The 72,089-nt window shown below is 34.5% G+C and overlaps 1 protein-coding gene and 1 long non-coding RNA gene across 3 annotated transcripts; one reads left to right on the top strand and one right to left on the bottom strand.

The window, feature by feature from the left end:
- Window positions 1-22,376: 22,376 nt before the first annotated feature.
- LOC100014642 (bax inhibitor 1-like) lies at window positions 22,377-23,180 on the bottom strand. The gene has a single exon (XM_056808141.1). It carries the CDS (start codon window positions 23,097-23,099, stop codon window positions 22,395-22,397), a length of 705 nt encoding a protein of 234 aa, XP_056664119.1. The 5' UTR covers window positions 23,100-23,180; the 3' UTR covers window positions 22,377-22,394.
- A 53-nt stretch (window positions 23,181-23,233) lies between these two features.
- On the top strand, window positions 23,234-66,636 carry LOC130455910 (uncharacterized). 2 transcript variants are annotated; one of them, XR_008914183.1, is made up of 4 exons: window positions 23,234-23,452; window positions 52,695-52,765; window positions 54,666-54,801; window positions 55,902-66,636. It is a non-coding gene; the product is annotated as an uncharacterized LOC130455910 (long non-coding RNA). The 2 variants fall into 2 exon arrangements; XR_008914184.1 differs by lacking the exon at window positions 52,695-52,765 and having other exon boundaries at window positions 23,245-23,452.
- The last annotated feature ends 5,453 nt before the right edge of the window (window positions 66,637-72,089 follow it).

The following is a 72,089-nucleotide window of genomic DNA, read 5'->3' as shown; positions in this document are numbered from 1 at the left end:
AAGATAATTTTTCCATGATTGCATGATTGATTTTCTTTCCTTCTCCTTCTCCCACACCCCTCCCTTAGTCAATGCTCAATTCCACTCAATTACATGTGTCATTGCATCACTGATCAAGAACCATTTCCATATTATTGATATTTGCACCAGGGTGATCTTTTAGAGCCTACATCCTCAATCATATCCCCATCAACCCATGTGATCAAGGAGTTGTTTTTCTTCTGTGTTTCTATTCCCACAGTTCATTCTCTGGATGTAGATAGTATTCCTTCTTATAAGGTTAGGACTACAATGTAGAGTAAGAAGGCATTGAACATAAATATCCCTAGATCATGGCATGTTGGAAATATCAAAAGTTTACAGACCTTCAGAATTAACTGTGAAAACAAAAGGGTAAAAAAAAAAACGATGCTAGGGACAGTGAAATACATAATTCCCACAGACATTTGGAGTCTGGCTCTAACATTAAATTTAATATGATGAGAAAATTAAGGAGGGAAAGAACATGACTATAAAATCTACTAAAGAAACCAGGAAACTCAAGACCCAAACTCAGAAAAAGGTAAAAATCATTAAAACAGCTATAAGTAAAGTTAAAAGAATGCAAATTGAAAACAATACTATCATGAACTGCTAGAAGAATTAAAGGAAAGGTTTTAGAAAAATTAAAAGGTCTTAAAAATCAAAAAAGTCATAGGTTCAAATGTGGCCTCAGACACTTCCAAGCTGTATGACCTTGGGCAAGTCACTTAACCCCCATTGCCTAGTACCACTCTTCTACAGAAGGTAAGAGTTTAAAAAAAATCAAGTGACTCCAGTAGAGAAAAAATTGGGAAGAAGAATGGAAGCAATACAAGTAATATAAAGCAATTCAAGAAAATTATGAAAAGAAAATTAAATAGCTTGATAAAAGAAGCACCAAAATATTAAAGAAAATAACTTCTTAAAATGGAGAATTATCCTGATTTAATAAAGGAAATACAAAATCTCACTGGACAAAATTACACTAAAGTAATTAATAATAAATCAACAAATTACCTTAAATATTAGAATCAATCAATTGGAAGCTAAAAGTACATGAGACATTAAGAAAGAATCAAGCAAAATCAAAGAATGAAGAAAATGTAAAGTATTTTATTTTAAAAAATGAGTTGGAAAAATAAATCAAGGAGAGATAATTTAAAATAATTGGAATACCTTATAGCCATGATCACAAAAAGAGCCTAGGTATCTCACTTCAAGAAATTATGAAGGAAAACTACCCTGATGTCTTTGATCCAATGGGGAAAAATAAAAATTGAAAGAATCTATCAATCACCTACTAGAAAAGATCCCCCAAATAAAATATCCCAGGAATATTCCTTCTCCAAAGAGAGAATTGACAAACCCTGAGTAAACACTGAAGCATATTATTTTTGCTTTATTTTTTTTGTTGCACCATGATTAATATAGGAATATGTTTTCTATGAACTCACATGTATGATATGTTTGATATTGCTTGCATTCTCAATGTATGGAAGAAGGATGGAAGGGGAAGAATTTGAAAATATAAAAGGAACGTTAGAAAAATTAAAATTTAAAAAAACAACAACCTTTAGTGTACCATCAATTGTATCTTTTTATTGCCCCCTGGTTAACCTTAAATCTTAATTTTTTCATAATTCAATTGCTCTTTTCACAGACAAATGGAATCACTAAAACAATGTTGGCAATATGTGAAAAAGAAAAATTTTAATTGTATTTATTTCTGATAATATAGTGGTGGAATGCTTTAAATCTTGAATTAGGCTATGTCTATAGTTATACTTTAAAATAAGGCACAATTGAAATGGTGGTTTGGAATGTAGAGAAATCGTGTCCTCATTTGTTCCCTACCAAGTGTCCAAAGTATGACCTTGGGCAAGTTTCTAAATCCCCCTAAGTCTTAGTTTTGGCATCCAAAAAATGGAAACTAGATGACTTTAAAATTCCCTTCCCACTTAAATCTATAATCTTTTGAAATGAAAAAAAAAATCCCATTTGCTCTAACTGATCTAACAGAAATTAGATATCTGAGATATTAGTATGCAGGAAGTATTTCTCCACTATCTTATTTGCCTCTATATTTTAGAACCAAAGTTACAAATAAGAAGTAATAAAAAGCAAATGAGTTTCTTCAGTAGGTGAAGCTGGTCACTATTATGGAACTACAGTTCAAGCAGCACTGTCCCAATGCATCTCTAGCTCTTTATTTTTTTTCCGTGCAAGCCTCTCCAGATCTTGAATATTATGCTGATGCTGTAAATGAGTCAGCTTTATTAGATTAGATAGTCTAGCCAGTAATGATTCGGTTTCATGCAAAATCCTCTGAAAATACTTCTATGTATTTATTCTTGATGAAGTAAAAGGACTAAGGGGCCTCAGGGCCATTATGAGACCTTTATTTCCTGTTGATTAAAGTATGCAGCACCTTTTTTTTTTCTGTGCTGAGGGAAATAACAGCCTGTTTTAGGAAACCAGAGATACTTAACAAAGAAGTTCACTTAATTGAAACTCATTTCCTGTGGTCAAGTGTATCAGGCACTGATCTCAGTAGTGGGGACACTAGAGATATGTCAATTTCCCAGGTTAGATTATAGGAAAATTGAATATCTTGAGAGTCAACAATGCCCTTAACCCTGTGATGTTTGGATATGAAATGGAATAATAGTCAACAAATAAATACCAGCCGAATTTCCCCAAAGCAAAGTGAACCAATTCCTTTTCTAATATTTATTTTGGATGTAAACAATCTAAGCTGATTGCTCCTAATTCATTTCACCTCATCTCTTTCTGCTAGGTCATGAAATCAAAATGGGATTCTACAGTTCTTAGACAATCCTTACAAAGTTTTAAAACTCTGTACCCAGTAGTCTCTATGGGAAAAATTAAAAAAAAAAACAACCCATCACTTCATACACCTAGATTTTATTTATTCATTTACTTAGGTCTTACAGGCTCTCTACTTTCAAAACAATTTGGGGCAGCTTACAAAATTAAACATTATGTAAAGCAGAACATCTAGAGAGAAAAACAGAACAGATATCATGGCTAAAAGTGCATAGGGAAGAGATTAGAGTATTTAGAGGTGGGGAGAGGCTTTAGAGATCATCTCAGCAAATTCCTCATTTCACAGATAAGAGGAATAAAGACTAGAAGAATTAAAGGAATGTCCCAAGGTCGCACAGGTATTAAGTAAAAGAGTCAGGTTTCCATATATGTCCTCTAAACCCATTCTCTGTACTCCCAGTTACACCTCACCACTTCCTAGTGGTTTTTACTAGGCATCTGAAATTCTTTGCTCTGCAACTGGCTATATAGATCATGTTCAACTTCAGGTCCATTGGCAGCCAACATCACTTGCTGTCATCAGCTGAATCACTGCAACAACGAACTCTAAAGCTGCTTGTGATGGTAAGCATAGTGCCACCACGCTTTGCACAGAGCAAAATATATCAACTTTTATATATAAGGAAAATGGCCTGAAAAGACCACATCAGATCAATCTCACAGTGAGGGAGTCCTCTTCACTGGACCCAGAGAGAGAAATCCCAGGAGTTTGTGAGAGGATGTGACACACAGGAACTGGTAGTCTTCATCAAACCTTTGGCAACCACATAGTTGGGCACAATTCCTGAGGACACTTTTGGACATAACTCGATAATGGGTTATTTCAATTGTTCATGGGGAGATCCATATGCCTTCCACTGTGACAACATTTTCTAGATGAGGCATGAAGATGTCTGTTTTCTCATTCTATTGTGGAAGTATAAAAGTTATATTTCTCTTCTCATGCAATTGTGAGATATGTAAAAGAAAGTAAGGACACTTCCCATTTCAGCTACTATTGTGCTTTGGAAGACAACATAATTCTAGTATAATTCAAACAGAGTTCAAAAATGCATTTAAACATAATTTAAAAGGTTAGAATACTAACCAAGAAAATAATTGATATCATTATTTTTTGTCTACTAAGCACACCATGTCTGTGATCAAGTTCAGGTAATAATTTCTTACTTCAGCTGAAACCTTTTTATTTCAGTTATTATGAACAAGCAAATAATCTCTTGACCTTGAACATCAAGTTGATTATCGTTAAAATATTCTTCCAAATTAAACTTGCTTCCATCATTTCATTTCAGAGTGTCAACGAAAACCAATAATCATTTTGAATCCCTCATTCAAATGAGAACATAGTTTTTTATGGTATGAATCAAAATGAATCCAATTTATCAGTTTTCCTTTGTTATAATATATGATTAATAAAAATATTCATGCAAAAAGGGCTTAGAATTTCTATTTGGTGCCCAAAGATTGCACTAGTAATGAAAGGATGAACTTAAAAGTGTCAATTTAAATTGAATAGAGGAGCAATAGAAAAAGTAAAATGACTTGCTTTAGAGCAACAACAATAATTGCAATTATAGCTAAAATGTAATTAATATGTGATAGACATTTTTGTGAGTACTTTATAATTATCTCATTTGATCTGCACAACAACCTTGGTAATAGATGTGATACTATTCACATTTTACAAAAGAAGCAACTAAGTCAAGGAGAGGTTGAAATTACTTGCCTGGTTTACATAGTAAATGAATGTCTGAAGCCAGATTCAAACTTGGCTCTTCTCTTACACCAATCCCACCACTCTACACTGTGCCATTTGATTTCCCTTTCCTGAGAGATCCCTGATCAGAATGGACCATTTCTCAGGAACACTGAAGAAGAGAAACTTGAATGAATGGCTTGAGCAAGATGTCCATTGAGTTTTACCCTAATCTTGGGGTTATGGAATTCAAAGATCCTTACCCCTCATTTCCCATAACCTATCGCTCCACCCCACCTTAGTCACACACAAAGATGGTCAGAGTTTCAACCTCTTCAGCACCTGCTGCACCATGTCTATATTCCATAACTCTGAATTCTTGCTAACTAACCCTAATCTACTGACTTTTCACCTCATTTTCCACTTTCCTATATAAACCCTCCTCTTTGTCAATACCATGATCTCCAGTTTCTTAGCCACTCAATTCTCTATCAGACCATCTGCCCTGGACTAATCACTCTTTTCCCCCTACCTTGACCTCATGGTGAATCTATTCAACTCCACACTGTCTTCCTTTTTTCCTATCCTATTGCCATTTATGCTCAGTAGCCTTCACTCTTATATACATGCTGCTAAGTGAAAAGTGGAGAAAAGTCAATGATCTGTTCTGAATAGGTCCACTAAACCTCACACAGGTCACAACCTCCACACAACCTCAACTAAATGCTGATAATAAATTCTAACATGTCTCCCTCATGAACGTGCTATCTCAGTCTCCACCATTTGTCTTCCAAAATTTTTCATCCTTCTAGCCACCCATTATTTCCCCTTCCTCCCAGCAAAGAATCTTACTGCATGTTTTACAGGAAAAAATGAGATCATTAGCCATGAGCTCCCCTCTTTACCCTAACCCTCATCTCCCATCCCTGAGACACCTTCTGACTCAATATCCTCTTTCATCTGTCTCATATGATGAAATGGCCTTACTCCATAGAATGTCTTACCCTTCTACTTATTCAAATGATCTCATTCCATCTTATTGCCTCCAACAGATAGTCCCATCATCCCCAAACTCATCAGACATTTCTTTATTTTTTTAATCCTTGCCTTCCATCTTGGAATCAATACTGTGCATTGGTTCCAAGACAGAAGAGTGATAAGGGCTAGGCAATGGGGCTTAAGTGATTTGCCTAGGGTTGCAGTGCTAAGAAATATCAAAGGCCAAATTTTAAGACATTTCTAGGCTAGTTCTTAATCTACTGACCCACCTAGCTGTTACTGCTGTCACATATTTTCAGTCTTCCTTTTCTACTGGATTTTTCCCTTCTGTCTACAAAAATATATTCTCTCCATTCTGAAAAAAATTGATCCTTACACTCCCTCTATTATCCTATATCTACTTTGCTCTTTGTAGCTAAATTCTAAAAAAAAGTCATCTTTAATAGGTACCTCCACCTTCTCTCTTTTCACTCTCTTCTAAATCTATCATAATCCAACTCCTGATCTTATCATTCCAGCAAAATTGCTCTGTCCAAAGTTATTCATGCTAAAGATTTCTAAATTGCCACGTGCAATAGTTTTTCTTCAGTCTTTATTCTTCTTACCCTTTCTGAAGATTTCAAAACTGTTGTTGTACCTTCCTTGACACTCTTTCTCCTACCTATCTAACTTCTTCTTCTTTATCTTCTTTGCAGGATCCTCATCAATCTCACTTCTTCTAAATGTCCCAAAGAGTTCTGTCCTGGGCTTCTTATTTTTTCCCTTTATACTACTTCACTTGAATATCTCATGAATTCCAAAGGATCCCATTACTATCTCTATGCTGATGATTTTCAAGTCTATTTATCTTGCTCCAAACTCTCTGCTAACCTCCAATCCCTCATCTCCAACTGACTTTCAGACATCTTGTACTGAGCATCCATTAGAACTATTTGCCGTGTCCAACCCTTAAATAAATCACTTAATTTCTCTTTGACTCAGTTATCTAATTTGTAAAATAAGTCAAATTAATGAGAATTTATTGAGGATCTACCATATACCACTAGAAGAGAAGATGTTTAAGGCCTCTTCAAGCTACCCCATGTAAGAGTAATTTTTTCTTTCATTTTTAAGGCTCTAGAAGCCATCAAGACCTCATTTTACAGTTGAGGCCATGAGTAGATTAGTTCATTTCTGAGGATCATACAATGAGTCAGTTAGTCAACATTTATATATATATATATATATATATATATATATATATATATATTTAAAATTTACCTTCCATTTTAGAATCTATAAACTGCATTGATTCCAAGTCAGAAGAGTGCTAAGGACTATGCACGGGGATAAAGTAACTTCCCCAGAGTCAGACAGGTAGGCAATGTCTGAGGCTACATTTGAACCCAGGACCTCCAATATCTAGACCCAGCTCTCAAACCACTGAGCCACATAGGTGACCTCAATATTTTCTTTCAATTTCCCATCATGTGTCTGATACTATAATAAATGGTAAGGATTCAAAGAAAGGTAAAATATAGGTCTTTGCTCTTAAGGAGCTATCATGGGTGAGATGACACAGGATGAAGAGGAAATAATCATAGGGAAGACAATTGAATTAATGGAAATTTGGAAAGGCTTCCCTTAGGAGATAGGATTTTAGGTGGATCTTGAAGAAATCCAGGGAATCCAGGAGTTAGAGATTCAGAGCCAGCAAAAATTCCTAGATTCATGAAATGGCATTTCTTGTTTGAGGAACTAAAAGGAAGAGGTTATTATCACTGTACTACATGTAGAGTATATGGAAAATGAAGAGTAATGTGTAATAAAAGCCTAGAAAGGCAAGGAGGTCAGGTTATAAAATATTTCTAGCACAGGATTTTATATTTGATCTTTTAGGTGATAGTGAGGCACACCTCGTCAGGTCTAAAAGGGTGCTAAAGCCCAGATGTCTTTGACTCCATGTCTAACATTATACTCAATTTCTCTTGTTTCCATGAGAAAGAAGCATGTAGAGAAAGGATTATGATGGCATCATGGCTTCTTTAACCTTCTTGTTCTACATGTGAAATACTCTAAAGTTCAATGGAGCAGTGATCTCGTTGATTCTGGGACCCCCTCTCGAATGGTAGACCTGTCCTTCCTCATCCTGTGCAATTCTTTACCTTGTCTCCCCACAGAGCCACATAGGGGTCTAGCCCATGTGCTCCAGACATGGCTATGACTCTTTCGATGTTGGGAGTAAACCAGTGGGGTAAACAGGAAAGATCATCTTTTGGTCATCCTTTGTTCTTGCTACAAGAATGTCACACCTGCCTTGCCAGTCATGTATCTATCTCATAATTCCCTTTACGCAACTGAAGAATATCTTTTGGTCATACATTAGAACTTATTCATAACCAATTTGTGCTACTCCATCACTCTTCATGTTATTTGTCTAAACAATCTAGCCCAGAGATTTATAGAGAAGAAAGTAGATTAAAGTTTTGACAGAATCAGTTCAGCAGACAGATTGGCATGTAACTTATGGATGAAAAGCAAAGCACATCGGAGCAATAAAGTACTATATCAATAATTTATTACAATTGTTGTGGTGGTTATTTTGTCAGTCAGTGTGCCAGAATCTAGATTCTGATGATGCTGACAGCCACCCAGGATTTTTTCCAGACTGTAGCCCCAACTCTTTTTATCCATAATGCCATTCAAGATCGACTTTAATAAGATCTAAGTGCTGATTTTAACAAGCAAAATGGGGGTGAATTGGTGTAATAACTGTTCCTTTTCCTGCAAATTGGTCCCCAGGATTTGTCTCTCAGATTGGAAAATTGCATCCCAAAGACAACTGGTGGCTGGAAAGAACTAATGGCAAAAAAAAAAGACAAGCCCACATTAAAAGATTGTGACTTTTGCTTTGACCTTAATCATCCAAAACTTAAAGAACCTTTCCAGGATAGAAAGAAGGAGATAAATATTAAACCCAGGGGAACCTTTAGTCTTGAGGAGACTATCAACATGGCCTATCAGGGAAGGAAGTGATCTCAATCAACAAACTTCTCTGGAACCATTAAATAGACAATTTGGGGATGGCCCAGGCTATTGACCACAACAAGGAGAAGCAGATATTTACAGAATGTCAGTGATGAGATAATGAGGGTTTTGTGCAATGCTCAGGTAGTGAAAAAGCCATAAGGGAGAATGTAAGAATTGTGCATTTGACAACAGAAAGTTCTCCATATTTTTACCAAAAAATACTTACATGTGAGAAAATAGAAGATACAATGGGGGAAAAATGTACATTTTTGTCCCCAAAATTAAATCTATTGTGTAGCACATTTGGAGGGGTAGGCCTGAAGGAAGTTGGGGGGCACTTTAAGCAGTGGGATTGCAAGCAGAGGAAATTGAGCAAGACCCATGCAAAAACTGAAGTGTCTTTTTTTTTTTAATGGACTGAGAGCAAAGAGCCTACCCACCAATCTTAAAAACCATCAGGATGGGTAATAGGGTTAGTAATCTCTCAATACAGACAGACTCAGTAGAAGAAGGCTCAAATAGTGACATAGCAAGGAAGGGACTAAGAAACTGGAAAGGGAAGATTTTGTATAGATCGTCAGAGGTTTATGCTTGGGTGACTGAACTTTTCGTTGGTGTTGTTGCCTAGAATTCTACTTATTATGCTTTCCCTAAAAAATGGATAAGGTAATCCAAAAACATTATTATAAAAGAACTTAATCAAATGCCTTGATAGTCTAGAAAATTAAATAGCTCTTTGTTTATAGGTTTGTAGAAAATAAGGAGTTTATAAATATATTTCTCAAAGCTACTTTCTATTAAGGTGTTCTCAGATTTTACTTCCAGCTGGACTTTATCATTTACTATTTAATTAAATAATCAATTGTATTGTGTTTTCTTGTACCATTTATCTCATGGTCCCTTAATCTCAGCAGCCTCGCTTGTCTTTTAAGGTTGCTGTTTTTCACTGAGCCAATTTTTTTTTTTTCAAATAGGAATGTTTTTTAAATGGAATTCAGGATTATTGAGTGGGCTGACCCTTAAAGAAGATAAGTAGAGCATATCTCTACTACTAATCTCCTGCCTCAGTGATGATTTCCCCTTGCAATTATATAGAAAATATGACCTGGAAAGCTCATAATTTGGCTAATAGTAGCTATCACTTATGTAGTTTTCAGTTTACACAGTACTTTACTTATATTACCTCCGTTTATCCTCTCAATTATCCTGGGAAGTAGATAATATTATTTTCTTCATTTTACAGATGAGGGAAGTGAAGCAGAGCTTAAATTATGTATATGAAGACCATTGAGTCTATGATGCTATATTTGAACTCAGATCACACTGACTGCAGGTCCAGAGTGCTAACTGTTGCCTATCTGGTAGTCTTGGTTTAGAGGTAGAAAGATCTTTAGATACTATCAAATCCAATCATCTCAATTTACACATGAGACCACTGAGGCTCATATAGGTCAATTGACTTACCAGGTCCCATGGCTGATAAGCATCTGAGTAGGATTTAGCTGGGAACTGGGGTTCTTCTGACCTCAAGACCACTAGACTATGCTCTTTCTCAATAATGAAATGAAAAAAGGTGAAAACATGCAAATTGCTCAGAAATTCCATATCAAAGCCAATTTCTTATTCAAGGAGAAATTAAAGAAATAAAGCCAGAACAACTATTTCCATTTTTTGGTTTGTGTGTTTAGAAAGATATAGCCTATATGCTTCAATAATGAATATATCTAGAAGATTAAGGGTGGGTTAAAATATATACTTTAGGTAAAAAAAAATGTATTGTTGAATTAATGGAAGAATAACTGAATGGATGAGTGAGTGAAAAACAATTCAACTCAACATATGCTGATCACCGTCCAAAGTGATGAGAATGAAGTACAAAAACAGAGGCAGTCCCTAACAACACTTAGAGAGATGGTAGTGGTGATGAATGAGAGCTACTTTGGTTTGTAAAGCTGTAGGGAGGGATGAGTAGAACCATCCACTGGAATGGAAAATGACATTATCTTTCACATAGCAGGATTAATTTTATGAAAGCTCTATAAAGGCAAATAGTTGAGCCAAGGAGTATTCAAAGGGCACATTAATGGTAGCATGATGGAAAGTGAAGCAGTGATGAAACCATATTCAATAGAAGGAGCCACCCATGGCACTCACCAATTTGTACAGTGGGGGGACAGAGGGCAGGAGCTCTAGAGCTGAAAGAGTTAAGTCCTCCAGTGTATGGTCTCTTACCCAAGTGATGAGGTAGCCAGTGAAGAGATAGTTGGAGGTTATAGTGAGGCAAGGCTGGAGTTAGCCTAATTGAGGTAGGTGGTTATATGATGGAGGCATGGCTCCACTTTCAATGAAAGCAGATCTCAATTCCTTAGTGAGAGTCTTTGAAAATTCCTATGTGTAAATATTCATCATTTGCAAGTAAACTGAATCAGGAAGCTAGATGCCAAAGTATATAATACATTGAACCTGGAACTAGGAAGATGAGAGTACAAATTTAGAATCTTACATTGGCTTTGTATCTTAAAGCATGCCATTTAATGTCTCTTTGCCTCAGTTTCCTCGTCTGCAAAATAAAATTAATAAAAGTGCCCAACTTTCAGGTTTGTTGTGGAGATAAAATGAGATGCTATTTGTAAAGAGTTTTGTAAACTTTATACTTGATAGATATTATTAGCATTATTATTAATTATTGATAAGCTGACCTTTGACAAAAGACATGCAGTTTATAATTTGAATCTTTAGTGGAAGCTTAATGAGGTTCCTATTCCATTGGCAAGGCCAAGAACAATCCTTTCTCTTCCAAAGCCACCATAAGATATTAAAAAAAAAAATTACAGGACTAATTAAGGCCACAAGGATATTTTTATGTGAACAAGAAAAATATGAACATATAAAGTTAATTCAAGGTTCAAAGGATGAAGAAAATAAAATTAGGCTCCTATTCTGTTAAAGAAAAAAAAATTACTTTCATGTTGATAAAAACCATTCTGATTCAGTTTTGAAATTACAGTTGAACTAAATGTTTTTCAATTTGACCAAAAAGAATGTTAGATTTTTACTCTTTTAAGATATTAGAAAATTGCCACTGATTAACTAATCTTGTGTCATTAGTGCTTAGAGATTCTCATTTCGGAATACTAGTTCAAAGAGAATTTCACTCCAAAAATCTATTTTAATATAGCTGAAATTTGCTAAGCCCAAAGACAGTCCCCTTTTTATTAACAAATAAAGAACTAATGTTTGAATTGTTGAATTATTCAACCATCAATCTCTTTCATGTCAAACATTGATTTTCAATACTTAAATTCACACCTTAAGTTTGCCAAATGCAAATTATGTTTAAAACTTCCAAGGACACTAAATAATGCTGAGGGAAATCAGTACCATCATAAGACTTGCTACAACAATTCATTCCACTTAGGAGAAAAGCAATTTAGGTTCCAGCTATGATAAAGGGCTTAGTGTGGAAAGATCCATGAACACATTACAAACTGCAAAATCATTTTTTCCAAAAACCATGTCCCTTCCAATTGGTAACTCAGTGTAATATTGCATTCATTTAGTTATGTCATCACCTCAAAATCCAAGATTGTACCACAAAAGTATCATGGATGGAAGAAAGACATATCTTTATTTTTAGTGCTATCAGTTATTTATTGCAGAAAAGTGTCGTGCAATTTGTGTTTTTTTTTTACTTTTTTAAAAATTTCTCTGAGGTCATGTGGAAAATGGGAACACTTTAAGTATATTATTTTATAGAAAAAAAATAAGATGATGTATTAAAATTTTAGCCAAAATTCAATTCCTGGATATTTCACAATATTGCTTTACTTGGGTAAGATGCTTAAAGACCTGAAAAAATAATAGTTAATGCAAATACAATAATGTGGGTGGGAAAATAATAGCATCTCCCCCCCAACCCATCTGTATACCACTCTAAGGTTTACAAAGTATTAAAAATATTCCCTCGGGTGTGAGTGGTACAGTTATTGTCATCTCCATCATACAGATGAGACATCTGAGGATTTTAGAGTATAAATGACTTCCCCAGAGTTAATTTGCTAGTAAGAACTTGGGGTGAAAGTAAACTCATGGTCTTCTTTCTCTCATGATAGACATGCCCAGTTTATGATTCTTCTACAAAGACAGTCAAAAGAGGTATGTATCAACACAGAACTAAGACATAATTCCGTCTCTCATTATCTATTTCATGAAATATGCAGTACTTTATTATGTTATTCATGGAAAATATGCTACTTCTCCTAGGTAGAAGGAGTTATAAAATTTAATCAAACCCTATGATCCCTTTTTAACATCATCATCATCAAGAGTTTTTCAGTGGCGGCCATAAAATATAATGGGATTTCAGCTCAGAAAGATTCTTACAACCGAAGGCTAGTGAATTACAGTTATTAATTTTGGTTAGATATGTGGTGAAAAGTATATTTCCCTAAAATATTTATGACTGCTATCCATCTCAAAAAGGATGTTTTCCACTTCTTAGATAAGTTTTTAATGAAAATCATCTTCTGATAGAAAAATCAGAAGGACCTCCAGCCAACAAGTAAACAACAACCAGATGCTCTAAGTGACATGAATGGCTTTACTCTTGTGGGTTAATGCACAAAGTTAGTTGACAAATGCTTTCTTTTCTTATGGTCATCAGTAAATACAAGTGGATTATATTTCATAGATCTTCCTAGATCCATAATGGTTTTACTTTGTCACATTAAACATCCAGGCTATATAAGACGTTGTCCTTGAAACCTAATTTCTATACTCTTAGCTTAAGCTTTCACTTGGTTAATTAGCTTTGATTTTTAATATGTCTTAGAGAAAACTTATATATATGTGTGTGTGTGTAAACACAAACATGTATATTCTCTAAGAAAATATAGATTTTTAAAGACCCCAAAAAGCAGGCCTTTGCAAATCAACTAGTTAAATCTCTACAATATTTAAAGAAAGTTTAAGAGAATACAATGCAGTAAAGTCTGTTCCTTAGCATCTCTTGGAGAAATTAGTCGTTTACTCCATCATGAGTGGGTAGCAGAGAACAGTTCGATAAGATACTTGAGTGGGAAGACTGGACAGCTTCCCAGTTCCTTGTGTGTCATGTCTTTTTTTCTTTAAACCCTTACCTTCCATCTTAGAATCAATACAGTATATTGGTTCCAAGTCAGAAAAGCAGTAAGGAATGGGGTCATAGAACTAGAAAATATTAGAGGTTATATTTGAACTCTGGATCTCCCAATCTCTGAGCCTGGCTCTCAAAACACCATCTAGCTGTCCCCAAATGAGCCAGGTCTTAATAACATCACTCAGTCATTATATTTAAAATAAACTCTAAGACATCTGCCAGATCATATATCCAAAATAAAATACAAATTATTGTTGCCTATCTTTGCTTTCTTTTCTTATGTATTTGAGTCATATCTCTAAATACATCTATATCTCTGTATCCAAACATACATATATACATATAATGCCTATACATATTTAAGAACATATATTCACATTTATCTACAAGTATGTATTTCTAAATATAGAGAAGTATAGTTGTAGATGTAGATCTATGCAATAGGATGAATTATATATAATTCCAATATTTCTGGGAATATATTTTACTTTTACACTAAATAGGAGAAAGGGCGAAGAGAGTAGAGAAAAGGTTACTAAGAATATGGTTCTTCCTTCAGAGACTTCATTAATATTTTAAATTCTCAACCCACATTCAGTAAAGCAAGGGTGGATAAATTTCTATTCTCTCTTAATTTCAGTTGGCTAGACATAAGAGAACCACAAAGTAAAACAGTTTTGAAAATATAAATATTTACATTTTTAGTAAAAGAATGACATAATTCCATAAAATGGAATAATACTATGTTGGAAAAAAGTAGAGGGTCGACTTGTTTGATCTTTCTAGTTGCTTTGCTATATGAATGGATGCTAAGTGAATGGATGGGCATGACTAATTTTTTCTCTCTTTTTTTTTCTTTGTCTATTATTTCTTTCTAGTAAAAATTCAAATTTACAAAACAGGTTTTGCTCTGGAAAGTTTGTGCCCAAGAGATCATATACTCATTATCATTATCCATTTTACATATGTCAAAATGGATTTCTGGAGAGACTCTAAGAAACTGAGACATCTGATTTTTTTTTTTCTTCCACAGATTCAAAGTGCGTTTAACCAGTTTTTGAATGGGAAGCAAAACCAAATGGAACATGCCATCATAAATAACCATGTTACAAAATGGAAGCTTTCCAAGGTCCTAGAAGAAGCAGCAGCCACATTTGACAGATTGATGGAGAGAAAATAGAGAACCTTGTTCATGGCAGTAAGAGGAGGGTCACAGGAAGCAAGATCATATAGGACTTGCTTGTCATCACCAGCTAGTATGTATCTCCACAGGTCTTGACAACCAATCTTCTGTCCCAAGTCCAGAATTTTATTCACTAAACTGTGTAATATTCTATTCTTCCTTCCTTTCTGCCTGCCCACCTCCCTGCCCATCATCCTTCTATCCTGTCCCCTTCCTATTCTAAATAAATTCCCTCCTAACAATCTACTGGTTATTGTTTCTCCTACTAATATGTTTTGTGAGTGCCCTCTAAATTTGGTACCCTGAAGAAAATTGTGAGTTATCTTTCCCCCACTTTTGATTCTGCCTCTACCTTCTTCTACCTGTCAAGAGGTTCAAAGGTGGTAGCATCTGTAGAACACTCTGTGACCTTAAATCCTATAGGAATGTGAAGTGTTAAGTAGTTGTTTAAATTATATTGGGTAGATACAGACTCGGGCAAGGATAACAGAAAGGTAGTAACTCTCAGAAGAAGGAAAAAAATAGAGCGTTTGTCTTTGAAAGGTAGGATCCAACAGCATGCAATGGAAATGCTGGATCTCATTGACATAAAAATCATGCAGGTCACTTGCAAACACTAAGTGTAAATGATTACATCAAATGGAGACACAGATGTAGGCTATTGAGTTTTCACACATAATGAGTTTTTGTATTTTCTCAAGTTGATTATTTCAAGTAGTTTATTGAAAATAGCTATAGCAAAAGGAGAACATAATAGTGATGATTTCCAAATAAATGACAAAAGGGTTTCACATTAAATCATATTATTATCAAGAGATTAACACATCTCTCCACCATATAAACAGATAGCAATTACACCAGAAAAATTATTTCTGGTGTTTGAGTAGTAACCAAAATTTGTGTATTCACCTCAAATATGTCAGAAAGTAGAACTTTTAGGATAGAAATAGTATCAACTTTTAAAAGTCTGAATATACACAATTTCTTTTTGGAATATGTAGCAAAAAGATAAGAATAATCTAATCCCCCAACTGAGTCTTGTCATCCTGATATATTCATTATTCACTCCTATTTAGAAAAAATTCAGTACATTGTACTACATTGCAAAAATATATTAAAATTAACCAATTTATCCCAATTCTATTATCATTCAAAAATTTATGAAATGATTATGAAGGCCCCAGGCAAAGATAAGAAGAAATAGATAATATATATTCTTACAACAAATCATGTTTACAACATATTTGATTACAATGTTTTAATTAAATCTAGGCTTTCAAAAAAGTTCAGTGAAGTGGGAAGGGCTCTGGTTTTAAAGCCATTTTACATAGGTTCAAATGATTCCTTTGATACATATCAACTTTGTCTTTTTCATAAATTCACTTAACCATGCCCTCAGTTTCCACATTTAAAAAATCAATGGGAAAGAACTAAATGCCCTCTAAGGTCCCTTCTCTATAGTTTCATATAAAGAAAGCCACTTCATTTAAAAAGGAAGATCTTTGAGAGTGATCTGTTAGAATAATTATTGTCCAGATATATAAATTTCAAAATAATCTAAAGTAGTTTTATAGAAAAAATGGATTTCTTTCATTTAAAAATAATTCTAGTTCCTAGGGCTATATTTCTACAATTTAAAAAGAACTAGAATATCAGAAAAATGCTAATCTAGAAAAGCCACAGAGTAACTACCATACCACAAATCAATGCCTGGACTTCTAACTTCATCCATGGAATGAGCTTTTTTTTTTTTTAACAGACAAATAGATTTTAGGCACATTAGCTCTGTCTATGAAACCAAATTTCTTCTTGCTCAGCTTTATATTCCCAACTGGACTCTATGTCATACTTATTGTTCTCCGTGGTATCTGGGTTAGCATTTCTATTCACAGTCCCAAATGGAAGAAACTAATGGAAATTCTACTTTTGTTTCCCACTCTTTGTCTCCTACCCACGACTTTCATGTCATCAGAGGCTCATGAAGAAATTCCCTTTGCAGGATCATTTGTTTCCACCTGACTCAGGGAAAAGGAAAGAACGTAGCAATGGGCACATTTGATACGTGTTAATAAGCAAAGGCAACGTCCTCTGTGAGATTGCCCAGGTCGCCATTATAACTCTCAGGAAGAAGTTGTCATCCATTAGAATGCATCTCTCTTGGAGTGAGTAATGCAGTTTTCGCCACGGAATGGCTCTTCTTTAGAATCTACCCTCCACGAGAAGCTTTCCTATTAGTCATATAATTCCAGTGTTTCCGAATTTCTTTCTCCCTTGCTTTATCCATCAATGAGCATTTATTACAAGAGATTCTGTCCTAAGCACTGAATGAAGGATTGGGGGTAGAAGGAAAAAGCAAAGGGAGCCCTTACCTTTAAGCACTGTATATTCTAAACAGGAAAATAGCATAAAAAAAATAGGGATAAGCAGAAACAGAGAGCATGGGTGCCCAGTCACCTCACAGGGGAAGGCATGAACAACTGGGGAAATTTAAGCAATACAGACTATAGAAACTAACAAACAAATATAAATAATAATCATAGGATTTAGAAGTAGAAAAGACCTTAGAAATCATCTTGTCCAAGAAAATAAAGGCCTGAATAGGTTAGATGACTTGCCCAAGGTCATGTAGAGATACAATCATAGACCTGGGATTTGAACCCAGGACTATCTGACTCTAAATCCAGTGCTCCGTTTACTACATCATACTACTTTCTATTACTTATAGAAATATTTTTTTCTTTGTATACCAGGTCTGAATAGATCAGTGGAAGCATCATCAAATCAAGGAGCATTGCTTAAATACCTTCCAAATGAGTAAAATGTACTATGAAATTATTTAATGTTCCAAAGATATATTGGGCTTTAATCTGATTTCAAATTTCTTCTGAGTCTTGGACCTGTCTGTTTAGGGACTGTTTTAGTCCTAAAGAGCTAGCTGTAAAATGAGTCCTGGGAGGAAAAGTATGTATGCCTCTCTTTAATAAGAAGAATACACAGTTTTTGCTTTTTTTTTTTTTGAGATGGAAAATACCACAATCACATATTTTATAATAAAGTTGTTGGAAGTTTATAAAGCTCAGGATGTATTTCTGAGCATTGCAGGCCATATGTGAAATGACCAATTTTCCAAATAGATCTAAGAATGCCATTTCCTTATGCATTTATGTGATCTATAACTATCTTTACCTTCAGTGAAAGTTTTACTTGAAATTAACACCTATTTTTTATATTTAAATTTTTTATGAATAAGATTTAGATATTATAAAGAGATTTAAATAAGAAAAAGTCATTTACATACTAAAATATTTGCACATATTTTTATTAATATAAAGTTACCTTTTAAAAGACTATATGGGGAGGCAGAGTCAAGATGGCAGCATAGAGGCAGCAAAAGTTCAGACCTCTGAAAATCCTTCCTTACTAATTGAAAACCAAACATCCCTAGGGGACTGAAAACCAAATATAACAACAGGATAGAGCTACGGAACCCTCCTGCTGGACTCAACTTAAATGGTGCACCCCCCCAAAAGTCTAAATTTGAGAAGACTTGGGTTTAAGGGGAAGGAAGAAGAAAGGTCCCAGGATCCCGGCCCCATCTATAGTGCTGAGCCTCCAGTGGGGGGCTAGAATCTTTGGGCTAGAAAGGGCACTAGTCTGGAGGGAGTAAATTGTGGGCAATGCTGTGCCAGGCTCAGGACTTTGAACATGGGATGCTAGGAGCCAGCTTGAGGAGAAGCACAGAGGAGGCAGCCTAGTCACAGCATCAGAGACACTCCTTTCTGAGGTTTTGGCCTCAGGGCACATCCAGCTCTGCAAATTCAACTCAGCTGGGCTTAATCTTATGAAACTGGGAAGCTCAAGCTCCAATACCCCTCCCCTACAGACTGCTCTGAATGCCTTGCTAAACTCCAAGGGTGAAGGTAGACAGAAAAGCCCAAACCCACAGACCCAGCACATAATTAGAGGAACAAGACTATAGGCAACTAAAGGGAGAAAAGAAGGGGAAAATATGAGCAAACAACAGAAAAAGAAAAAAAGAAATTACAATTGACAGTTTCTATCCAGGCAATGAACAAAGAGCAAATGTAACACAAGGAAATTAAGGAACACCAAGCAAAAAGACAGAAACTCCAGGAAATTGGACACAGAGTTTGGAAGAACTCAAAATACAATTCAAAAAACAATTAAGAGAGGCTGAAGACAACTGGGAAAAGAACTTAAAAAGCAAGATAAGTGATCTGGAAACCAAAAATAGTGTCTTGAAAGCCAAAATTAATCAGCTTCAAAAATGAAGCAAGGAGAAGATGAGGCAAAGGAGATGAGATGAGGTAAAGAGAATGAAAGATGACCTCCACAGAAAATCAGACCAGAAGGAGAAGGATGACCAAAAAAACAGGGATGAAATTCAGTCTTTAAAAACCAGAATACAACAACTAGAAACAAGCTACTTTAGAAGGCAGCAGGAAACTCTAAAACAAAATCAAAAGAATGAAAAAAATTGAGGAAAATATGAAGCACGTCATTCACAAAACAAAAGATTTAGAAAATCATTCCAGGAGAGACAACTTAAGAATCATTGGTTTACCAGAAGACCATGACAAAAGGAAAAGCCTGGATGTCATACTACAGGGAATTATCCCCCCCAAAAATAACCTGCCCTGATATTATAGAACAAGAGGGGAAAATGGTGATTGAAAGAATCCACAGATTACCTCCTGTACTTAATCCCCAACTGGCAACATCCAGGAATGTTATACCCAAATTCAAGAACTATCAGACCAAGGAAAAAAATATTACAAGCTGATAAGAAGAAGTCATTCAGATACCATGGAAGCACAGTGAGGATAATACAAGATTTGGCTGCATCTACACTGATGGACCAAAAGGCATGGTACATGATATTTGAGAAAGCAAGGGAACTAGGTCTACAACCAAGAATCAACTACCCAGCAAAATTGACTATATTCATACAGGGGAAAGTATGGCCATTTAATATAATAGAAAAATTCCAAGCATTCATAAAGAAAAGACCAGAACTGAACAGAAAATGTGATGCCCAATCACAGAACCTAAGTGAATCATCAAAATGTAATTAAGAAAGGGGGAAAAATTACAAAAACAAAAAAAATATATCTTTTTTAAGGGACCCAATAAGTTAAAATGATATGTATCCCTACAAGAAAAGAGGTCATTGGTAACTCTTAAAAATTGTTATTATCACCTGGGTAGCTAGAAGAATTTTACTTAGAGGGAACCATGACAAACTGTATAGGATGAATTGCCAAGACATAAATATTTATATAGATATATGTATGCATAAATATATATGTATATGCATGTATATACATATATATTTACAACTAGTTTTTTAAGAGGTTAATACTAAGAGAAATGTAAAAAGAAACAAAATGGAATAAATTTATATGTCACAAAGAAGCACATAGCGGGGGGTGAGAACATCAATACACTGGAAGAGTAAAGAGATTGGAGATGGGAAATATTCAATTCTTACATGCATTGAAATTGACTCAAAGAGGGAAGAACAATCAAATACATTGGGGGAGAGAATTGATTTGCACCCTATAGGGAAGTAGAAGGGTAACAAACAGACTGGTGGGGGGGGGAGTTTAAAAAAAAGACTTTGTGTTCTTTAAAATTATTAAATAAAACATGGAAAACAAAAGGAAAATAATACATCAAAGGAAAATAAAAATTTGCCAACCTCTTGATGGTATTTTAAAATTTCCCTGACTCTCCCTTTGATTCTTTTCTTTTTGATATCCTCTATCTTTTTGACAGAAAAGACAGAACTGTAACAAGACCACACATTATCAAGAATGGTGTATTGTGAAAAGTGTGGGACTTGGGGCCACAAGACCTAGATTAGTATGCCCTCTCACCCACTGATTACTACCTGATGCTATGGAGAGCCACTTAACATTTTGAACCCCAAAGCTCTCATTTGTAAAATTGGGGGGGGGTGCAACAATGAACCAGATAAGTGTTAGCAACAATGAATTCTACTATTGATATAAAGAGTCATTCCAAAGGCACTTGGGTTGGAAAAATCACTTCCTTTTTAATTAGTGCAATAATAAGGAAGAGGGAAATGAACACTTTCTCTCATTCAGGGACAAAAATTCCTGACTGTCATTGATATTTCCTTTCAGATTAACAGCATGTAGCTCAGTTCAACAATCTTGTTATTTCCATTTTTCACATTTGATTTTTGTTGATTTAGCTTTTATTAATCTTGCTGCTGTCTCATCCCAGTTAATGGTTTGTATCAAAATTCAGTCCCAGAAAGTTAAGTTTCATGAAACAATTTTATAAAAAACAAAAAACAGCCACAGGCAACCACATAACTTCAAGACTAACTGAAATTATAATAGGTTCAGTAACAACAAATGGAGAGAACAAGTGGTCTGTGTCAGTCATGGTCTGTGTCAGTCATGGACTTGACACATCTCATCTCATTTCTCCATCACCCTCCCTCTCTCCCTTCCCTTCCCCTCCCTCCCCCCCTCTCTCCATCTCCTTCCCTCTTTCTGTCTCTGTCTCTATCTCTCTGACTCTGTATCTCTCTGAATCTCTGTCTCTGACTCTCTCTCTCTCTCTCTCTCTCTCTCTCTCTCTCTCTCTCTCTCTCTCTCTCTCTCTCCTCTCTCATTGGGACCCATTTCCTATTTTCATGAAAGAGCCCCCCATCACCAGGCACACACCCAACACTCTTTTCCTCCCCAGGTCCCAGTAGCTGTAAAGGACCTTCTTCTTGACCTGTGTGGCCATCATACTTTCAACCTGACCCTCTGCCCCGATGCTCCTGGGGATACATGTGAGAAAATCTGAGGAAGGTAAAACATTATGAGAAATAAGTGTCTCCAGGACAGCCTGTTAGGAAGGCTGAACTCAGGACTAGGACCTGAGGCATTATCTTTTTGTCTTCCTTTTGGTCCCTTGAGTCACTTAAAAACCCTCACCTATTTCCAATTCTCTGAACAAGTCATTTCTTCCTAGGCTGGTTGTTGTGCTTTTTGTTTATTTGTTTGTTTCACCTGAAATAGGTATGTTGGGAGGAAGATCTCCTGAACACACACCACTTCCATCACTGAGGGAACTAGTTTATCAACTCCATCACAAAGCTTATATTCTTTCAGCCCTGGTGCTTCTCCTCTTGACAAGCCCACTGGGGGAAAAATTCTATCATCCAGCACTAGATAGGCTCTAGTCTGATGGAGAAAAAGTGGAGGGTGGGGGAAAGGGTGGAGAAGAAAGGAAAGGATGAATGGATCTTTGGGAGTTATGAAGCTAAAATTATTTTTAAAAGGTCTGATAATCGATTTTCTAACTAAAAAAATGACTAACAACAGAAAACTAGAAAAGGGCAAAGCTTTTCCCCAAAGTCTTTCCTGCCTTTGATATGCCTCCTGTCCTGTCTGTAAAGAGGAAATTGGGGGTTGTAGGAAGAAAGACAATAAGAAAGATGCTATGCCATGAGAATTTCATTGATTTTTCAGCTTGTTTTTTTCATTCATTTCAAGGATCACCATGAATTTCCTGAAGAGGGTCACAAAATCCAGGAAAAGGTCCATGCTATGCCCAATATAATCTTCATCCTTTTTCTCTGCCTTAACAATGATGAGTTGTGTATCAAAAAGAACAAGTCCACACATGAATGCCAGCCCAAAGTACAGGTTTGCCTGATAAAGCCATGTAGATATGAAGAAGAGGTTCCCAAGATAAGAGATGAGTATCAGTATCAGGGCTGCTCCCAAGATGGCGCTGAGGTAGATGTAGCTAAGGCAATGGCCAAAGATTGAGCTCAAGGTGAAAGAGCTGAAGGTCACTGTTGTGCCCAGGAAGGAGGAAGGGATAATGCTGGGGTCGATGTCAATGCACGTGTCCAGGTCAGGGCCCAAGTCAATCCCTATGAGGAAAGCAAATCCTGCCAGCAGAAACAGTCTCTTTGGCTCAGTTTCCTTTCTGTGGGGTATGTTCAGGAGCCATATTAACACTCCGAGAGAACATAAGATCGAGATAAAGCCAGCCTGGAAGAAATGGGCAACCACATTGAGATGGGCTCCTGTGGCTGCCACAAGCATGCAGAGGGTCAGGCTGGCATAGACATTCTTCAGGTGCTTCTGGCTTACCGGGCTGATGTGGGGAATCCTTGAGAGAGCTTTCAAGTTGGTCTCCCAAATGAGCATGCTTAAGGTGTCCAGGACAGTGAGATGCCCCACATCTTCATCATCTTGCCTCTGGCCTTCTGGCTGTCAGATCGCCAAGAACTAAGTGAGTGTCACAGTTACATATGACATCACTTGCCCCACCCCTGGGACTTGGCAAATGGTTAAAGCTTCTGCTTCTGGACAGTTGGATACCAGCTGGGTTTTGTAAACACCTGAAAACACGGAAATCAAGGACTTCTGCTCACTGTCTCAGTCATCTCTCAAGATGCTCTAGAGCTACATAGGGAGCATCCTCCTGGAAATAAGCAATAGATGAGGAGGAAGAAAATGAGAATCATTATATCTCACATTTCTACAGAACTTTAAAAGTGGTAAAATCCTATATTTACATGAATCTTATTTCCTAGAGTTTAAGATAAAATTTAGAAATGGAGATACATTTACTGGGAAGTCATATTCTTTGGATTATCGTTGATTGTATTTGACTATCATATTCATTTCTAGTAGTCTTTTTTTTTTGTTAAAGCCTTTATTTTCTGTCTTAGCATCAATTCCGAGTCAGAAAAGCAGGAAATGCTAGGTAATTGGGGTTAAGTGATTTGTACAGGGTCACATAGCTAGGAAGTATCTGATTGTAAATTTGAATCTGGTTTCTCTGTCCACTTAATCAATTATGTTAAATTAGTCAGCAGCAAGTATTTATCAGCCTTTATTGTATGTTACTCCCTGTGCTAAGGGCTGAGAATACAATGATAGATCAAAATATCCCTGACACAAGGAGGATATGGACATAATGGGAAATAAAATAGGTATATAAATATATACAGTGGTCAAAGAATATTGCCCGGATATTCTTAAATAAGAGGGTAAAACAGAAAATGAAAGGATTCACTGATCACCTCCTGGAAAAAATCCCTGAAAGAAAATTCCCAGGAATATAACAACCAAGTTCCAGAGCTCCCACAACAAGAAGAAAATAGTGTAAGCAGCCAGAAATAAACAATTTAAAAACCACGGAACCATAGCCAAGATTACAGAGGAGTTAGAAGCTTCTACATTAAAAGCCTGGAGGGCTTGGAATATGATATTCCAGAAAGCAAAGGAGTTAGTTTACAATCAAGAATCGCTTTTCCAGCAAAACTGAATATATACTATCTGGGGGAAAATAACCATTTAGTGAAATAGAGGATTTCCAAGCAAGGATTCATGATGAAAATACCAGATGTGAACAGAGAATATGATGTTCAAATACAGGACTCAAGAGAAGCTTATAAAGGTAAATAGAAAAGAGAAAAAACAAGAGATTCAATGAGGTCAAACTGTTTACATTGCTGTATGGAAAGATGATACTTGTAATTCTTGAGAATTTTATCACTATTAGGGCATTTATGAGTATACATAGTGGGTACAGGAATAAGCTGATTGATGACCTGATATCTAAAATAAAATCAAGGGTTGAAAAAAGATTGCACTAAGAGAAGAGGGAAGGAATAGGTAGAGTGGGATAAATTATCTCACTGGAAGAAGCACAAAAAGGCAACTAAAGTAGAGGCAGGTATGACTGGGAAGGTGAGTAATGCTTAAACTGACATTAGAATTGGCTCAAAGAGCGAATTAATATACTCAATTGGGTGTAAAAATCTTGCTAACTTTATAGGAAAGTAAGTGTGTAATAAGAAAAAGCAAGGCTAATAGAAGGGAAGATAATTTGGGGAGGTAGTAATTAGAAATAAGCATTTATAAGAGGGACGATGTGAAAGGAGATAGGGTAGGAACAAAAGGGATCTAGAGTAAATGATTTTAATTAAGTTAAATTTTAAAAGTTTTAATTTTATTTTTCATTTTAATAAAATAATTTTTACAAATTTATTAAAATAAAGTTTAATAAAACTTATTCTTGATAAAATAAAATTTAATTATATTAAATTTAAAATTAGTTTAAATTTAGAATGCTTTGTATAAATAATATCAATACAACCAAAATTAGAAAAGAAACAACAAACTGTGAAATTAATTATTTTTTAAATATATTGAGATCTAAATCAAAATTATAAGAATAAAAGTCATTCCCCAATTGTCAAATGGTCAAAGGATATGAACAGGCAGTTTTCAAATAAAAAAATGAAAGCTATAATATATCTATATGGAAAAAAGTTCTAAATCTGTGCTGATTAGAAAAATGCAAGTTAAAATAGCTCTGATGTACCAATTCACACCATCAGATTGACTAATATTACAATAAAGAAAAATTAGAAATATTGGAGGCATTGGGGTAAAACTAGGACACAATGTATTCTTTCCACTTTGGGGGCCAATTTGAAACTATGTCCAAATGGCCATAAACTGTGCATTCCCTTTGATCCCTTTGAGATTGCCACTACTAGGTCTATAAACTAAAGAGATTTTTTTAAGAAAGAAAAGGTTTTATACAAAAAGGATTATAGTAGCTTTTGTTTCGGTGGCACAGAATTGGCATTTGAGGCAATGCCCATTAATTAGTCAATGAATGAAGACATTGAAGTATGTGATTTTGATGGATTACTATTGTGTTATAAGAAATGATGAGCAGAATGATCTCAGAAAAGCTTGGAACTGATGCAAAGTGAAGTGAGCAGAACCAGAAGAATATTGTACACAGTAACAGCAGTACTATGTGACAATCAGCCATGAAAGTGCTGCTCTCAGAGATACAATGATCAGGATAGTTCTGAAAGACTTATGAAAAGAATTTTATTCATCTCCAGAATAAGAAATGTTGGGGTTTAAATGCAGATCAAAACATTCTTTTTTTCATTTCATTTGGATGTATGTTTTTATTTTTGGATTTTGGTTTTATGTGAATATTCTCTCCCAACATGACCAATATAGAAATGTTTTTCAGCATCATGCAGATTTAACTCACATCAAATTGCTTAGTATCTCAGAGAGAGGGAGGAGGAAAGGGAAGGAGAGAATTTGGGTGCTATACTTTCAGAAAACATTTGTAAAAAATTGTTATTGGATGTAATTAGGAATATATATATATATGTATATATACATATATATATATTTGTATATTTTTTTAAACTCTAGTTGAGATTTGGGAAAAACCAGGGATTCTAAGAGGCAAACAAGAGGAGGGAAAGCACAGCACACATGAGGAACAGCCAGCACAAATCCACAAATTAGGAGATGGAGCATTGGATAAGAGAAAAACAAGGAAGCCATTTTGGCTGGACCATACAGTATACAGGAAAAAAAAAAGTATTTGTATTCATTCTCTTTATTTGTATTTTAAATATATTAATACATGTCCTTGTTATCCCTCCAAGTGGAAGATCCTTAAAATCAAGAATTATTTCTCTGTGTTTATATCCTCAGCACACTGTTTCTGGCACACAAGTGCTTAATACATGACTTTTTGAATAAAAGAAATATGACTGAACCATCGGAATAGAGATGGAAGGTGAAAACAAGATATACACATTTAGGAGGTAGAAGAGACAGGAAAAAGGGGGGATGTGATTTTTGTTTGTTGGAGAGTAAGTTAATCAGCTTGACTGTATTCATGGAGGAGAGTTGGGGGAGACTAATCTACAAAGGGACCTGTTACCAGATGGACAAATACTTTGTCAGTATAGCTAAGCACCATATAATATGGGTGGCTACTGACAAGATGGAAGGAGAGAGAAAGACCTCTTCAGAAAGGCAGTGTTGTGAGAGAGAAATTGGCCCAAATAGGCACCTGGGAAAGTGAAGTTCATTAAATATTTATTCTGTCTGTGCTCTAGATAGATGTGTAGCCCCCTGAGTTATTATGATGAGAATAGTTGTGCTTCAACACCTTCCCTTGGCAGGGAGAAGAATGTGTGATGTCCAAAGCATTTCTAGTGAAGTATTAGATGTTGAGCTCCTGAAGGGCAGGATTGTCTATTCTGATATCATTCCTGCTCAGGACAATGCCTGGAACATCTTGACACTTACTAAAGGCTAGTTGACTGATTGACTTTGTATACTCAGTGATTAGCACAGACCCTTGAACATACTGGTTTAAATCAATAAATAAAATTGATTAATTAAATCTAGAACAGACTCTAGGAAGAAGTCAACATAAAAAGAGCTAGAATCTATCACATCCCCCTCCCCAGCTTGAGACACTAAAAACTTCCAAGAATTCCCCCTTTTGGTGACATCTAAGACACTCTTGCTGGAGCTGAGTTACTTGGCTTCCATTGGGAGAGTTTCTTCTCTACTTTTTGTTTTTTCACATATTTCCCTATGTATACTTTTTCTGATTCTTGTTTATCTATGAAATTGGATTAATGGGTTTCGTTCCTTTTTGTGTGTGTGTGTGTGTGTGTGTGTGTGTGTGTGTGTGTGTGTGTGTGTGCATTTTTATCACACAAGTTGTTTTTAATAGGAAAGGAATTGAGATATAAAGCTCGGGGGGGTCTTCTTTTCCATATTAAGAAATAAAAATTTGGAATTCAGTTTGAACCTAAAAATCCTTTCCACCATACTAAGGGAACAGACAGATATAATTCTATCCCAGTATTCCCTCCCTTCATAGAAAGCAGAGTGGCCAAGCTCTTGACCCAAATCTCAACTAAGTCCACATACAACCTCTATTTCATGTTGCTTCCCTATTCACAGACCCAAATTTCTTTGTGTTTCTCGAAAGGGCTGTTAGGCCCAATGGATAGAAGTTTCAGAGAACAAAATTTGGCTTAATAAGAAAATTATATGGGCTAGTTATTTCAGCAACAAATAACCTATTTTTAAAGGGGGTGAATAACTTCTCAAGGTTCTTCCAACTATCATTTTATTTAGGCTATTTGTTCATTTAAGAAATGTATCTTATTGTCACAAAAGAAAAAAAATTAGGTAAACCCTTGAGCTTCATGTATTAAATGTTAACAGTAATCCACTTCCTTATACATTAGAGAAGTTTCACCAATGATCGAGTAATATTAGGCCATATATATGGGTGGTACATAATGATTTTGGCAGTTTATTAATTTAATTTGGAGTTTGGTATTATTATTTTTCATTTAATTGATTAAGAAAAGATTTCTGTGCTTATGTGATTCATGTTCTTTCCCTCCCCTCCCATAGCCAACACTCAATTCCACTTGGTTTTACATGTGTCATTAATGAAGACCTAATTCCATATTATTAATATTTGTATTAGGGTGATCACTTATAGTCTACATCCCCAATTATATCCCCATTCATACATGTGATAAAGCAATTACCTTTTTTCTCTGTTTCTACTCCCACAGTTCTTCCTCTGGATGTAGATAGCATTCTTTCTCATAAGTCCCTCAATATTTTCCTGGATCATTGCATTGATGCTAGTAGAGAAGTTTATTATATTTGATTGTGCCACAGTGTATCTGTTTCTGTGTATAAGATTCTCCTGGTTCTGCTCCTTTCATTCTGCATCAATTCCTGAACCTCTTCCAGTTCACATGGAATTCCTCCTATTCATTATTCCTTTGAGTACATAAGTATTCCATCACCATCAGATCCCACAATGAGTTCAGCTATTCTCCAATTGAAGGGCATCACCTCATTTTCCAATTTTTTTGCCACCACAAAGAGTGCAGCTATGAATATTTTTGTACAAGTCTTTCTTTATTATCTCTTTGGGATACAAAAACCAGCAGTGGTATTGCTCGATCAAAGGAGAGACAGTCTTTTAAAGCCCTTTGACCATAGTTCCAAATTCCCTTCCAGAATGGTTGAATCAATTCACAACTCCACCAGCAATGCATTAATGTCCCAATTTTGCTACATCCCCTCCAACACTTATTACTTTCCTTTGCTGTCATGTTAGCCAATCTGCTAGATGTGAAGTGGTTCCTCATTGTTGTTTTGATTTGCATTTCTCTAATTATAAGAGATTTAGAACACTTTTTTTAATGTGCTAATTGAAAGTTTTGATTCCTTTACCTGAAAATTGCTTATTCATGTCCCTTTCCCATTTATCAATTAGGGAGTGGATTGATTTTTTTGTACAATTGATTTAGATCCTCATTTATTTAAGTAACTAGACCTTTGTGAAAGGTTTTTATTATAAATATTTTCCCCAATTTGTTTCTTCTATTCTAATTTCGGTTGCATTGGTTTTGTTTGTACAAAAACCTTTTAATTTAATATAATCAAAATTATTCATTTTGCATTTTGTAATTTTTTCTAACTCTTGCTTGGTCTTGAAATCTTTTCTTTCCCAAACATGTGACAGGTATACTATTCTGTGTTCACCTAATTTACTTATAGTTTCCTTCTTTATATTCAGGTCATTCACCCATTCTGAATTTATCTTGGTGTTGGGTGTGAGATGTTGATCTAAATCTAATCTCTCCCATACAAATTTCCAATTTTCCAAGTAGTTTTTTGTGAAATAGTGTATTTTTGGCCCAAAAGCTGGGATCTTTGGGTTTATCATAGACTGTCTTACTGAGATCTTTTACCCCAAGTCGATTCCACTGATCTTACCATCTATCTCTTTACCAGTATCATAGTGTTTTGATCATCACTGTTTTATAGTACAGTTTAAGATCTGGAATTGCTAGTCCCCCATCCTTCACATTTTTTTCATTATTTCTCTTGATATTCTTCATCTTTTATTCTTCTGAATGAATTTTGTTATAATATTTTTTATAAATCAATAAAAAGTTATTTGGTAGTTTGATAGGTAGAGCACTGAATAAGTAAACTAATTTGAGTAGGATTGTCATTTTATTATGTTAGCTCATCCTACCCATGAGCAATTAATGTTTCCCCATTTTTTTAGAAGTAGTATAAATTATGTGGTAAGTGTTTTGTAGTTGTGTTCATTTAATTCCTCTGTTTTGGCAAATATATTACAATATATTTTATATTGTCTAGGGTGATTTTAAATGGAATTTCTTTTTCTAAATCTTGCTGCCAGGATTTGTTGGAAATATGCAGAAATGTTGATGATTTATATGGGTTTATTTTGTATTCTTCAAGTTTGCTAAAGTTGATTACTTCTACTAGCATTTTAGTTTATTCTCTGGAATTCTTTAAGTATATCATCATATCATCTGCAAAGAATGATAGCTTCATCTCCTCAATGCCTGTTTTAATACATTCAATTACTTTTTCTTCTCTAATTGCTACTGCTATTGTTTTTAGTACTACGTGAAATAATAGATTTATATTAAATAGGCACACCTGATCTTAATGGGAAGGCTTCTAATTTATTTCCATGGTAGATGACGCTTGCTGATAGTTTTAAATATATACTACATATTATTTTTATTTAATGCATTATTTTTATATTCTATTTTTAATTTGTGTTTATATTACATATTAATATAATGTATGTCATAATAAAATCATTATTATTTGAAAAATATATTATTATTATTAAATTATGAGAATTTTAGGAAAGATCATTCTATTCCTATATTTTCTAGTGTTTCAATAGGACTGAATGTTGTATTTTGTCAGTTTTTTTCTGCATCTATTGAGATAATCAGGTGATTTTTGTTGATTTGCTCACTGATATAGTCAAATATGTAAATTATTTTCCTAATATTGAACCATCCTTGCATTCCAGGTATAAATCCCACCTGATCATAATGATCACTTGCTGGAGTCTTTTTGCTAGTATTTTATTTAAGATTTTTGCTTCTATGTTCATTAAGGAGATTATTCTGTAGTTTTCTTTCTGGTTTTGATCTGCCTGGCTTAGGAATCAGTACCATATTTGTGTCATAAAATGAGTTTGGTAGAACTCCTCTTTTGCTTATTATGTCAAATAATTTGTATAGTATTGGAATTAGTTGATATTTGAATGTTTGATAGAATTCACTTGTGAATCCATCTGGTCATGGAGATTTTTTCTTAGGGAGTTCTTTGATTACTTTTTCAATGTGTTCTTCTGATATGTGATTATTTAATTATTCTAATTCTTCTTCTGTTAATCTAAGCCATTTATATTTTTGTAAATATTCATCCATATCACCAAGGTTGCCATATTTGTTACCATATAATTGGGCAAAACAGTTTTTAAATTATTGCCTTAATTTCCTCTTCATTAGAGGTGAGGTCACCCTTTTCATCTTTGATACTGTTAATTTAGTTTTCTCCTTTCCTTTGTTATTAGATTGACCAGGACATTGCCTATTTTATTTGTTTTTTCTTCAAAATACCAGCTTCTAGTGTATTTATTAATTTAACCATTCTTTTACTTTTGATTTTATTAATTTGTCCTTTAATTTTTAGGATCTCTAATTTAGTGTTCATCTAGGGATTTTTAATTTGTTCACATTCAAGTTTTTTAATTTGCATGCCTAATTCATTGACATCTGCTTTTCCTAATTTGTTAATATACAAAATCAAGGATATAAATTTTCCCCCAAGTACTACTTCAGCTGCATCCCATAGATTTTGAAAGGATGTGTCATCATTGTTATTTTCTTCAATGAAATTAGCAAGTGTTTCTATGATTTCTTCTTTAACTGATTTTGGAGAATCATATTATTTAATTTCCAATTAATTTTTATTTGCCTCTCCATGTACCATTATAAATTATTATTTTAATTGCATTATGATCTAAAAAGGTTGCATTTATTATTTCTGCTCTTTTGCTCTTGTTTGATATATTTTTATGCCCTAGTACATGGTCAGTCTTTGTAAATGTAACATGTGCTGCTGAAAAAAAGGTGTATTCCTTTTTGTCCCTATTTATTTTTCTTCATATATCAGTTAACTATTTTTTCTAAGGTTTCATTCACATATCTTACCTCTTATTAGTTTTTTGGTTTGATTTATGTAAGTATGATAGAGGAAGATTCAGGTCTCACACTAGTATAGTTTTACTATCTCTTTCATCATTAGGTTCAACTAGTTTCTCCTTTAGAAATTTGTATGCTATACCATTTGGTGCATACATGTTGAGTACTGATATTTCCTCATTGCCTATACTTCCTTTTTTTGGATGTAATTACCTTCCCTATGTCTTTTAACTAGACCTATTTTTACTTTGACTTTGTAAGATATCATAATTGTGACTCCTGCCTTCTTTTTCTCAGTTCATGCACAATAGATTTTGTGCCAGCCTTTAACCTTTTCCCTGTATGTGTCTACCTGCCTCATGTGTGTTTCTTGTAGACAACATATGGTAGGATTTTGATGTCTAATTCATTATGCTTCTTGCTTCCATTTTATATGTGAGATCATCCAATTTACATTCAGAGTTATTATGACTACCTTTGTGTTCCCCAACATTTTGATATCCTCTCCTAGTTCTGCTCTTTCTTCTTTCATATTTTCTTTTATACCAGTGGTTTCTTTAAATCAGTATCCCTAATCCCCACCCTTATTTTACTTCCCTCTCCTCCCCATTCCTTTTTTCCCATCTTATTATTTTAAGGGTCTATTAAATTTTCTCCTCCCTCTCTTTCTGTCCCTTTTTCTACACCTTGACCCAATCCCCCTTGTGTTTTCCCCCTTCAGCTTCCCTGTAGTGTAAGATAGAATTCAATACCACAATGGATCTACATAATCTCCTCTCTCAGAATTGTTTCCACTGAGAATAAGGTTTAAGTATTAGCTATTAGCACTCTCTTCCTTTTCTTCATATAATAGTATCCTTCCCCTCCCTTTCCTATGTGCCTCTTTTTGTGGTATAGATGATCCTACTTTTTTTATTTTTTCAAGTTTCTCTTGGTGTTATCTTCTATTTCCCCCTTTTATGTTTTAAATATCATCTTAAACCATTTAGTACCCCAAACTCTACCTATGAATACTTTTTTTTTTCTAACTACCATGATAGTTAATACAATTTTTTGAGAATTAACAAAAACATTTTTCCATTTAGGAATATAAACAATTTGACCTTATTGAAGTCCTTAAAGAAAAAAAAAACATTTTTTTCTTTTCTTTCAACTCTTTTTCTTATTTATCTTTGCATGTTTCTCTTGATTTCTGTGTGTGGATATCAATACTTAGAAATCTTCTATTTTGTTGAATGTCCATACTTTCCCCTGGAAGTGTATATAGTTCATTTTGATGGGTAGGTGATCCTTGGTTGTAGACCCAATTCCTTTGTGTGAAAAGGGAATTCTTTGTTTCCTTTGGCAATTGAGTTCACACTTGTGAAAGGGAATCCTTTCTCTCCTTAACCTATTTTGAGTTAACACACCTTTTGATTGAATCAACAAAATTATGAAAGTGTGAAAGAGCTAGCAAATCACTTAGAAAATTCACACCCTAAAAAATTGTATCAATCAGGAAACTGTGAACCTTTTGATGAGAAATTGATCTTCAGAGGCCTTTGATAAAAGTTGACATCTTAAGAGGATGAGAGGTGTGAACCTCACAGACACTATGTGAACTTGGAAATTACTCCACTCTACTAAGACAGTGCCATATAGGGGAAGATAAAGTTGTTAACTCCTGGTTGAACAATGACAGTCCCTAAACTCATACCTTATAGTAAAATGAGAATGTTAAGTTAGGTCTATTTTTAGATCTAATACAAAAAGGTGTTAAGTACCTATAAAGGTTAAATTAATCACAAAAAGGTCAAGTAACTTAGAAAAAGAAAGCTTAAGAGGTGTGAAGTACTCAGAAGATTTAACCAGAGAAGGTGCTAACTAAAAAGTGGTGGAAACTAAGAAGGGGCAGTCCTAGAAAAAAATCTACTCTGATTGGTAAATGTCAAAATTTAGGAGAGGTGACATAAGAGAAAATTTTCTTTAAAAGGAAGGGTAAAAAGTCAGTTCAGGCTAATTGAGTTTGAAGTGGAAATTTGGAGTTCATGAGATTCAGTGGACGACTGGAGCTTGCTTGGAGACGGTCTTGTAGTGAGTAATAAGACTGACTCCCTCTCCTTTAGGCTCAGGGACACCACTAGCCAAAGCAGTTTAAATTAATGTTCTCTCTCTCTCTCTCTCTCTCTCTCTCTCTCTCTCTCTCTCTCTCTCTCTCTCTCTCTCTCTCTCTCTCTCTCTCTCTCTCTCTCTTTATTCCTTCCCTCTTTATTAATTATAATCTCCATAAATCCCCAGCTGACTTGGGTATTTTCATATTTGGGAATTTCCCATGGTGACCACTTATTTTTAGATTTTGAGTCAAAACACTAAAAATTATCCTTACAGTTTTGACATTTACAACTGTGTAATGTTAAGTGCTAAACAATTTGGAAACTGTTATTGGCCCTTGTAAAAGGGGGAAAGGATAAGGAGTCACTATAAAAGGCCCTGAATCTCTGGACCTAGAGAAATCTACTCCAAGAAGAATGGAGGCTTCAAGAAGCTGTTGGACTTTAAGAAGGAAGTCAGCTTAAGGAAGAAGGTTGGCTCAAGGAAGAAAGTTGGCCGCAGGAGTCACCTTCAGCTCTAGTTGTCTTCTCAACTTTGAGCAATAATACCACCATTATTATTCAAAATCTTCATATGTTTTAGTCAAACCATTAAAATTAAATTCTTACACTTGCCTTTCTTAATATCATATTCTAAGCCTTGTGGTTCTTTAATATGAAGGCAGCCAGATTCTGTGTAATCCTGACTGGTGCTCCTTGATATCTGAATGTTTTCTTTCTGGATTATTGTAATATTTTCTCCTTAGCTTGGAAGCTCTTGAATTTGACAGTTACAATCCTGGGGTTTGCCTTTTGAGAATTTAATGTAGAGGGTAATCTATGGATTCTTTCAATGCCTATTTTGCCTTCTTGTTAAAGAACATCAGGGCAATTTTCTTGGATAATTTCTTGTAGTATGATGTCAAGGATTCTTTTTCCAGGTTTTCAGGTAGGCTTATGATTCTCAAATTGTCTCTCCTGGACTTGTTTTCCAAGTCAACCATCTTCTCAGTAAGATATTTCATGTTTCCTTCTATTTTGTCTATCTTTTTACTTTGCTTGATTAATTCTTGCAGTCTTATGAGATCATTAGCTTCTTCATGCTTAATTCTGGTCTTTAAAGACTGGTTTTCAACTATAATTTGCTTTCCCTTTTTGGTTTGGTATATTTTGCTTTTTGTGGCTTCTAGCTGTTTAATCCTGGTCTCCAATTTGCTTATCATTTCATTTGATTTCTGGGCTTTTTCTAGTGGGAGTTTCTTTCTTTTAAACTGTTATTTTCTTGTTGAACTATTTCCCACTTTTCTTCCCAATTTCTTTCTCATTTGGTTTTTCTCAAATTTAAGCTCCTCAAGAGCTTATGACCAAGTTCCATTTTTTTGGAAGTTTTGGGTTTACTTTGTTTGTTGTGCTCTGTTGTCTCCTTTTATTCTGGATTTTTTCTCCATAAAATTATTCAGGGTCAATGCCTTCCCTTGTTCTTTTTGGTGGTTGAAGACTGTATTTCTTGGATGTTGTTGGTCATTGATTTGTTGTTTTTACTTCCCTTCTCATTCAGAAGTCTGAATGAGGAGGGCAGTCTCTATGTGTGTTGAGCTATGGAGTAGTTTTAGCCCTGTGACTATTTTTCAAGTCTCCATGACTTCTACTATGTGCAACACTTCTGTGCTCCATCTTTGCACCCAAGATCTGTGTTCCTCAGCCTCCTGGGATCCCAAGTCTTGCTGCTCTCAGGGGGAAGTCTATGGTGTTCTCATCTAGATCCTTAGAAGTAGAGATTGCCCCATTATCACTCTGATTCTGGCTCACTGGCTCTAACTCTGACTCCTAGATGGAGTGGGGGATGGTTGATAAGCTCAGGTTCTGGTGGGAGTTATTTAACCCCCTTAAAGGTGGAAATGCCCAAATCCAACTTACCTTCAAGGCTATGTCCTACAATGGAGCCCCTTTGCTCCTCTGATTTGGGGTTTTTGTCCTTTTGAGACATATTATACCAGTCAGTGATGAGGAGAGGAAGATCCTTGCTTTTATACTGCAGCCATCTTAACCCAGAAGTGTCTTGGGATTGGTATTATGAAATGAGACAGTAGACAAAGACAAGTAGAGACAATGATATAAAAAAGGGAAGGGAAGCAAATGGAGAGAGGAGAGGAGAGGAAGGGGCAAGAGGAAAGGATAGGGGAGGAGACGAGTTAAGGGTAGAGAATAAGACTGGAAAGAGGGAAAGAAGCATGTACCTAATTTGACTATAGGCAGTGTTTAAATATTTGTCCTAGGATTTGATATTATGCAAGACCATGGACTTTCACTGAAATAAACTTTTTTCTTTCTTTTTTTTCTGGAAAATCCAACCTTTATAATATTTTCTGAGACAGACATTGGTCTTCCTTTAATATATAGTTCTTTCAAAACAAGGGCAATGGAATTTTTCAGACTCCCAGATTGTATATTAGCATTGCCAGTTAAAGATAATGAGTTACTGAAATTTAAGGATCTTTATTGCCAGGAAATAATTGCTTAGCAGACTTTGTGTGGGAGAATATTGCAAAGTACTGTACATAGCAATATTGTTTCCCAGATTTGGACTACTAATTCTGAGGATTATGCTTTACTTTCATTGTCATGGATGTACATCAGTCCCAAAATTGGGATAGCTCTTCTCCTTTGGCAAAAATTTAAATGAGAATTAAATAAAGAGAAACGTACCATTTGCACTGGGAAAATGGGGTTACCTTGAGTGATAGGCTCATTCATTTAACCCATGTCAAAGAATGTTTTAGTCCTGGTGTTACCAAAATTAAATTCATTCTTTATTTTCCTTACCTCTAGTCTTTTCTTATTTACATAATCAAAAGGATTCTCAAAAGAAAGAGGAAGACATATCAACGTCAAAAAAAAACAAAACCCTACTTATTATCTGCCTAGGAGCTTGGAGAGAAGGTTAAGGTTTTGCTGATTTTAATCTTCACCAAAACAATTCTATACTCACAAAATATTCATGAATTTACTTATGCTGCTTGGAGTTCAATAGACTGAAAGGAGGAGCCCCTTGGCTTGGAGAAGATAAGTATAAGGGCTCCTCTTGTTATAAGCTTTGTGAACCTAGAAAGAAGACTTAAAAATTCATAGATCTAAAAATAGTTTATCATCTATGCAATTTACATTGCCCTAATAACTGAGTATTTTGGTTTGTGCATATTCATCTCTAAAGTAAAAAAGTAGGTAGCGCCAACCTCAAAAATTTATTTTGAAAATCAAATGAGACATGAATGTAAAATGCTTTACAAACTACCCCATATAAATCTGAACTACAGTAACAGAGAAGAACAAGTTCTAGGGATTTCTACTGCTCTAAGAAGAATGCCCATATCTCCCAAGGAAAGCATCTTAGATAAGGCACAGTTTCAATTGGGCTCTTAATTCAGCAAAGCAGTCTTTGACATATTTCTTATCTGTTCTCTCTTCTATTCTTTACAGAACCCATTTCAAATCTACTCTTCTATTCTTAAGTTCAGATGATGGTAAGGATAACAATAATTTTAATTTATAAAAAAAAGTTTTGCAAAGCTCTTTACACAGGTTATCTCTTTTGACCTCAAATAACTGTGAATTAGATGAAATTATAGCCATTTTACTAATGAAGAAATGGAGGCAGAAAAAGGTTGGGCAACTTATCTGGGGTCACACAGCTAGTAAGTACCTGATACTAGAACTGAGTTCAGGTTTTCCTGAGGCCAAGAATAGCACTCAGTGCACTAAACCTAAGAACTTAACATGTCTAAAACAACTCATTATCTTTGCTCCCAAACCCTCCCTTCTTCTGAATTTTCCTAGTTATGTTAAGAGGATCAACATTCTTCTGGGCACCAACATCTCATCTTTTAGTTCTTTCTGATTCACTCCCACCCCAATAGCCAAATAATATTTTTTCTCTCTTCACAAACTTTCCCTAGGTTTACCCTCCTTTCTATTTGTGTAACTCCTACATTGGTGCAAGTCCTTCTCATCTCCCACTTGAACTCCTCCTGGATTTCCTCACTCTAGTCATCCTCCACTAAACCAACAGATTGATTGTCCTTAATCTTGGGAATTATATCGCAATCTCCCCAATCAATCATCTCTGGTTCTTTCAGCATTTCTTACAGCACAATAACAATATTCTAGATTTACAGGAAGACATTTTTCAGTTATTATTCATTTGATGGGCAGGGCACACTCTTACTTTTCAGGTCTTTGCCTATAAATTTTTTTTAATTTAATTTCTCACTCAATATCAGAAAGTATGCATTGCTTGGAACAACTCCAGCCCATTATTCTCTCTCAACCCATTTCAATCTCTATCTGTATTTCCCTATTAAACTTTTTATTCAACCCTTACCTTCTATCTTAGAATTGATAATAAGCATTGGTTCCAAGACAGAAAGGCAGTAAGGTTTAGGCAATGGGGGTTAAGTTACATGCCCAGGGTCACATAGTTTGGAGGTTTCTGAGGCCAGAACCCAGAACCTCCCATCTCTTTGCCAGACTTTCTATTCACTGTGCTATCTAGCTGTGCCCTCCCTATTTGTCTTGATGGATTTCAGCATGAAACTCCTTACCTATTCACTCCACCTTTGTCCAATTCAGAGAAACTCAAAGTTCACATAATGTCCACTCTGCTACCCCTTCCTTCCTATACACATATTTTGATTTTTTCCTCAGTTAAGAAAAATAGCAAGAGTACTCCTTCTTTCTACCCATATAAATACACTCTTTGAAAAGTTTCAAATTCTGAAAGCTCACATGTTTCTTCTCTAAAAGGGTCACCCTTGATTCCTCATAAAGCTTCTTCTCATTTATCATTTAAATTTAAATTTCTAGACTTAGCTTAAATCATGTATTTCATTACGTATCTCATTTTCTTGACTTGAGTCTTTGGGATCTTCCCATTGGTATGGTTTTTTCTATGGTTGATGAACTTTCTTGGCAATGACCTGAGCTTCCGAAATAACCTCCAACTCCTGATATTACTCTCCCCCTTTTTTCCCCCATTCCTTACCAGATCTTAATGTCTGAGAATGCTGAAACTTCACAACAGATTCAAAATCAAAGTAGCTTTTGAGGCTACTCCCATCATAATTTTGATTTGCATTCTGATTGAGGTCTACTTAAAATATTCCAATTTTTAAAAACTACATTTTAAACACTTTTTAAAAGTGACTTTTAAATAATAATTGTCCTTATTTTATAACTGTGTAGTAGATTTTTTGAACACAGGTATAGTAATTTACATCAATCCCTATTTAATTTTATCTTCCTACATTCATTTCAAAGGTCAAGTTATCTTTGTATTTCAATTATCCTATCACATGTATTTCCAATTTCTCCAAGTTTCATATCATTTGAAATTTTTGTGAATTTAACATCAACCACTTATGTCATATTATTGCTAAAATAATTCTTCAATGAGTTTACCTTCCAAGCTTTTTATTGTAATCATTATTGAAAATATTAGAGGTATTTTTCAGGCTTCAATGATTCCTAAGGTATTCCAGTAGAAACCTCCTGCAAAACAGACATTGAATAGCTACTCCTGATATATGCCATTCAACCAATTCTAAAGCTGTCTAATCATATTGCTATCTTGCTTATATCTCTCATCTTCTCATAAGAATATTATGAAATACTTTATCAAATGCATTGCTAAAATCTTGATACACTATTGCTAAAGAAACATCAGTCCAGATGGGCCCACTATCATAAACTCATTTTTTCTATTTCTTCTATTCTTTGTTCTTTTCCTAAAACTGGTAAGTACATAACTAGAAAGCTCTCCAGCCATTATAAATGTGGTAACTAACAATCAGAATCTACTCGATTTGATTTTACAGAAAGAGAATTGATGGTATGCTTTCTCCTATCTTGGTCCAAGAAAACCAAGTGGCTTCTGGGCTTAACCCCTTTACTCATATTCCCTTCTTTCCTTTGATGTTTTATGCTATGGTGGTTTTAAACCTGATCATTTTCTCCCTTACTCTAGTAGCTTCAATAAATTTGCACCAATATTAGAGCACCTCATCCATTGGTTGATTCATTCTCCTTTTTACAATAGGACACTTATTTTCTGATGGGTTTCATGTCTTACAGAGATAAGGGCAAAAATCCTTCTGAAGTCAGTGCAAATTGAGGAGTTAGATTTAAATGTAGCCAGTGTATTCAAAGGGAGGTAGAAGAATAGCTACTAGAAATTCATTTTCTGTGTTAAATAAACGTGTTTTTGTTCATTCTGTGTGTTTGAGAAGGGAAAAGATAGGTAGCTTTGGAGCTAAGAGACTTGGACTCAAGACAGGTCACTAATGCATATTGGCTATCATATTGTGTAAAGTCATTTGGCTCCTTAGTGCACTTTTCAAACCTAGAAGATTGGGAGTTGTATTGAAAGTCCTATGCAGGTAGAAGGAACTTCCTTATATAAGCAAGCAATTTCCCTAACTCATTTAAATCAGAGGTACAACCAAATTCTTTCTTTCATGAAAGGGCTTTAAAGGCTGAATCCAAAAATAGATTTCAGCATGTGTGTCAGTTGTTTGGTTAACATTTGCCTGTCCCAACTGTAATCAAACTATTTCTAATGCATGAGGTTAATGTGGTCATCTCTTTTAATTTTACAGCACTGATTGAACAATCAGACACTTACTAGTTTGTATGACCCTGGGCAAGTCACTTTACCCTGTTTGTCTTAGTTTCCTCATCTGTAAAATGAGTTGGAGAAGGAAATGGCAAACCATTCTAATATCTTTGCCAAGAAAACCCAAATGGGGTCATAAAAAATCAGACATAAATAAAAACAACTGAACAACAATTTTTAGTCATTTTTGTTATTTGCATCCTTAGTTACTGAGGAATCTCTCAAATGTATATTAATATTAATAGTTCATATATTACAAATATCATAACTTTATCAGAGAAACTTACTTGCATTTTATTTAGGTTTTAGTTTATTCTTTTTCCTCAAATAATTATTTTACTTCTATTGCTGTACTGTAATAAGCTTTTCAATTCTATATAGTGGGATTTTCCATTTTATATCATTTAAATTTTCCATTATTCTTTGCTTTATTATGAGTTATTCTCCTTGTCATAGTTGTACAATATACATATAATTCTTTTGTCTTCTAAAATTTTTATGGTATGGTCTTTGATATTTACATGTGGTATATTTTTGGATTTCATTGTGTTTTGGTATAAGAACCTCATGTAAACAAATGTTTCCATGCAATTTTCCAATTTCTCAGAGTTTATTATAAAATAAGAATCTTTCCCAAGTATTATATCTTTAAATTTCCTCAATGTTATGATATGATGTACTCTTTTGTTCTATTGATTCTCTTTTTTAATTTGTTTTTGTTATTGTTGTCATTGTTTTTAACTAGTGAGACTTTGGCAAGTCATTTAACACCTATCTTCTTCCTTATTTGTAAAATGGGGATAAAAATAGCACCCACTTCCCAGGTTCCTTATAGGGGAGAAATGAGATAGTAATTATAAAGTACTTAGCACATTGTCTGGCACAAACTAAGTGCTATATAAATTGTTAGCTATCATTATAAATAGCTTATGTATGGTTACTATATTTAAATAGTTTAATATTGTTTGAACTCACTTGTAAATTCATCTGGTCTTTAGATATGGACCATCTAATGTCATATTTATAGATAAGGGCTTATGAGTTTTAGAAAATAAAAAAAGAAAGTTCATATTTTTTTTCTGGAACAAATGGCCTGAAACATGATTAATATGCATATGATTCTATGCTTTTTCAAAAGATCTCTGGTGCATTGATAATGATGCTGAATTTGGAGTCACATGGCATGGGACCAAATCCCAAGCCTTGCCACTGTGTGATGTGAGGAAAGGTGTTTTTCCTTTCTGGGCTTAAGGTTCCTCATATCAAAATATGAGGTCTTTAGACTAGATGGCTTTTAATGTCTCTTCCCCTTTTAAATCTATTACCTTGGGATCTCAGATCTCTTAGATGAGGGCGTTCTTTCTATTGGCTACTATCCCACCCCCTCCAAGCTCTATCTTGTGACCATCTATCTCTTCTTTCTTATCATCAGCCATGAGAAATATTCTAGTGTTAGAATTTAGACAATTTTTACAAATAGGAATTCTGACCTTGACTAGTTCTTTGGGATCATAGAACCTCCTTTGTCTTTTCACTTTCCTCTAACCCAATTAAGTTCACCTAGTCTGAGAGGATATTTCAAGTCAAGTTATATTAAAAGTGAGATTCCACTAGAAACATAGTCCTGAATTATTTTATTAGAGTGAATATCCTGTTGTTATTGTTTTGTCATTATAATAATTAATAATAATAATAGATAGTACTTTAAGGCATACAAAGAACATATGAAATAGTATATATTTTTTTCATAATAACCTTGAGAATCAGACACTTTCATTATCACCATTTTGCAAATGAGGAAACTAAAGCAGGAAGAGCTCAAATGACTTTCTAAGGGACAAAGTAGATGTCTGAGCTTACAGTTAAACTCAAGTCTTCTTGATTCCAGGTCCAGGATTCTACCCACTGCACCACCTATTGGCAGATGCTTTATTCAGTTGATCCATCAAAGGCACCTTAAAAATAAGATAGAACATGTTAAAAAAAAACAAACAAACAGAGCAACAGGAATACTTCATTTTTATCATAATGTCTTTCATTTAGAACATTTGAAAAAGTGAGAAGAGAGGTGGGAAGAAGCAAGTAAATGTGAGATAACAGGGAGTAAGAAAATAAATAAATAAATGATTCTTATGAAGTTAGTTTTCCAGCTCTCTGTCTTATAGATTTTCTCTGAAGTCATTCTGCTATAAGTCAAGGAACCAAGTTCCATAATTTTCTCTCTAGCAAAACCACAGATGCAGATTGCTGTCTAGAGAGATTACTTATTGTTGTTCATAAAAAAAGGACTTATTTGTACAAAAGGAGGTTACTAAATCAGGATCCCAGTTTTTTTTCTTCAAGGGAACAAACAGTGCCTACATACTGCATATTTCTGAATACTTGATCTTTTGTTAATGTCTATAATAAATGAATTAAAATTATTATTAACAAAACTATTGAATTTCATTGCTTAGATGGATTTCTCACATGACTTACCCACTTAAAAAAAATAAACCTCACACCACCACTTACCACTCAATCAAAACCTACCAAATAAAAATAAATCAATAAACCTCTTCTGAATGATATATATCTTAATTATTATATAATATATATTTTAAATATACTTATATTTATAACAAATATTTTAGTCCTCCTTTTCCCCTTCCTCCTCCTCTTCCTCTTTCTCCTTTCTCCTTTCTCCTTTCTCCTTCCTCCTTTCTTCTTCTTCTTCTTCTTCTTCTTCTTCTTCTTCTTCTTCTTCTTCTTCTTCTTCTTCTTCTTCTTCTTCTTCTTCTTCTTCTTCTTCTTCTGCTTCTTCTTCTGCTTCTGCTTCTGCTTCTGCTTCTTCTTCTGCTTCTGCTTCTTCTTCTGCTTCTGCTTCTGCTTCTGCTTCTGCTTCTGCTTCTTCTTCTTTCCTTCCTTCCTTTCTTCTTTCTTTGCTTAGAATTCATCAGCTATCTCTGGAGATAGTGAGCATTTTTCAAAATATGTCTTCACTCATTTTTTGTTGATTCTCACCACCTGTCTCTGGCTAAATTCCCTGGTATCTATTAGGGAATAGAATTTACAAACTTTCCATTAAAAATAAGCAAAACCAAACAAACCAAACAAAAACGAGTCATAAGGGAATTCAGAAGATGTTTCCTCTTACTGGGAAAATGTAGTTCTCTTTAATCCTAGTAACTGCAAAGATCATCAAACTGGATATTTCTAAGTTAAACAGACTAGCCTAGTTCATTATTCAGCAACTTGGATACTGAGTTTTCCAGGCAGTCATGAGCCCCCAGCAACTTGGCCCCAGCAGATCATAAAGAACAATTACAACTATCTCTATCCCTGCTTTTACTTTTTGAACAGAAGTTGGCAGCAAAAAGCAACATCTTCAATAAAAGGCTTCACTTCTTTTCAATACCAGGTACTCCTGAAAGATAATAGCTGTTATTGAATCTCTTAAACAGTAAATTAAATTCACTTGTAAAAAAACAATGACTTGGTTCCAGCTTTCTATCAGTTTAAAATGTCTAAAAGTCATAGTATTTTCAGGCCTTTCTCACTTCCACTGATCTTGACTGTATTTTAAATATTTTTTCTCAATCTCTAGTTTCCAGTTATTCCAAAATGTCAAATGACTTTAATGAGACTCAATCATAACTCTAAGCAACTTTATTTTTGTTTAAAAAATAACCACAATTCAGTATGTTCCCACTCTCAATTTACCATTTTTTTGTATCTTCTATCAGTCACCAATGTTTGCATGATTGATCTTTTTTAAATCATTTTTGGTCATAAAACACTTACATGCAAATGAAGTGATACTATATTCCCTTACAATTCTAAAGTATGAGACACTGTCCTGTATCAGCTTGAGTCTTTGAAATTGTTTTTACACTGGATTTTTTTTCAGTTTAAAATAAATATTCTTACTGTGGCTCTATAAAAGATCAAATTATACATGATCAAGGTATTCTACAGTGTTCACTAAGTAATATGTGTTTTTATATTTATAGTACAGCTCATTTTCATATATATTTATATATTAGAATTTTTTAAAAATTAAATGATTTATAATGATTTTTAGGATTAAATTTTTCATCTACAAAAGCCACAATATTTTATACATTTTGGTCATTGAAAAGTCTTTTTATTTGTAGAAACATATATATTCCAGTTTCTTCATCCTAAATTGTCTCATATATAAAAGAAAAAGACTGAAAGGAATTATATAATCAAAAGAAACATTAGAATAGTCCAAAGAAAATACAATGTTTCATTTTCTGCATTTGTTTGCTGTTAATGAATAAAGTACTATATCTGGTTTGATTTTCTAATGAATCTTTCAGGATGAAAAATTTATAAATGTAAATTAATGTTTAGGGCAGTTAGAGCACTAGATTGCATAACTGGTCTGGAATCAGGAAGGCTTAATCTTCCTGAGTTCAAATTTAACTTTATATTTATAAGTTATATGACTCAAGGGAAGTTATTTAACCCTGCTTGCCTCTGTTTCCTCATCTGTTAAATGATCTTGAGAAATAAATAGCAAACCAGTCTAGTATCTTTGCCAAGAAAACCCCAGAAGAGGTATTAAAGAGTTGGACCCAACTGAAAAAGAACCAAATACCAACTGAAAATTAGACATTCCAAAACAGTAGACAAACTGATAAAAAGCTCTAATGCATGTGAATTCTGCTCCCCTGCCTCTAGTTTTGTCTCCTCTCCTTCCCATTTCACAGACAGAATATACTTGATCCCCATCAAATAGCCATTTTCCCAATTATATTTCCAATTCACTATTATTTTTTTTAAACTTTAAAAAATTTTAATTGTATTTAAAACTTTGAAAGCAGCATTATTATTGGAGAATATTACCAGCCCGTAAAACCCGAGTTCAACTGCACCTGAGGTACTTACTAACTGTTTGGCCAGACCAGGATCACTTTGGGACTATAAGCCATGGTTTTCTTGTCTTTAAAGTAGAAATAATAATCCCTTGTTAAATAAAAATCCATTAACACCAAGTATTATATTTTTAAAAATTTATTAATAATCACTTGAAGTAGAAGAAATACAAGAACAAAAGTAAAAGCCTGAGTAAACTCACATGAGTAAAATTCTCCTGCCTGGCACTCACCCAACCACCATAACCGCATTACCAGGAAAAAGAGAGTGAGAGGGTATAGCTACACTCAAAATATATCCTTCCTACATTAGCATGTAAAGTGAGAAGAAACATGGAAAGCTGGGATTTAGAATCCTGGGGAGCAAATTCTAATTATACACCCCAAAGTGCCTAATTAAAAGGAATGTTACAAAAATCAAATATGATAAAATGATTAAAATGTAATATTTAATTGTGAATCAAACATTTTCAATATAAATAATTGGATATGAACAATTATTTATTGAATCATTTATTTCCAGAAACAATTGTTGTCAGTCTTTGGCATCTTAAAAGGAGTCTCATGTTATTGGATGTAAATACACAGAAAAGAAGTGAAAGAAGTTCATAAAGGACGATGAATAGCACAAATTTAAAGGAAAGAAAAAATACTGTAAAAATATAACACACTTTAAAAGACTATACAAAACAGATATTCAAATTTTGGTAAATACCAGCTAGGTCTCCAAAAAAATCACAACACGTTTTTACATTTAATCATCATTATTAATATTTATATCACTATCATAATTCTACATAACCAATGAAACGATAAATCAAGATCTGTTGTAGTGTTTGACAAAGTCAGAGGCATAGTGAAATTTAACACAGTGAAAGTTTAACGAGCAGCTCTCAAAACCCCACATTGAACTAGATTAGCACCATTTCTGCCTATTCATAAATCTGGCCTTGCTCAAAGAACTTCCTTCCATGTCTCACAAGCCATCTCATTCTTTAATACCACATCCCTATCATATGCACAAAGTGCCAGGATCTATAATTTTGGAATCAGCATTCTGTCAGAGTTCAAAATTAGTCCTTATGGCAACAATTATACAGTTGAACTATTTTAAGTATAAAAAGTAAAATGTTTGAAGGAATCTTATCTTTAAACGTACTCCTAAAGTATTTGCCTAGACAAACAAGGGAGAAAAAGTTCTAAGCTTGTTCTTATCTCCAAAAGAATTAGCTGAGCCAAGCAAGATGCTCTGACACATTTCTGTGAAATACAGAATTTAGGAAGTTATTTCCTTAAGTTTTTAAAGCCATGCTATGCTATTCTCCCTTTCAATGATTAATAGCATCAATTGGATTTTTTCAAAGTCTCAGTCAAGGACATAAAAATGATGTTACCACAATATACTATTTTTACACATATGGCATACACGTAAATTCAGTTACAAGATAATTCTATTGTGGGACAAAGCAGTGAATATCTATAAAGGATGACTGCATTAAAATGCAGTTCCAAGAAATGGTTTGTGTTTATGTGGAAATGTATTAAGTTTCTTTAATATGTACATGGAATATTTGAAACATCAATATCATTAGAGAATAGTATGAGTCAGTAAGACCTGAGTCCAATTCCACCTGGGATACTAATAGGCTGTATGACCAGAGCAGGATCACGTTAGTCCTATGAGCCACCATTTTCTTGCCTTTAAAGTAGAAATAATAATTCCTATAGTGCCTAAGTGAGGGGATTGCTGCAAAGATCAAATATGATAAGGGAGTAAGTATAATATTTAAGAGTGAATCATACATTTGCAATATAAATAATTGGACATGAACAATTATATTTTTATGGTCTGGTATTGTAATTTAATTAATATAGGATAAACCTAATGAGAAAACTGTCTCCATTCTTGCCCATGAACAAATCCGAGAGGGGTTTAGCAAAGTGATTTATAAAGTCAGATAGCAAGTGTCAGAGACAGATTTGAATCTGGGTCTTCCTGACTCAAAGGCTTTCATTGAGATGTCCTGCTCTACCTATTCTAAATATATATATACATATAATAATGTAATATATATAAATATATTATTTATATAAATATATGTATATGTCCAAATAAATATACATTACATGCATGTAATTTTAAATTTATATTTATAAAATTTTATAGATTTACAATTGTTTATTACTTTTGCATTAGGAAGTCACCCTTAATGAATATATGACCAACACAGTAACCAAGAAGACATGGTTCTGAGACATGCTTTTGACCTATATCCATGAATAGGTCAAGTAACCTCAGTATTCCAAACCCCCCTTACATATCATGATTAAAGACCAATAGTTGATCTAACATATGTATATATATTTATTAATATTATTATTACTTCAGCCTGCTTTTATACTGTTCCACATTTTGAGAGGCAGAGAAAAACAATATTAGAGAGACATGCTGAAACATTGTGGAAAGAGTAAAGTATACTAGGCACCTAAATGGTGTTTCTCACATTTATGGTCTTTGGTAATTCATGCAACCAGCCTCAGTTTCCTCCTCTGTAAAATTAGGGGATTAGATTGGTTGACCTCTAACATTCAATCTAATGCCACATCTGCCATGGATGACATTAAGAAATCAGTCACTTAACCCTTCCCTGAAACTCAGTTTTCTCATCTGTATCAAAAGGAGTTTGGCCTCTAAGATGCCATTTTCTGTTGTTATTTTTTGTTTGTTTTTTTTTTTAATGATCCAGTCTGTTTACTCAGTTTTGGCAAGTTCTGATCACTTTGCTCTATTCTATCATGGTTAACTGTGTCTAAAAAAAGGATGAGAGTGTCAGTAAATGGGATTAGAATCAAAACAGAAAAAGAAGCCAGTGACACAGCAAAAGAATTATGAGCACAATTGTGAAGCTTCCTTTCCTGGTAGATCCCTAGTAGTGAGCATGTCTGCCTTGTGTTTTCCACTTCTACAAACAGTAATCAGAAGTGGCATTGACTGCAGAGTGGGTTGGGAGGCTTGGGTCACAAATGAAAAATGGCCCTAGGTGGTGTGTTTGCCACATTGTATTTGCTTACAGATGACGATGCCCCATTTGAATTGCATCATATTATATTTAACCTCCATGAAAGACAGCTCAAAGGAGCAGCTCTGTGCCTCATGCAGATTTGTTGACACAGAAAATGTAATTAGTGTCAAAGCAGTATAAATGAGCACAGGCTGCAGATACATTCCACATCCCATTACAGTGTTTAAATACAGTGCAAGTAAGTTGCAACTTAGGAGGGTGCCTATAAATTGAACCCTTTGAATAAAGCATGTGCAGAAAACAATGATGGGAGATATCCATTAATGAAAACCAGGCTTTTGGAGAGATGAAGGTGTAAGTTCTGGGTGAGACAAGAAGGAAATTCCTGTCCCTAGTTCTAAGAGGGATCATAAAATCATCAAGATTGAGCTCCAAGGGGCCATCAGAGGCAGTCTAGTCCAAATCCCTGACTTAATGAATGAAGAAGCCAAAGTCCAAGATCACACAAGTCGAAAGAATATCATTAATGGGGTTCTGTTCTTCTCAAATCTCTGATGTCCAATGTATTGGTTGTTACCTACATAATCTTTGCAATTCAGCATTCTACTTCCATTTTTCTCTTGTTGGGAGACCTTTACTGTTTCTCATTCTTTACCAAGTTTTGTATAACCTCCTTAGTCTGCAAAATATGTCTTAAGCCTACCTTCTATGTCATATCTTCTATGTCTTATCCTTCCTTCCTTCTCCATCGACAGGGTCTGCCTTACATTTCCCTTCCTTAATCCTTTTATCTGCCAAACTTTTAGATCATCACTTAGATGTCCAAGCCATCTCCACTTCTCCATATCTTAGTCTGGTGAAAACCTCCTCTTCTCTCCATCTTCACTTTTGTCTTATATCCCCAACGGCCATTCAATTTTGACTCAAGGAACATCAGTGTCTTCTCCTGACCCACCTCAGTCACCAATGATCCCTTATTCACACTTAAATAATTTTATATCTTCTATAGTAGAATGTAAACCCATTAAGGGAAGGGATGGTCTTTGTTCTCATTTTTCTATCCTCAGTCCTCTAGACAATGCCTAAAATATATTAGTCTTAAAATTTCTAATTCTTTTTCCAGATTACATGTTGGTACGATGCTCAATAATCATTTTCCTGATATTTTCCATTCCATGTTCTTTCACTAACTCCCATTTTTCCCACGTCTCCAAGATGGCAGGCAATATGGTATACATTTTATGGGTATTATCATAAAATATGTATTTCTAAGTTAAACACATTGTGTAAGAAGACATCATTTCTAGTAGAGAAAAATTCATGAAGTAAATAAAGTGAAGAATGGTATGATTCTATCTATACTCAGACTCCATCAGTTCCTTCTATAGCAGTAGATAGTCTTTATTGTCATGAGTTCCCTGGAATTGTCTTGAATCCTTGCATTGCTGATAATAGTAAAGTATTTCACAACTGATCATAGGATTTTATTGCTGTTTCTGTGTACAGTGTTCTCCTGGTTCTACTCACTTAAGATTTTCCAAGTTTTTGTTTTACTTTTAAATTTGGGATTGTCTTCTGCGTCATTTCTTAGGGTATAAAAGTATTATACCACAACTTGTCCAGCTATTCCCCAATTGATGGATATTCCTCCAGTTTCCAGTTCTTGACTACCACAAAAAGAACTGCTATTATTGTGTTTGTAGCAGTAGGTCCTTTCTTTTTGTCTTTGATCTCTTTGGGATACAGACCTAGTAATAATATTGCTGGGTCAAAGGGTATGGAGTATTATGGGCTTTGTCCTTGCTTCCAGATTTTTCTCCAGAATGATTGCTTCAGTTCACAGTTCTACCAACAGAGCATTAGCATCTCACTTTTTCCACATCCCCTCCAATTTTATCATCCTTTTTGCCCTATTAGCTAGTCTGATCAGCTTGAGGTGGTACCTCTAAGTTGTTTTCAATTTCATTTTTCAAATTAATAGTGATTTGAATCATTTGTTGATATGACTAAAGACACATCTTAATTTCATCATACAAAAATTGCCTGTTCATATTCTTTGACCATTTGTCAGTTGAAGAACGCTTATAAAATTGACTCAATTCTCTATAGATTGGAAAAATGAAGCCTTTGTCAGAAACATTTGATACATTTTCCCCTCGTTTCTTGTTTTACTATCTTGGTGGCTTTGGTTTTGTTCGTGCAAAAAAATTCTTAATTTAATGATGTCAAAGTAGCATATTTCATATCTTGACATGTTCTTTATATTTTGTTTGGACACAAATTCTTTTCTTATCCATATATCTGACAGGTAAACTATTCCATGCTCTCTGATTTATTTATGGTTTCATCATTTATTTCAACATAGTAGATATTTAATGTATATTTTTATTGATTAGTATCTAAATCCCAATTCATCTTCCATTTCCTCTATCAAATCAATACTATTCCCCTGTGTTTGAAATGGTCTTAGACTCACAAGAGACTAGCTTTAGAGCTAAAAGACATTTTGATGACAATCTTCCTTCTTATATCTTCTCCCAACCCATCCTTTGTGGCTTTCTATTGGGTTTAGACTATTCTAGTTCACATTACAGTCATTGGTTGCCATGTTTCACCACTGTTATTATCCTTCAAGTTCCCTAAAGGCAGTGAGGAAGGGTTGTATCTGATTTTAGCTTTGAATCCTAGAACCTTGGTAGAGGCTATTTCCAAAAAGGGATCTGGGATCTCATGGTAGTATGTCTTCCCTCTACTGGTATAGTTTGGAACCTAATGATTATACCTTTGTGTATGTTTTATCCATGTCCTTTTTTAACCATCTGTCTATTGATCTACTTCCATGACTGCTTTTCATTATTAGATTTGTTGAGATATGGATGCTAGTGAACATGGGGCTGTTCTGTTATCCTTCCTCCTTAAAACAGGGGCTTTGTTTCCTTTCCTGGATGTATGACTCTTTACTCATATGTATATGTATATTGTCATTAGAGAAGCTAGATGGGACAGTGGATAGAGGTCCAGGACTGGAGTCAGGAAGACTCCTCTCCTTGAGTTCAAATCTGGCCTCAAATACTCCATATCTGTGTGAATGTGGACAAGTCATTTACCTCTGCCTCAAAGCACTCATCTGTAAAATGAGCTAGAGAAGGAAATGGTAAACCAGTACAGTATCTTGGACAAGAAACTGCTAAATGGGTTCACAAAGTGTCAGACATAAATAAAATAACTGAAAAACAATAACAAAGTATATTGTCATTGGTAACTCTTCTGGGAATTTGTAAGTGCCAAATAAGTCTTGTTGAATTGTTGAATAAGAAGAAGCAGGGTACATTTTAGACACTGATTCCAAATTGTGTAAGAACAGAGAAGGAAAGGTGAAGGAACAAAATAGCATTCGAGAAAACACAGGTCAGTGAAGGACATTGAAGGTGAATACAAGCAGCAGCAACCCAAGAAAGGGAATAGGAAGAATCAAAATTAAATCTTCCCAAAAATGAAAGAAGCATCCACATTCACCTAATCATCTTTCTAGCCTTGCTGGGGGGTGACCTCCATGAAATTCAAATACCAGTGACAGCTTTGCTTGGCAAATCAAATTTTTCATCAATATCCATCATTCTTTACTGTAGTTATTGTCATTAACAGAAAGACCAGGCAGTGAGACTATCAACTGAATTGAAGGAAATATGAAGAAAGATCAATGAGCAAAGTGGTTAGTTAGAACCTAAACAATTTTATTCTGAGAATATGAGATGGAGACATGAAGATAAACAGTGAGACAGAAAACAGAGAGACAGTGGAGAGAGAAGCAATAGGAAGATGAAGAGAAAGAGAGAGAGAGAGAGAGAGAGAGAGAGAGAGAGAGAGAGAGAGAGAGAGAGAGAGAGATAAAGACTGACACAGAAATAGAAAGAGAAACACCTAGAGAGACAGAGAAAAGAAATACTGTATTTCAGATATGCCACCATAAGTGGATCTCTAATTAGGTATATAGTCTTGAAATATTGTTTCAGGTTTATATGATAGAGCTTTGGAATAACTTCATAAATATTCACTTTTCTAGCATCTTTTCTTCTGGACAACAAGCCTCTTCTATTGTGAATTTACTTATTTATATTTATTCTAACAGCAGGGAATGCAAAAACTCAGAGAACATATTTGCTTCAATAAAGGATTAGGAAAAGTTACCTGCAGTTTTGTTTTTTGTATTTTTTTTTTCAGAGAAGAAGCAGCCATCTCAACATGGAACTGAGGACAAGTTAGCATGGATTGGCATGTGAATTCCTAGCATGGTAAACTAGATATATTAGAGGAAGACAAATGGAAAAAGAGACAGAGACAGAGGCAGACAGAAACACAAAAAGAGATAGAAACAGAAACACCTAGAGACAGAGACAGACTAAAACAGAGTCAGACAGAAAAAGACAGACAGTGAAGGGAAAAAAAATAGACTATATATGTATATAATATATATTGACATTTTATAGATGATCAAACAAAGATTGGTTTATATTCACACAGATATATAAAATCCAGTGGTCCATCTCAATACTTCCTGATTTGAACAGTCTAGAATTTTATCTGTTATATCACAATCTTTTGACCTTTGAGCAACCTCTGAGACTCGTTGGGATTCTGGATATATAATGTTTTCAATCATTAAAGAAATCTGGAAGTGGCCAACCTAGGATGCTTGAAAATTTATTCTCCTTCTCAATTTCATCTAGAAACTAGAAGGCTGGCTATTCCTCATTTTTATAGTGAGAAATTCATTTCCTCCAATGTCATTTTGGGTTTATTGTATGAAGCTTGACTAGTTATACTTAGACTATTAGGAGTACAAGATTTTTGGATATAGATATTGTTTTTCATCCTTGTTTGCCCACTGAAAATTGTAGGCGGCTTGCTCTGTATGTGATCAGGCCTTTTCAAGTCCATCTTCATATTCAACCTAAAACATCTCCTGTATACAAAGAAGGAAGAGAAGGAGGAGGTGAATCAAGCTCAATCAGCATCCCAGTCAGCCCCATGGACACAGTTTCTCTCTCTCTCTCTCTCTCTCTCTCTCTCTCTCTCTCTCTCTCTCTCTCTCTCTCTCTCTCTCTCATTTTTTCTTTCTGTCCTTCTGCCTCTGTCAGTCAGTCTGTTTGTCTTGTCTTACACATATGCACATAATTTATCAATTCATCCTAAATCCCCAAAACAATTCTAGGCATTGAATCAAAGATATATGGTTTCAGGCAGAAATACAAAATAACATCTCCCATGTCTTTTTCTCAATATTATGACATTATTTTAAAAAATATTCTTATGAAATTAATTTTTACTTTAAAATATTTCCCCATATTTCCATGATTCGTTTTCTTTCCCTCCCCTCTTCCTTCCCCCCTCCTGGAGCCAACAAGCAATTCCACTGGGTTGTACAAATGTTACCACTTGATATCTATTTCCATATTATTCATTTTTGTTATAGAGCAAATATTATGATATTCTTAGTTATCAGAGAATTTTAAAATTACCCGATACATTAGATGCCCTTTTCATTGACTTCCTCTAGCAAAATTTTCATGGTCTGGTTAGAAAAATTGATCCTGGGAGCAGTGCAATATACCTAGATCTCTGGGCCTTGAGACCCAGAGATCATCAGGAATGAAATATGTTCAAATCCTAATTCTATCATTAGCTGTGTGACCTTAGACAAATCATTTACTTCTGCTAAACCTCAATTTCTTGATCCAAAAAATAAGAATCTAACTCCCTAAAGGATTTTCCTCACAAGGCAACAATGAAGCTTAAGACAGATAATGTACTCCATTAACTTACAAATACTCTCATCACTAGGTATTTCTTTGGTCTCAGGAAAACCTGTGAACTTCACTGGTCCTTGATTTCTTGTTTTGCAAAGGGGAGGTACTTGTCCTAGATAATGTCTAGAGTTTGTTCCAGATCTAAATCCATGAAGAATTATTTCCTTCTTTTCTTTTTTTCCCTTTTCATTTGCTTGTCACCTTTTCTAGAACAGTCTTCTTTTAATATCCCCTACTTACAAATGGAAAATTTCCTTTGAGGACCCTGGCTGAGTTTCAGTTTCCATTATCAATCTTCTGGCCTCTGTTTAGATCTTGTTATTTTTGGTGAGAGCAACTATAATCTGATTAAACAATCTCAATTAATTCTGATCTCTCCTTCAAGGAGTTTGGGTGATAACTCTACCTTCAGAATTCTCTTAATCCAATTGACAACTCACACAGAATGACCAACAGCGCCAAGACCCTTCAGACTTTTCTGAGGAATGTCATTTCCCAAGAATATTGATGGTATAAAAAAAGTGAGTATTATCAGAGATTAATAGGATCGGAGTTGGCAGGGATCGGGGGCCATCTAATCCAACTCATAGCTATAGATTCCCCTACAACATACCCTAAAAAGGAAAAGAGGAGGGAAATGGCATCAAAGAAGGGCGTGGGAGGGAAAAGCATATTTTCTATGGAAAATATGTGGGTGTAAATAAAGAAGAACTTCATGGAATAAGGTGTAGATGGGCTGTACACTGTGTTGAAGGAGTAAATAAATATTTAGATGAGATGACAAATCTCGAATGAGATGATTTATCTCATTTGGAATTTTTATTATTCCAGTTTGCAAACACATTCTCCATGATGGAGCATGGATTCCTAAGATCAGCTTCTCTGAGCAATATTAGTGAATTATAGACGTAGTCATGAAACAGTATATACATATATGCATGCATACATACACACATATATATACTTGTGTCTTCATGTAAGTAAAGTCAATGTAAATGTGCTCATATATCTTCATGTGTATAAATACATGTGTATATATACATTATATACACAAATATATTCACATACAAATGCATATGTACAAATATGTAGTGTTTCGCAAGCCTAAGTTTCTATATTGTTATTCTTGGTGTTATTTTTGCATTTAATATTTTAGTGTAATTAATTTTAGAACATTGTTAAGTAAAGAATAAGGAACAAAAATAGGAACAAATATAATGAACAAAAGATGTGACTAATGAGTGGTCAGGTTGGTTCTTTCCTAGGTAAAGTGTTAGATTTAGCTTCTGGAAGATCTGAATAATAATCTCACTTCAGATACTTACCAGTTGTATAAATCAAGGCAAGATACCACCTCCATATGCCTCAGTTTCCTCATCTATAAAATAATACCATATGAAATAATGCTACCTTTTGTAAAGATGAAATGAAATATATATATATATATAAACATATATATAATATTGTACAAACTTCAAAGCATTTAATAAACACTAGATATTATAAAAATAATTTCATAAACTTTTATTGGTGTTCCTACCCATTTCTGAGCTTACTCTTTTTATGTTTTCCATTGAAACTTTTCACAAAAAGACAACAAATGCTATTTTTCTTGAAACAGGAGAAAGGTATGCAAAAATATTGAAGGAGACTGGCTGACTGCATGATGACAGTGGAATAATCACAACTTAGTGATCTTTTGTCTAGTAAAGGCAAAGGCAGAGAAGATACAAAGTGCTTTACAATTAATGAAAGAGGTCTTTCCTTCTACAGTCAAGGCCAAGGACTTACATGGTTGGGGAGGGAGAGAGCTGTGCTATGGTTGTAGCTCACAGAGTAGGTTATATCCCCACTTTGTATCATGTTTCTGTGATTTGGATAATGTAAGCATGGACATCAAAACTGCACAACAGGGAACGTGCTCTGAAGCATGGAAATGAAAGCCACAAAGACATAAAGCCTAGCACAAAAATTAATAATCATATGGCAAAGGTCCCCCAACAGGAGACAGTGGAAAGCAACATAATGGAATTCATAATGTGTTTGGGCAAATTCATAAATGACACAGCCATGCATGGTGAATCAGAAAGACTATCTGAAAGATAGGGAAGGAAGGAAGACTTTACAAGCACATTCAGTTGTACCCTTTTGTGAAACGAAGAGATTAGACTGAATCAGAGGTTCTAATGCTAGTGACCATCACCACCTTCTTGTCCCTAAGAGGAATGTAAAACATTTCTGGTAACTGTGAACTTGGATTGGAAAGTAGATATTACATAATTATTTTCATTAATTTTTCTCTGAAATTGAGCAGACCTTTCAATTATTCAAGAACATTAATCTGAGAGAAGGCTAATAGGTTTTTCTGGATTGCTATGAAGGCTGAGAAAAGGGATGGGTATAGGGTCTGTGTATGTGAGGCACAAAAATGGTTAAGAATCCCTGGACCTGATGGATCAGGAAACGAAGAAGCTTCACTCAATTCCAGACCTAAACTCATGTAATCTTTTGCCTCGGTGACATCTAAGACTCCTTTCATCTCTAACAAATTAGTAAGCTAAATTCCTTTATTGCCATCCAGCTGCAGGTCAGGATGGACCATCATTCTGATTTAGTATCCATTCATTCATTCAATAACCATTTATATTAAATGTCCAGTATGTGTCAGAGCCAACATTTCTCTTATTTCAAATACTTATCAAGGGACTTTTGCTTCTTTCTCCTGTCAATAGAAATGCAAATGTCAAATGCTGGGCAAATAACAAAAGATCAATGTATACTTAGTTTAATTCAGCAGACAGTGAGTGATTCAATGTGTTAAACTTCAGGAAATTCTCCATCTAGGCAGAGGGGTCTTTTCAATTTATCAGGTATCACATAAACAAGTTTCTTTTGAAATATATATATTTGTATTTTTTAACCAACATGAAGACTACAACAAGGATGGTAAATTAGTTAAAATATTTAAATAAGTGTAAATTATCTGTCATTTTGTTATTTTTGAGGCTATGCTCTACAGTCAGGATAGAAGACTTTCTGAAGGAAGGGTCCTTCCATAGCCTCATATCTCACAATGGTCTCTGTCAAAACTGTGTATTATACTGTAAGGGGAAGAAAAGGGATTTTCATAAAAGGTTGGACTGGATTATTCAAAAGCAGGGTCTCCAGAAATGTTTTAAGAAACTCCAAAGAGATTTATTTACAATTTATTTACAAAATATAGAAAGAATGAAAGTAAGAAATTGAGAGAGAAGATAGAGTAAGATATCCAGCCTAAGCACTAAGTATTTTGCTCTGACCCCTGGCTCAAAAACAAGCAGAGGAGTCAAGTCCTTAGCTAGAGAGGCCTCGGCTCTTGTAGCTAAGGGCATGGGGATGCTGGCAGCCTCTCTCAAGAGGATAGGTCTCACCTGAGGCTAGTCTCTTCAGAAAATCCAGGAAAGGAGTCAGCTTATTCACTCATCATGTGTCAGTCTAAAGGGAGAGGTTCAAGGACAGTCTCACCAAGTCTAAGGTGTCAGGTCCAGTCCACACATTCTTCATCAGGCTCAGCTCCAAAAATTGAAGAACTCTCCAAGTCTGAAGAATGAAGAAGTCCTCATAGGAAGTTGTAACTCCTTTTTAAAGACACTTCTTTTGTGTCACTTCCTGTGCCTTCCTCCCCTTTTACATCTACCAATTACAGCTAAAGCTTTGCTTAGGACTGCCCAGGGGATACTCAGTTTGATTCTGATTCATCACCCGCTATCACACACATGGGTCACAGACCTCCCCCACTTAAAGATTAAGTAGGATATTTACCCTTTTGGCGATTAAATCTAAAAAATGGGCAGGGGGCTTAATTTAATCTTCACAATTTTTTCATTCTACCCTCTCCTCCTTCTCTCCTACCTCTCCTCCTTGATTATGAAATGGATTCTGATATATCTCCTTAGATCACCCACATTTTATGGACACAGAATATCAGGGAAGAAAAGGTCTTCAGAGGTCCATAGGACCATAGGTGTAGAGCTAGAAGAGACTCTTGAAATCATTAAGTTCAATTCCATCATTTTGCATATGTGGAAACTAATTTCAGATAAAAATTAATGAAAATAATTATCTAATATCTACTTTCCAATCCAAGTTCACAGTTACCAGAAATGTTTTACATTCTCCTTGGTGACAAGGAGGTAGTGATGGTCACAAGCATTAGAACCTCTGATCCAGTCTAATCCCTTCAGACTTAGTTTCCACATATTCATAAGTAGGGCTTGTGTAAGTAATACATTCCTAGTAAGTGTCTGAGACAAAATTTGAATCCTAACTTCAAATCAAGATCTCTAATCACACCAGGCTGCCTCAGTTAGTCCAAGGAAGACCCCTCTCTCAAATCCAAATATATAGGTTGTAGGGATTAAAAATTAATGGTTTGACTAAATATATGAAAATTATAAATAATAATGGTGATTGCTGATTCAACGTATTATTGCTCAAAATTGAAATGACTTTAATAGTTTTTATTTACAAAAGAGGTGGAAAGAGTGAAAGTAGAGAAATACAAAAGGGTAGAGAAGACATTAGCCTATGACATAGCACCTTCCTCTGGTGCTCAACTCAGCCGGGACTTGTTGACCTTCAACCAGAATTAAACACTCTCCAGAAGATAGGAAGAGAAAGTCCGCTCTCCACTCACTCAAGTTCCCTCCAAGAGGCAGATCAAGTCAATGCCTGGAGCTGAAGGTGACTCCTGAGGCCAATTTTCTTCTTGAAACTGACTTACTTCTTGAAGTCAAACTCCCCAGCCCCAGAAATTCAGGGCTTTTTATATGGCTTCTTGTCCCCTCCCCTCTTTACAGGGGCCAATCACAGCTTCCAAATTGTTCAGCACTGCCCAAGGGGAATCCCACTTCTCTCCTCTGAAGGTGTTAATTTCTATTTTAGGCCTCTGAATGTGTAAACCTTTTTTATCATGGGATTCACACATTTCTGACTGATTAGGTTAACAGGGTGGAGCTCTCTTTACTTAATGGTTAGCTAGGTACTAATAGGGGTACTAAGAAAGAGTTGAAAAAGTGTTAATTCAAAGTAGACAAAGAGAATAAATAATTCACTTTTACAAGGGAACTAAGTCATATATAATAAATATATTAGGACCTATTCTTTAGTTGATTAATGGTTATTGTTTATGAGTAGGAAATTCTCAGAGGAAAAAAATCAAAGCTATAAATGGATATATGTAAAAAATACTCTAAATCACAAATTAAAGAAATGTAAATTAAGACATTTCTGACCTACCAACTAACTTACAATCATCTGTTTGGCTAACAGGATAGAGAAGGGAAATGACAAATGCTAGAGGGGATTTGGGAAATTAGGTATACTCATGCACAGCACAGTTGATGGAACTGGGAACTGGTCCAAACATTCTGGAGAAAAAATTTGAAGTATACCTAAAAAGCTATTATCTTTTACATACCTTTTGACTCAGCAATAACACTATTAGATCTATACCAAAAGAAGATGAAAGAAAAAGGTAAAAGATATACACAAAAATATTTAGAGGATCTCATTTTGGCAAAGTCTTAGAAACTGAAGGGATACTTATGAACAGGAATGGAAAAACAAGTTATGGTATATCAATGAAATAGAATGCTACTGTGCTATAAAAATGATGAATGGGATGGTTTCAGAATATCAGGGAAGACTTCTTTGAAGTGATGCAAAATTCAAGATAAAGGATCCAGAAGAACATTGTACAGAGTAATAGGATACTGTTAGATTGAACAACTATGAAAGCTTTAGGTAGTATGATAAAGGGAATGATACGAGATTATTCTAAAGAACTCATGATGAACACTAATATTCATTTCAATGAGAGAACTAAAGAACTCTTGAGTACAAACTGATGCAATTTCTTTTTGTTTTTCTTGCTTTTTTTCAGTATGGTTAATGTGGAAATATACATTTCATAACTTCCTTTATATAATAAATATTCTATTTCTTCTAAAAAAGTGGGAGTGGGTATAGAGGGAAGAAGAAAATTCAAGGTTTTTTTTTTAAATCTCTAGGTCTTCTTTCAGTCAATAAATAAGGGAAGGAAAAGGATTGGCATCAGTCAAATCTAAAGCCTCTCCTCTTTGGCCTAATTCCCCTTGTGCTAAGCTCTTCCTCCTCAGGAGTATTCTGGAAAGTCACCCTAGCTCCAATTTATGGAATGAAACTATTTATTTAGCATGATAACTTATAGACATCCCCTGGGATTTGGTCAAGTTCCCTCCAGCAAGTTCACCTTGAATCATTTGCAAAATCATTCCAGGGGATATTTCTATTCTTAAAGCCTACTGTTACATAGAATGGATTATTACTCTGACAAAAGAAATAACAACATGGACAGATTCAGAGCAATCTTGAGGAACTGGGATGATCAGGTGCTGAGTAAACTAAGAAGCAGGAGACATTTGATTATGACTACTATCATGTAAAATAAGGAAACTGGGATATTCAAAAAGTGAGAATCAAAGCTTGAACACTGGAAACTTCAATCACTTCCTTCAGTCTCCTTTTCTTTTCTTTATCTTCAGAATGGCAAATGAAAAGAGAAATTAACTCACAGAACTATCCAAAAATATCACTTGGAAAGCCCTTTGAAAATTTTATGGAACTATGTAAATGTTGAATATTATTATGATGATTCCAAAAGACTGTTGATGGATCATATTTGTTACCTCTTCTAACATTGAAATATATTTACATACATAAAAATAGTTGGATATTTTTTCCATTCACTATTTATATATTCATCATTATGGGGCAGGGCTAGAAAGAGAAAAGGAAAATTTTACTTTACTTAAAAAGGAAGAGAAAGCAAAAAATAAAAATCCCTTAAAATAAACAGAAAAGAATAGAAAATCAAGAACAGATAAACAAGATAATCATAGATAAACAAGGCAGTGTTGAGAATAAATGTTAATTTAATCATTAATTTAAATATTCATTTAAAAATATTTTATTTTTTCATGCAAAACCAATTCCATATTGAACATTGTTGTAACTGCAAACTTCTCATAACCAAAACCTCAAACTAAAACCTTAAATACACTTATGTGTACTCCAACAGTTCTTTCTCTGGAGGTGGGACAGCATTCCATTAATAAGTCTTTCAGGATTGTCCCATATCATTGCATTGCTGAGAGTAGCCAAGTTTTCACAGAAAATCATCAACCAATATTGCTGTTACTATGTACAATGTCCTCATCGTTCTGCTTATTTAACTCTGTATCAGTTTCTGCAGATCATTCCAGTTTTTTCTGAAATTATCTTGCTCATCATTTCATATAGCACAATAGTATTCCATCACCCACATGTACCACAATTTGTTTGGCCATTCCCCAATTGATGGACATCCCTTCAATTTTTAATTATTTGCCACCACAAAAAGAGTTAACTATTAATATTTTTGTACAAGTAGGTCTTTTCTACTTTTACTGATATAGACCAAATAATGCTTTTAATGTACATTTTAAAAATTTTGTGTCCAAATTCTCTTTCTTCTCCATTTTCCTCCTACTCATTGAGAAGGCAAGCAAAATATAAATTATACAAGTGAAATTGTGCAAAACAAATTTCTCAATTAGTCATGCTAAAAAAAAATAAGATAAAAATATGCATCAATCTGCACTGAACTTTAGCTCTTTCTCTGGAGGTAGATAGCATTTTTCATGATGGATCCTTTGGAGTTGTCTTGGTTTCTTTATGTCAGTACCTACTAAGTCTTTCACAATTGATCATACATTCAACAAATACAGTTGTTAATGTATACACTTTTCTCCTGATTCTTCTTATTTTACTATTCATCAATTCATAGAAGCCTTCCCAGGTTTTGCTTAATATTATTCTTCCCATCCTTTCTTATAGCACAATAGTATTCCATCACCATCAAATAATACAACTTGTTTAATCATTTCCCAATTTATCAGCATCCCCTTTATTTACAATTTTTGCCACCACCAAAAGAACTACAAATAATTTTGTTAATATGAGTCCTTTTTCCCCATTTTATTTGATGTCTTCAGGATATAGACCTAGTAGACATATTGCTGGGACAAACAGTATGCACAATTTTATAGTCCTTTGAGTGTAGTTACAAATTCTCCCGAATGGTTGGGTCATTTCACAACATCAACAGCACATTAGTGTCCCTATTTTTCCATATCCAGCATTAATCATTTTCCTTTCCTGTCATGATAGTCAATTTATTAGGTGTGATATGGTACCTCAGAGTTGTTTTAATTTGCATTTATCTAATTAATAGTAATTTAGATCATTTTTATATTAATGCTGATAGCCTCAATTTCTTCTTCTAAAAATGGACTATCACATCCTTGACCATTTATCAACTGGGAAATGTCTCTTATTTTTAACCATTTCATTCAGTTCCCTATATGTTTGATGAATTAGGTCTTTATCAGAAAATCTGCTGTAACCCCTCTCCCTTTCTCCTATTCTTCTAATTTTGGCTTCATCCTTTTTATGTGTGTAAATCCCTTTTACATTTCATGTAAACAAAATTATCCATTTTATTTCGCACCTCTTTTTTGGGAAGGAAGACATAAAGTCTTCCCTTATTCATAGATCTGACAGTTAAATTCCTTCATGATCCTCCAATTTACTTACGATATCACTCTAAGTCTAACCACACCACCCTAAATATAGATAACAGATCAGTTTCTAATAAAATCACTTTCTTAATTTTCTTTTTATATGAAACTCTTGGTTTGTTGAAAGATGTAAAGTTGACAATTCTAAAATGCATACAAATGAAGGATATACTATAGGTATTTGTTCACTGGACCTCAATGATGGGCTGTACTTGTAAGAGAAGAGCTTCTACAATGGAACTATTCAACCCAACCAAGAGGCATGTTATGTATAATGGTACATTTACAATTTCATTTCAGTATGTCCAATGGCATAGTATCATTCCAAACAGGAAAATCTCATTAAAGTGACTTTATCACAGTATAAAACATCATTTCAGGATGAAAAAAACAAACCAAACATTGGCAGTCTGACCCTCAACGAATGATAGTTACATGAAATATGTGGCAAGGGACAAAAGTTTGCCATGGAAAAACTTTGCTATGTACTTATGATGTAAATGTTACAGGAGGAATAAAATAGAATTCCAGAGCTCTAGAGTATAAGCAGTTTAACCACTTTATTTTATTGCCACCAATATAAGCAATTTACTTCTGAAGAGATCAATACACTATATCCCAGACCTCTAAAAAACAAAAATATTCAGCAGATCCCTATATTGCTAGAGTAGATAGTCTTAGTTTGAACAAATATGGGGGTTGGGGGGAATAGCCTTGAAACCAGTGAGGACAATGCAGTTACTGAGGCTTTAAAAAACTAGGAAGCTCCTGATTCTCGAGCATTTTGCTATTTTTTCCCAAGGTTCCAGGTGGCTTTTGCATGTAATCAATTAGGTAAATCTTGGCCTTTGCCTCCACTATTACAAACAGTATTACCAGACCGTGTAAGTGGTATAAGTGTCACTAATCCCATAGGAAATTCATCTAATTAAGACATAAAACGATGTGAATAACAAAAGAGAATCTTGTTTACCTTCCATGCAAAAATAATTATAATCCACTTAAATGAGGTCAGGGAGCCTGCTATCTAATTTTCACCCCACCCCTCAAGTAATATTCTCCAGCTCAATGGGAGAGAGACATGAAACCTTTAGAATTAATGGTTCCATAGACAAAGGTTACAGTCCAGTGCCATCTGACCATCATAATACTCAGGTAGTGAGAACTACTGGATGGGTAGGATAAAGTTTTGGGAAATCTCTCACCTCAGATTTAAGACTCTGGTGATTCTCTGGAAATGTCTAGATTTAGGAAACCCATTCCAATAATGATCTATATAGTGAATCTTCCCTCTCTCAACTCTATTTAGACTCAGCAGGAATTCCCTTTCTTCCTGACTCTATTCCAACCATCAGCATTGGTAAAACCACCTGTTAAACATGGTACCCTTCAGAATACTTGCTGCTGATTAATGTCTTCTCTTTACAGTAAGACACATAGACTTCTGGGAAATATTAGCTTGATTTATTTTTCCAATTGAGCAAAGGTCTCTCAACTTTAAGCTAGAGAAACTGAGGTTCTGTGGATTTTGGTCCTTAGCCAAAATCATAATAATTTTTAAAATATATATAGCACTCTGAGGTTTGTAAATTGATTTATATACATGTAGATATGGATATATTATTTCATATGATACTAACTCTAACACCATACAGTAAGTACTACTGCTGTTCACATTTTAGAGATGAGGAAATCAGGACTGAGAGAAAAGTTAGGTGCTATGTTTAGAGTCATACAGATAGTAAGGGTCTAAGGCAGTTTTTTAATGGAAGTCATCTTGATTCCAAGTCGAACATTCTATCCATTGTGTCTTAGATATACTAGCATCTAAGTCTATATTTGATGAAACCATGAGTAGAGGATAGACAGTTTCTTATGAGTCCTTATAGTAGAGCACCCATTCTAATCAAAGAAAAAAAATCTTAAGTTATTCCATTCAGTTGGAATATTTCTCATGTGTGTACATTTGTGGATCCTTACACCATAAATACACAGGCAGGACCATCAGGAGTTTAGCTCACCGGCTTCCTTATTACAGTAATTAGTTAACTGGGGGAACAAGTGAGAATTAATTTACCCAAAGTCTTGCAGATAGTCAGGCAACAGATTGAGGATTCCTACGAGGATTCCTACCCAGGTAATCTGATTCTGATTTCAGGATTCTACCCACTGCGCTCAGCTACTTACATTCTTTATAAATATACGTATACTTCAATTATGAACTGTCCTTCCTGAAATTCTGAGCAAGACATATTAGAATTGTCTCTTTGAGAGGGTGAGATGAGAGAGCATTCCACAAGACCTATAATGTAGTATCAAGAGTGGGTGAATAGAGAGAGAATTCCTAATCTCAGCTCCACCACAAACTGGCTCTATGACCTTCAGCAAATCATTTAACCTACTGATTCTCAGTTCGAATTAAAGGTTCTTAGATTGAACTAAGATTTCGCTGTACCTGAAAAGTCATAAAACTCTAAAAACAAACAAAAAAAAATAAAAACCTCAACAACCAAAAACCCCCCCAAAAAAACCCCAAACCCAAAACCTTCCATTGCCATGTAAACTGATGACAGTTATCTATTGGTGATTCCCAAATTAGTGTATGTACTGGTTCCATCTTTAGTCATAGGAGTATATGGTCCCATTCTCCCAATCTGGTCTCTCATTGCCCAAAGCAGGGAATGGGGGCATGGGGGACTTGAGCAAATCCCCTCATTCCTAGTGTTCTCAGAGCCACTTACTGAAACTCCCAAGTTTGCTGATTTGGCATAGTTATAATTTGACCCTCCTGGTTAAACTTTGAGCCCCCTCCCCTTCATTTTGACCCATGTGTCCTGACTCCCTTCCCCACCTCTCCCCCATCCCCAAGTGACAGCAGCCACAGGAGACCTTCTGTCTAGAAACATTATGGAAACCAGAGCCTCCAGATACTCACTTTCCCACCATTGATCCAGGGCATCCACTTGCCTGCTGGAGCCTGGAATGGTTGGGGCAGGAAAGACCTTGGGAGACACTATCCATGCCTGCAGTGCCGTCCATGCATCTACAGCCCCCTAAGCTTTAGTAATTGGCTATTTCAGTAGACCATTCTGACTGTTCCTGGTGTTTCAGTGCACCCTTCCCTTGAATGTCTTTCTGAATTCGGAGGTCATTCCACATTCAGGTTTGTTTATTTCTGATCAAATGGAAATCTATTAGGGAGATACAAGTTGTCATTTTATCGCAAAATGATAGACGGTTATGCAATAGAGGGCAGTAATTATAGATCGGAGCTCATGGAATGTGAGAGCTAGAAGAGACCTTAGGGACAAACTAGTCCAAACCCATCATTAAAAATATAATGAAACAGAAACCCCAAAATGGGAAGTACATTGTCTAAGGTCACAAAAGGAGTTAGTGGCAGAGCTTGGATGAGGATCCAGGTTTCTTATCTGATCTCATGAAAATGTCACATTCTTAGTCAGCAAATGCCATAGAACTACAAAATCTACTTTTCACTCACTGGAAATTAAAAAAAAAAAAACTAAATGAAATATCTCAATCTTTAAAGCTAAAATCAAGTGATGGATGCAACCAGTTTGCCAAACAGAACATCCCTGAAAATTTGATTCATAGGTAGATAGAGAGAAAGAGATTTATATGTCCTATGGACTTGTTAAATATCAGATATTTGTCATATTTTATCTATACCTTGCCTCTTAGTTTATATATCACCTAGACTCCCTGTTATACAATTAATAACTTAGAAATACTATAATAATTAATTATATTATGTATAACAATAATCACAAGTAATAACTTAGAAACACTATAATCATTATATTATGTATATATACACATTATGTATACATAATATAGTATAATTATTATATTATATAATAAAAATTTGTCAGTAAATTTGTGAGCTGTCCAAAAATCTACCAATTTGTGATTTCAAAGACTAATACTATTGAAAGTCATCTAGTTTCTAGAAATAAAAACAGCATTTATGCTTTGAAGAAAGACTAGAAGACTAGAATTTCAATGAATATAGTTGAATAACTTTTTTTTAAAATGTCCTTTTGTGAAAATAAATTTAATTCTGCTACTCTTTTAGCAGAACTATTTTTAGAAGAAGTTTTAAATTGATCAATCACAGGCCTGAGATTAGAAGGCAAGTTTTGTTCTTGCCTGCTTCCTATAATTGCTGATGTCATGATTATTTCTGAACTTAGTTCAAAATTCAGCTGGTCTGTAATAGGTTAAGTTTAGAAATCTGACTCTTCTGCTAATAATTTGTGTGGCCTTGGAGGACTGCCTGAGAATGAATTGGAGTTGTTGGGTCTATTATCTTTAGCTTCCAAACTATCCTTCAAGGATATTTGGTTTGTTATCCAATAAAGGACATTCTCTTGAACCTGAACTCCAAAAATGATATTTTCTTAAATCCTATGGGAAATAGGGATTTGTTACTAGCACCCAATTACCAAACTTCTAACCAATCCTTTTGGTCCCTGAGCCTCAACTCTGTAACCAATCATTTTGCACTTAATCCTGGGATGTCATTCACCCTGCTCATGCTTCAGATGTTCCCCTCTCCCCCTCCCTTTTGTGATTTTTGCTTTAAAAGCCCTCCACCTAATAATGGGTATTTGGCACTCTGGTATGACAGTTCTTGCCATGTCATGGTCCTGCTCAATTAAAGTCTCAATTTATAGACACCAACTCCTCTGCTTTATTCATTCTGAGTCAGAGATCTACCTTAATTAGACCTGACCTTTCTGGTCTGAATCAGAATGCTGATTCCTCTGGTTTATTTATTCTGAGTTGAGGATCCTGACTCCTCTGTTCTGGGTCAGAGATGGACATTTTCTAAGCCCTTCTGACCTCCACTTTTTTTTTCTTTTTTGGTAATGATTTCAGTTGGGGAATCAAGCCAGTTTTTTTCTTCTGTGAAGGAAACATCTAGTGTACAAAACCTCTACATAATTGAAATTTAGAACTTGTATTTAATTTAAGTCTTAGAAAAATCTCTGGATAATTGAGGAGTCCAATAACTCATTTAGGATGCCAAAGTAAGTATGTTTCAGAGGAAGGCTTTGAAGGTCTAACTCCAAGGCTGGCCCTTGGTCTTTCAAATGTATTTTTTTTTTCATTTTAACCTCAAATTGAAGATGAAAATATCTCTAGAGTTAAGGTGGTATATTTCTTTATTATTTTGACAAGGAAAATGAATGACAGAAAATAAGGAGCCCAAATTTATACTAGTAGCTTATAGCAGAGCAGAAATTTCATTCCTCATTTTCAGAAACCACATCCAATTTGCTTTCTACTGTGTATCGAACCTGTTGATTTGCTATAATCCTTTAATTTTTAAATTTTTTCTAGATTACATATCAATATAATTTTTGTATTCATTTTGGGACATTTTGCAATCCATTTTCTCTTCCTCCCTTTCACCCCACACCCTCCTCCAGAAAGCGGGTAGTATGATATAAGTTGTACATATATTATCACATAATAAATATTTTTGTTCATCATGTTGTAAAACAAGACTCATTGCTTACATTAGAGAAAAAACAATTGAGGAAATAAAGTGTAGATTGGTCATCTGTATTCAGACTCTGTTCTTTCTATGGCAATTGATATTATTTTTTGTCATGAGTCCATTGGAGTTGTCTTGGATCCTTGCCTTGTTAATAACAGTGAAGTCATTGATAGCTGATCATCATACAGTATTGTTTTACTGCTCCCAACCTTCTAGTTCCACTCTCTTCACTTTGAACAACTTTGTATATATTTCCATGTTTTTTGGTGATTTTCTTGTTTGTCATTTCTTATGGCACAATAATATCCCTCACAATCATATCCTACAACTTGTTCAGCTGCTCTTCAAATGATGGGCATCCCTTCAGGTTCCAGTTCTTTGCTGCCACACAAAGATTTGCTATAAATATTTCTGTACAGAGTTTCCTCCCCCTACTGCCATATTTAATCTCTTCAGGATATAGATTTCATAGTAGTATAATTGGACCAAAGGGCCAATAGTTTGATGGTCCTTTAGCCATGGCTCCAGACTGCTCTCCTGAATGGTTGGATCAGTCTACAGCTCCATCAATAATTTATTACTGCCCCATTTTTTTTATCATCCCCATCATTATCATTTTACTTTTTTCTCCTTTTAGCTGGTCTGATGGGTATGAGGTGGTCCCTCAAAGTTGTTTTAATTTGAATTTTGCTTTGAATGGAAGCATTTTCATATGACTAAAGATAGTCTTTATCTGAGAATTGCCTTTGACCATTTGTCAATTGGGGAATGCTTTGTATTCTTAAAGATTTGAGTCAGTTCTCTAGAGGTATGAGATATGAAGCCTTTGTAAGATAGAAACTTGCTATGAAGATTTTTACTCCAGTTTTTTTTTTCTATAATCCTTTTAAGATACAACTTCTTACTTTAGCTCTTATTTTAATTGGACACTTGTGAACTCAGTGATTTGAGGGTCCCAATAAAAGTTCAGAAAAAAAATGTATCAAATGGACTTTTACAAGGCCAAGGTGGCATAAGATAAATAACTCGTTTATAAAAGTAATTTTCTACTCCCTATTACACCTTTATTTATAGACAGTCAATTTGGTAACAAACAGTATTGTCTCTTTTACAGATGTGTTCAAACTAATAAAATCTAAGCTTTCTTGTCATTCATTCATTCTAAATGTTTAAATTGAATATCAACCAAAAAATTCTCTTTCCTCAAATAAATGATAGTCTAATAATATATTTTATTGTCCTATTTTAATTCAGTCATTTCAGTCATGCCCACACAATTCTACATGACCCAATTTGGGGTTTTCTTGGCAGAGATAATACAATGGTTTGTGATTTCCTTCTCCAGTTTATTTTACAAACCAGGTGCCTGAGGCAGAAAAGGGCAAGTGAGTTTTTCAGGATTGCAAAGCTAGTAAGTACCTGAGACCTAATTTGAACTCAGTTCTTCCTATGCCAGATCCTGTGCTTTATCCACTGCTCCATCTAGCTACTCTAATAACATCCTTATGAATAATTGTAATAGGTTTTCAATGATCTCTCTAAGGCAGATAAATCCTGTCTATTCTTTAAGAATCTTTTAAAATCATTATTATAACTTGAAATAACTACTTATGGCACTTTCAGGAAAAGAATCACTTGGATGAAAATATAGATTACCAAAAGTCCATATTACTAAATAAAATATTTGGTACAAAAATGTTTCTAATGGCTGCCAATATGGTATGAGATGCATGAAGACTCAGGTTCAATTCCTACTTCAGTAGGATTCAGTTACAATTAGTTCCATACTGACTGTATGACTTTGGAAAGTCATTTAATCCCCTAGAGTACCAGGCAACTCAAAGTCTTTTAAGTCAAAATTTTTAGATGAGAATTTTATAAGAATTCTCATCTGTTAGTCATTGATCTTATATAAAAAACAATAGTCTGATCAAAACAGAAGGAGAGCATTGATCTCTATCCAATGCACAAGACTGAATTCCTTATCAAGTGCTTCCTTGCTTTGAGCTAATGGGCAGGTGACTCAATGTCTCAGAGTTTCAGTTTCTTCCTCTACAAAATAGGGATAGTCAGAATACTTTACCGTCCCCCTCAATGGCTATTGTGAGAAAAGGGTTTTGCCATCCCCAAAATATATAAAGCCTTAACTACTCATAAATAATTATGAAAATGAGACTATCAAATAGAAGTATTCCTGACTTTTAATTTTTAATTTTAATATACTTTATCTATACTAATTCCCTAGATTTCTCTCTTTTAGTATTTCTGCTACAGTTAGCATTTCTAGAACTATGTTTAATAGAACTGGTGATAATGAAAGTCCTGACTTTATAACTGATCTTTTTGAAAAAAGTCTTTCACTTATCTTCATTACATTTAATATTTGTGCTTGGATTTAGAGAGTTATCATTACATTAAAGAAAGTTCCATCTATTCCCATGACTTCTAAAGTTTATTGTATTTTTTTAAGGAAATAGGGACTGAAATTTGTCAAATATTTTTGTATCTATTGAACATATCTATTAATAAAATTATTAATCATATTTTATTCATATTATGGTAGAAATATCTCTTTTGGAGATTGATGTGGTAGGTAACTGCCCTCAAAGTATATCTACCACCAGGTAGAAATTAAAGAGCTAAATAATATGTTTATAAATAGGTTTAGATTTAAGATTAAAAAATTATTATTTGAACCAACATTTCTATTCTAACAAGTCCTCTTTAGACAAAACTGTGTCAGCCAAACAGAAATATAATTCTTTTAAATAATGTAATTTTATGCATTCCTCTTTGACCATAAAAGTTAAAAAAGGCAAATTAATAATTCCATTCTTCCATTAATGCCATGAATCAGTAAGGAAACAAAATGAACTCTATAGGTAAAATATGTCAGATTACAGATTAAACTACCATTATGGTGTTTACCATGGGCTGATTGAAGGAGGAGGAATTTCCATGTTCCCAAGTTGTTGGGGATAATTGAAATTTTTCCTCTTGCTATTTATCTAAAAAGTATTTATGAGGTTAAGTGAATTTTCACCTCCAGTGGGACAGTTTTCAATGAGTTTCATAATCTTCTGAATAGGAGAAATAGCCCTGCCCTCCCAAATATTAATTAAGAAAAAAAAATTGCTAGAATCTGTCCTTGAATCCAAACAACCATATATTAATGGTATAAATCCACTTGGTAATAAAATACTCTGATATTACTAGAGAATAATTATTAATATTTTATTTTAAATTTGTGTGAATCAATATTTGTGGACATAATAGTATACAGTATTCTTTCTCTTTTATGTCTTTCCCTGGTTTAATGATCATAATCATATCATGGAAAGAGATTGAAAGGGTAACATTATTATTGCAAACAATATATTTAGTGTTTGAACTATGTACTGAATGTTTGTTGATTCATTTTTATATCTTTCTGGTATTATAATTGTATTTATTCTTCATTCATTAGCTTTGGAGGCTTCTCTTTGCACATGGAAACATGATAATTTTCTTAGTATTTGAATATAGCATGTAGGTAAGTAAATTCTTCAATGTAAATATTACTTGGTATGCAATGAAATCAAGTCATGTCATCCTTGATCTACATAGTCACTATATAAGTAAAAGTTCCATCTTCAGTCTCCCT

The sequence above is a fragment of the Monodelphis domestica genome, chromosome 8 (genome assembly GCF_027887165.1).
Source record: "Monodelphis domestica isolate mMonDom1 chromosome 8, mMonDom1.pri, whole genome shotgun sequence".
In the NCBI taxonomy this organism is placed as follows: Eukaryota; Metazoa; Chordata; class Mammalia; order Didelphimorphia; family Didelphidae; genus Monodelphis; species Monodelphis domestica.
This window is presented reverse-complemented; position numbering and strand designations above follow the sequence as displayed.

Coding starts and splice junctions, on each gene's coding strand:
- LOC100014642 (XM_056808141.1), bottom strand. CDS start 23,099: ATGCTCATTTGGGAGACCAACTTGAAAGCTCTCTCAAGGATTCCCCAC.